This window comes from Arachis ipaensis, chromosome B3, assembly GCF_059453495.1.
Source record: "Arachis ipaensis isolate K30076 ecotype BB chromosome B3, ASM5945349v1, whole genome shotgun sequence".
NCBI lineage: Eukaryota > Viridiplantae > Streptophyta > Magnoliopsida > Fabales > Fabaceae > Arachis > Arachis ipaensis.
In genome coordinates, this window is record NC_142438.1 from 100,310,429 (window position 1) to 100,382,517 (window position 72,089).

Genomic DNA, 72,089 nt, shown 5'->3' on the forward strand with positions numbered 1-72,089 from the left:
ATAAATTGAGGTGCCAAAACTGTTCAAAAGCAAAAAGCTAATAGTCCCGCTCATTTAATGAGAATTTGAGCTTCATATAAAACTCTGAGATGTTATTGCCTCTTGATTTTCTTTCTATCCTATTTTATTTATCTAGTTGCTTGATGACAAGCAACAGTTTAAGTTTGTTGTTGTGATGAGCGGATATTTTATACGCTTTTTGGGGGTATTTCATATAGTTTTTAGTATGATCTAGCTACTTTTTAGTATATTTTTATTTGTTTTTATGCAAAAATAACATTTCTGGACTTTACTATGAGTTTGTGTGTTTTTCTGTGATTTCAGGTATTTTCTGGCTGAAATTGAGGGACCTGAGCAAAAATCTGATTCAGAGGCTGAAAAAGGACTGCAGATGTTGTTGGATTCTGACCTCCCTGCACTCGAAATAAATTTTCTGGAGCTATAGAAGCCCAATTGGCGCGCTCTCAATTGCGTTGGAAAGTAGACATCCTGGATTTTCCAATAATATATAATAGTTCATACTTTGCCCGAGTTGAGATCATGCAAACTAGCGTTTAACGCCAAGTCTCTACCCTATTTTGGCGTTAAATGCCAAAACTGGCACAAAAGCTGGAGTTAAATGCCAGGAGCAGCCTATGCACGTGAAAGCTTCAATGCTCAGCCCAAACATACACCAAGTGGGCCCGAGAAGTAGATTTCTGCACTATCTATCTTAGTTTACTCATTTTCTGTAAACCTAGGTCACTAGTTTAGTATAAAAACTACTTTTAGAGACTTACTATGGACGGCCTGACATTTTTACATCAGAACTTGTATTCTCTACGGCATGAGTCTCTAAACTCCATGGTTGGGGTGAAGAGCTCTGCTGTGTCTCGATGGATTAATGCAATTACCACTATTTCTCATTCAATCACGCTTGTTTCTATTCTAAGATATTCATTCGTACTTCAACATGACGAATGTGATGATCCGTGACACTTATCACCATTCTCAACCTACGAATGCGTGCCTGACACCCACTTCTGTTCTACTTTAGATTGAATGTATATCTCTTGGGTTCCTAGTTCACGAGTTTGACTGGCTCTCCTGACAACAGATCATTCAACTCCGTGAGATCAGAGTCTTGGTGGTATAAGCTAGAATCAATTGGCAGCATTCCTGAGATCCAGAAAGTCTAAACCTTGTCTGTGGTATTTCGAGTAGGATCCGGGAAGGGATGACTGTGAAGAACTTCAAACTCATGAATGCTGGGCGCAGTGACAGTGTGCAAAAAGATCAATGGATCCTATTCCAACATTAGTGAGAACCGACAGATGATTAGCCATGTACATGGACCCTTTTCACTGAGAGGACGGCTGGTAGCCATTGACAATGGTGATCCACCAATATACAGCTTGCCATCGAAAGAGACCTGCGTGCGTGAAGAAGAAGACAGTAGGAAAGCAGAAATTCAGAAGACAGAGCATCTCCAAAACCTCAACTTGTTTCTCATTACTGAATCACAAGTACTGTTTAATTCCAAAACACTCTTATTATTAATCTCCTGACTAAGATTTACAAAATAATCATAGCTGCTTCAAGCCGACAATCTCTGTGGGATCGATGGTGCACGAAATTGTGTATGTCAATGTCAATATTACTATCTCTCACAAATTTGCACAACTAACCAGCAAGTGCACTGGGTCGTCCAAGTAATACCTTACGTGAGTAAGGGTCGATTAACGTTAGGATTTTTGCCAGTAAAGAATGTCATAAAAACAGTCGCGTTGTAGATATAGTCTCTAAACCGACAGAAATCCCTTCGTACAAACGTTTTGGTTGTCACAAGTAACAAACCCCTTCAAAATTGATAACCGAGTATTTAAACCTCGGGTCGTCTTCTCAAGGAATTGCAGGGAGGTATGTTCTTATTATTGGTTATGAGTTTGTAAATTGGGGTTTTGGAAGTAAGGTGGGAATATGTTATATGATAAATAAAATAAATAAATAATTGTAAAATAAGCTTTTGGCAAGGTATGAGAAATTGGAAGTCCAACTTTGTTATCTCTCTCAACAATAATGAAAGTTGAATCTTAATTTCTCTTAGTTAACCTTTAAAGCAAAGGAAAGTCAAGAGACTAATTAGTTTGACCTTCGAATCCTATTTATTTCCTAAGAAAAAAAGTTGGGATTATTGAAGTTCAGTTCAATTAGTAAGATAGCGATTATCAATTATGCTGAGTTTGATAATGTTGAGTTACTGATTTCTTAACCAAGACCAAAAGGGGAAAATATAAATTATCTATATAAATAAAAGAAAGCAATCATAAATCTGAAATACCTCAAATAATATTAATTAAGAAAATCATAACATGAATGTAGCATAAGCCAAATAGGCAACATAACTAATATAAGCATCAAAGTATCTGAAAGTAAGAGATAAATATAAAGTAAAAGAACATTGAACCTAGGATTGAGAGTCACTCCTAAAACTAAGAGAAGTCCTAAATCCTAATCCTAAGAGAGAGGAGAGAACCTCTCTCTCTAAAAACTACATCTACTCCTAAAATTGTGAATGTGAAAGCCTTTCATGTATGGATGCATTCCCCCACTTTATAGCCTTTAATCTGTATTTTTTGGGCCGTAAGCTGGGTCAGAAACAGCCCAGAAATCGCCCCCAGTGATTTCTATTACGTTCAGGTCACGGAAAAGTGACGCGGAGGCGTCGTCCACGCGGCCGCGCGGGTTGCGTTCCTGCCAGGTCACGCGTCCGCGTGATCCACGCGTTCGCGTCACCTGGCGTCGAGGAAGCTATGGCAAATTATATATCAAATCGAAGCCCCGGACGTTAGCTTTCCAACGCAACTGGAACCGCGTCATTTGGACCTCTATAGCTAAAGTTATAGCCGTTTGAGTGCAAAGAGGTCAGGCTGGACAGCTTAGCAATTTCTCCAACTTATTGCATTCCTTCCACTTTTGCATGCTTTCTTCCCATCCTCCAAGCCATTCCTACCTTATAATCTCTGAAAACACTTAACACACATATCAAGGCATCTAATGGTAATAAGAGAGGATTAATAATAAGCAAATATAAGATCAAAGAAGCATGTTTTCAATCAAAACACATAATTAGGAAGGAAATATAAAACCATGCAAATAGTATGAATAAGTGGGTAAAGAGTTAATAAAAACCACTCAATTGAGTATAAGATAAACCATAAAATAGTGGTTTATCATCGATCCCACGGAGATTGTAGGTTTGAAGCTATCTATGGTTATCTTGCAATTCTTAGTCAGGATATAATATCAATAATAATTCTTAGTTTGAATTGTAAAAAGGTGAAAGGGCATAAAATAAATACTTGTTATGCAGTAATGGAGAATATGTTGGAGTTTTGGAGATGCTTTGTCTTCTGAATCTCTGCTTTTCCCCTGTCTTCTTCTTCACGCACGCAAGGTTCCTCCTATGGCAAGCTGTGTGTTGGTAGATCACCGTTGTCAATGGCTACCATCCGTCCTCTCAGTGAAAATGGTCCAGGTGCGCTGTCACCGCACGGCTAATCATCTGTCGGTTCTCACTCATGCTGGAATAGGATCCATTGATCCTTTTGCGTCTGTCACTACGCCCAACCCTTGTGAGTTTGAAGCTTGTCACAGTCATTCAATCCCTGAATCCTACTCGGAATATCACAGACAAGGTTTAGACTTTCCGGATTCTCAAGAATGCTGCCAATGGATTCTAGCTTATACCACGAAGATTCTGATTAAGGAATCCAAGAGATATTCATTCAATCGAATGTAGAATGGAGGTGGTTGTCAGGCATGCGTTCATAGGTTGAGGATGGTGATGAGTGTCACGGATCATCACATCCATCATATTGAAGTGCGAATGAACATCTTAGATAGAAACAAGCATGTTTGAATGGAAAACAGAAGTAATTGCATTAATTCATTGAGACACAGCAGAGCTCCTCACCCCCAACAATGGAGTTTAGAGACTCATGCCGTCAAAGAGTACAAAGTTCAGATCTAAAATGTCATGAGTTCCGAAATAGACCTCTAAAAGTTGTTTAAATACTAAACTAGTAACCTAGGTTTACAGAAAATGACTAAACTATGATAGATGGTGCAGAAATCCACTTCTGGGGCCCACTTGGTGTGTGCTGGGGCTGAGACTTAAGCTTCTCACGTGCCTAGGATGTTTTTGGAGTTGAACGCCAGGTTGTAACCTGTTTTGGGCGTTTAACTCCAACTTGTAACCTGTTTCTGGCGTTTAACGCCAGACTGCAACATGGAACTGGCGTTGAACGCCAGTTTATGTCATCTATTCTTGAGCAAAGTATAAACTATTATATCTTGCTGGAAAGTCCTGGATGTCTACTTTCCAACGCAATTGGGAGCGTGCCATTTGGACTCCTGTAGCTCCAGAAAATCCACTTTGAGTGCAGGGAGGTCAGAATCTAACAACATCTGCAGTCCTTTTTCAGCCTGAATCAGATTTTTGCTCAGCTTCCTCAATTTCAGCCAGAAATTACCTGAAATCACAGAAAAATATACAAACTCATAGTAAAGTCCAGAAATGTGATTTTTATTTAAAAACTAATAAAAATATAATAAAAAGTGACTAAAACATATTAAAAACTACCTAGAAACAATGCCAAAAAGCGTTTAAATTATCCGCTCATTACAACACCAAACTTAAATTGTTGCTTGTCCCCAAGCAACTAAAAAAAAAGTAGGATAAAAAGAAGAGAATATACAATGAATTCCAAAAACATCTATGAAGATCAGTCTTAACTAGATGAGCGGGGCTATTAGCTTTTTGCTTCTGAACAGTTTTGGCATCTCACTTTATCCTTTGAAGTTCAGAATGATTGGCATCTATAGGAACTCAAAATTTAGATAGTGTTATTGATTCTCCTAGTTCAGTATGTTGATTCTTGAACACAACTACTTTATGAGTCTTGGCCGTGGCCCTAAGCACTATGTTTTCCAATATTACCACCGGATACATACATGCCACAGGCACATAACTGGGTGAACCTTTTAAGATTGTGACTCAGCTTTGCTAAAGTCCCCAATTAGAGGTGTCCAGGGTTCTTAAGCACACTCTTTTTTTGCTTTTGACCTCGACTTTAACCGCTCAGTCTCAAGTTTTCACTCGACACCTTCACGCCACAAGCACATGGTTAGGGACAACTTGGTTTAGCCGCTTAGGCCAGGATTTTATTCCTTTAGGCCCTCCTATCCACTGATGCTCAAAGCCTTGGATCCTTCTTATTACCCTTGCCTTTTGGTTTTAAGGGCTATTGGCTTTTTGCTCTTGCCTTTTGGTTTAAAGAGTTTTTGGCTTTTTCTGCTTGCTTTTTCTTTTTCTTGCTCTCTTTTTTTTTCGCATTTTTTTCCTGCAAGCTTTTGTTCTTCACTAATTTTTCTTGCTTCAAGAATCATTTTTATGATTTTTAAGATTATCAAATAACATTTCTCCTTTTTCATCATTCTTTCAAGAACCAACAATTTTAACATTCATAAACAACAAATTCAAAAGACATATGCACTGTTCAAGCATTCATTCAGAAAACAAAAAGTATTGCCACCACATCAAAATAATTAAACTATTTTAAAATTCGAAATTCATGTACTTCTTTTTCTTTTTCAGAAAACATTTTTCATTTAAGAAAGGTGATGGATTCATAGGACATTCATATCTTTAAGACATAGACACTTAGATACTAGTGATCATATAGTAAAGACACAAATATAAATAAAACATAAAGCATAATAAACGAAAAACAGGGAAATAAGAACAAGGAGATTAAGGAACGGGTCCACCTTAGTGAGGTTGGCGTCTTTCTCTTCTTGAAGAACCAATGGTGCTCTTGAGCTCCTCTATGTCTCTTCCTTATCTTTGTTGCTCCTAATAGTTTTGTGGAGGGAAGTGCATCCCTTGAGGCATTAGTGGTTATGGAAAAATAAAAAAGCAATGCTTTTTCCACACCAAACTTAGAAGGTTTGCTCGTCCCCGAGCAAAAGAAGAGAGAAAGAAGAAGAAAATGGAGGAGATGGGGGAAGAAGATGTATTCGGCCAAGTGGAAGAAGAGAGGGTTGTGTTGTGTGAAAATGAAGAAGGAAAGGTAGGGATCCTGTGGGGTCCACAGATCCTGAGGGGATCCTGTGGGGTCCACAGATCAAGTGGGGTCAAGGACTTAACATCCCTGCTCCAATTAGGCGTGTAAAACGCCCTTGCTGTGCAATCCTGGCGTTTAACGCCAGACTGCTGCCTGTTTCTGGCGTTAAATGCCCAAATGTAGCTTGTTTTTGGCGTTTAAACCCCAGAATACTCCTCCTCCAGGGTGTGCTGTTTTTGTTGCTGTTTTTCATTTTGTTTTTGATTTTTCAGTAGTTTTTGTGACTTCACATGATCATCAACCTAAAGAAAACATAAAATAGAAATGGAAAATAAATAGATATAATTAAATGACATTGGGTTGCCTCCCAACAAGTACTTCTTTAATGTCTTTAGCTGGACTTTGCTGAGCTTTTAATCCAGCCTCAGCCTTGAGCACTCTTGCTCAATATTGCCTTCAAGATAATGCTTGATTCTCTGTCCATTAACAATGAACTTCTTATCAGAATCAATGTCTTGAAGCTCCACATAGCCATATGGTGACACACTTGTAATCACATATGGTCCCCTCCACCGGGATTTCAGTTTCCCGGGGAATAGCCGGAGCCTAAAGTTAAACAACAGAACTTTCTGTCCTGGTTCAAAGACTCTAGATGACAGCCTTCTATCATGCCATCTTTTTGCTTTCTCTTTGTAAAGCTTTGCATTTTTGAAAGCAGTGAGTCTGAATTCCTCTAGCTCATTCAGCTGGAGCAATCATTTTTCTCCAGCTAATTTGGCATCAAAGTTTAGGAATCTGGTTGCCCAGTAGGCCTTATGCTCCAGTTCCACGGGCAGATGACAGGCCTTACCATACACAAGCTGGTATGGAGAGGTCCCTATAGGAGTCTTGAATGCTGTTCTGTAAGCCCATAGAGCATCATCCAAGCTTCTTGCCCAATCCTTTCTATGGGTACTTACAGTCCATTCCAGGATTCTTTTTAGTTCTCTATTAGAGACTTCAGCTTGCCCATTTGTCTGTGGATGATATGGAGTTGCCACCTTGTGGCTAATTCCATACCGGGCCATAGCAGAGTAAAACTGTTTGTTGCAGAAGTGAGTGCCCCCATCACTAATTAGTGCTCTAGGGACACCAAACCTGCTGAAGATATGTTTCTAGAGGAACTTCAGCACTGTCTTAATATCATTAGTGGGTGTGGCAATGGCCTCTACCCATTTGGATACATAGTCGACTGCCACCAGAATATAAGTGTTTGAGTATGATGGTGGGAAAGGCCCCATGAAGTCAATACCCCATACATCAAACAACTCAATCTCCAAGATCCCTTGCTGAGGCATGGCGTAACTATGAGGCAGATTACCAGCTCTCTGTAGCTATCACAGTTACACACAAACTCTCAGTAGTCTTTATAGAGAGTGGGCCATTAGAAGCCACATTAGAGGACTTTTGTAGCTGTTCGCTCACCTCCGAAATGTCCTCCATATTGTGATCCATGACAATGCCATAGGATCTTCTGTGCTTCTTTTCTAGGCACACACCTACGGATTATTCTGTTTGCACATCTCTTAAAGAGATATGGTTCATCCCACAAGTAGTACTTTGCATCAGTGATTAATTTTTTCTTTTGTTGCCTGCTGTACTCTTTGGGTATGAACCTTGCAGCTTTATAGTTTGCAATGTCTGCAAACCATGGTGTTTCCTGAATGGCAAACAAATGCTCATCCGGAAAGGTTTCAGAGATCTCAATAGAGGGAAAGGACGCCCCTTCTACTGGTTCTATCCGGGACAGATGATCAGCCACTTGGTTCTCTGTCCCTTTTCTGTCTCTTATTTCTATATCAAACTCTTGCAGAAGTAGCACCCATCTTATGAGCCTGGGCTTTGAATCCTGCTTTGTGAGTAGATATTTAAGAGCAGCATGGCCAGTGTACACAATCACTTTTGATCCTACTAAGTATGATCTAAACTTGTCAATGGCATAAACCACTGCAAGCAATTCTTTTTCTGTGGTTGTGTAATTTTTCTAGGCATCATTTAAAACACGGCTAGCATAATAAATGACATGCAGAAGCTTGTTATGCCTCTGTCCCAGTACTGCACCAATGGCATGGTCACTGGCATCACACATTAGTTCAAATGGTAATACCCAGTCTAGTGCAGAAATAACTGGTGCTGTGACCAGCTTAGCTTTTAGGGTTTCAAATGCCTGCAGACACTCTGTGTCAAACACAAAGGGCGTGTCAGTAGTTAGTAGATTGCTTAGAGGTTTTGCGATTTTTGAAAAATCCTTTATAAACCTCCTATAGAATCTTGCATGCCCCAGAAAGCTTCTAATTGCCTTAACATTGGCAGGTGGTGGTAATTTTTCAATTACTTCCACTGTAGCTTGATCCACCTCTATTCCCTTGTTTAAAATTTTATGCCCAAGGACAATTCCTTCAGTCACCATAAAGTGACATTTTTCCCAGTTTAAAACCAGGTTGGTCTCTTGGCATCTTTTCAGAACAAGTTCTAAATGGTTAAGGCAGGAGCTGAATGAGTCTCCAAATACGAAAAGTCATCCATGAAGACTTCCAGAAATTTCTCTACCATATCAGAGAAGATAGAGAGCATGCACCTCTGAAAGGTTGCAGGTGCATTACACAGACCAAAAGGCATCCTTCTATAAGCAAACACTCCAGAAGGACATGTAAATGCTGTTTTCTCTTGGTCCTGAGGATCTACTGCAATTTGTTTATAACCTGAATAGCCTTCCAAAAAGCAGTAGTATTCATGACCTGCTAGTCTCTCTAGCATCTGGTCTATGAATGGTAAAGGAAAATGATCCTTTCTGGTGGCTGTATTGAGCCTTCTGTAGTCAATACACATGCGCCACCCTGTAACTGTTCTTGTAGGAACCAGTTCATTCTTTTCATTGTGAACCACTGTCATACCTCCCTTTTTGGGGACAACTTGAACAGGGCTCACCCAGGGGATATCAGAAATAGGATAAATAATCCCAGCCTCTAGTAATTTGGTGACCTCTTTTTGCACCATTTCCTTCATGGCTGGATTTAGCCGCCTCTGTGGTTGAACCACTGGCTTAGCATTATCCTCCAATAGGATTTTGTGTATGCATCTAGCTGGGCTTATGCCCTTAAGGTCACTTATGGACCACCCAAGAGTTGTCTTGTGTGTCCTTAGCACTTGAAGTGGTGCTTCCTCTTCCAGTGAATTTAAAGCAGAGCTTATGATCACTGGAAAAGTGTCACCTTCTCCTAGAAATACATATTTCAGGGATGGTGGTAATGGCTTGAGCTCGGGTTTAGGAAGTTTTTCCTCTTCCTGAGGAAGTTTCAGAGGTTCTTTCGATTCCTCTGAATCCTCCAAATCAGGCTGAACATCTTTAAAGATGTCTTCCAGCTCTGACTCGAGACTCTCAGCCATGTTGATCTCCTCTACCAAAGAGTCAATAAGATCAACTTTCATGCAGTCTTTGGGTGTGTCTGGATGCTGCATGGCTTTGACAGCATTTAACTTGAACTCATCCTCATTGACCATCAGGGTTACTTCCCCCTTTTGGACATCAATGAGAGTTCGTCTAGTTGCTAGGAAAGGTCTTCCTAGAATGAGAGTAGCACTCTTGTGCTCTTCCATTTCCAGCACCACAAAGTCAGTGGGAAAGGCGAATGGCCCAACCCTAACGATCATGTCTTCAATCATGCCTGATGGGTATTTAATGGAGCCATCAGCAAGTTGGAGACATATTCGGGTTGGTTTGACTTCTTCAGTTAAACCAAGCTTTCTGATAGTGGATGCAGGTATTAGATTGATGCTTGCCCCAAGATCACATAAAGCTGTCTTGGTGTAATTACCCTCTAATGTGCACGGTATTAGAAAGCTCCCAGGATCCTTAAGTTTTTCTGGGAAGCTTTTTAGAATGACTGCACTACATTCTTCAGTGAGGAGAACTCTTTCAGTTTCTCTCCAATCCTTCTTATGACTCAAGATCTCTTTCATGAACTTGGCATAAGAGGGTATTTACTCAAGTGCCTCTGCAAACGGAATCTTTATTTCAAGAGTCTTGAGATAGTCTGCAAAGCGAGCAAATTGCTTATCCTGCTCCTCTTGGTGGAGTTTTTGAGGATAAGGCATCTTGGCTTTGTATTCCTCAACCTTAGTTCCTGCAGGTTTATTTCCTACAGAGGTGGTTGGAGAAGCCTTTTTAGAGGGGATGTTATCAGCACTTGTGTGTGTTTGATCCCTCACTGGCATTTGATTGCCAGAGTCAGAAGCTGGAGTGGCGTTGGGCGCCAACTCCTTACTTGTTCCTGGCATTTGAACGCCAGAACTGAGCTTCCATTGGGCGTTTGACGCCAAATTATTGCTTGTTTCTGGTGTTTGAACGCCAGAGTTATTCCTCTCTGGGCTCTTACTGTCCTCAGAGGGATTGTGAATAGCAGTTTGTTCATTTCTTGGCTTCCTGCTGCCTTGAAGTGAGGTATTTAATGTTTTTTCACTTCTTAATTGAACTGCTTGGCATTCTTCTGTTATTTGTTTTGACAACTGCTGTTCTGTTTGTTTCAACTGTACTTCCATGTTTATATTAGCCCTTATTGTATCTTGTAATATCTCCTTGAATTCGGCCAGCTGTTTTGTTAGAAAATCTAATTGCTGATTGAATTCAGTAATTTGTTCTGTAGGACTGAGTTCAGCAGTTACTGTTTTAGCCTCTTCTTTCATGGAAGATTCACTATTTAGGTACAGATGCTGATTTCTGGCAACTGTATCAATAAGCTCTTGAGCTTCTTCAATTGTCTTTCTCATGTGTATAGATCCACCAGCTGAGTGATCTAGAGAAATTTGAGCTTTCTCTGTAAGCCCATAATAGATGATGTCTAACTGCACCCATTCTGAAAACATTTCAGAGGGGGCATTTTCTTAGCATCTCTCTGTATCTCTCGCAGGCATCATAAAGAGATTCATTATCTCCTTGTTTAAAGCCTTGGATGTCCAGCCTTAGCTGTGTCATCCGTTTTGGAGGGAAGTATTGATTCAGGAATTTTTCTGACAGCTGTTTCCATGTCTTTATGCTAGCCTTAGGTTGGTTATTTAACCACCTCTTAGCTTGGTCTTTTACAGCAAATGGAAACAGTAATAATCTGTAAACATCCTGATCTACTTTTTTATCATGTACTGTGTCAGCAATTTGTAAAAATTGTGCCAGAAACTCTGTAGGTTCTTCCTGTGGAAGACTGGAATACTGGCAACTTTGCTGCACCATGATAATGAGCTGAGGATTCAACTCAAAGCTACTGACTCCAATGGAGAGTATACAGATATTGCTCCCATATGAAGCAGTAGTAGGGTTAGCATATGATCCCAGAGTCCTTCTGGATTGTTCATTTTCACTTAGGTCCATGATGGAGAAAAAGAGATGATGCGGATTGCAAATAAATTTTTTTTTGAAAACCGAAATTAAAATTAAATAAAATAAAATAACTGAAAAATTTACTATATTTTCGAAAATTAAAAGAAAAAGAAATAAAAGAAAATTGAAAACTAAATTAATTAAAAAGATTTGAAAAAAAATGTGGGTGAGGGTTTTCGAAAAAAATGAAGAGAGAGAAATTGGTTAGGAAGTTTTGAAAAAGATATATCTTAAAATTAAGGATACTTGTAAGAAAATAAAATAAAATAAAATAAAAGATATGAAAAAGATTTGATTTTAAGATTTGAGATTAGAAAAGATAAGATAAGCTAGGTAAGAGAAGATAAGGAATTTAAATTAAAAAGTGTTGAAATTTAAATTTTAAATTTGAAATTTAAAATTTGAAATTTGAAAATTGAAATTTGAAAATTAAATTTTAAATTTTAAATTTTGAAATTTGAATTTTGAAATTTGAATTTTGAATTTTGGAAGTTGAAATTTGAAATTTGAAATAAGATAAGATAAGATTTTGAAAAAGATATGATTTTTTTGAAAAAGATTTGAATTTTGAAATTTTAAAACTAAGATAAGATAAAATAAAAAATTTTAAAATAAAATCTGAATTTTTTTTTAAAAGGAAAATTCGAAAATCAATAAAAATAAAGGAGAAAGATATTTTTGAATTCAATGAGGAAAGAGAAAAACAATAAAAAGACACAAAACTTAAAATTTTTAGATCTAATGCTCCTTATTTTCGAAAATTTTGGAGGGAAACACCAAGGAACACCAAACTTAAAAATTTTAAGATCAAAACACCAGGAAGACTCAAGAACACTTTGAAGACTCACAAGAACAACAAGAACATGAAGATAGAACACCAAACTTAAAATTTTTAGAAAACCAAGATAAAATTTTCGAAAATTAAAGAAAAATCAACAAGAAAACACCAAACTTAAGGTTTGACACAAGATTTATTGAAAGAAAAATTAATTTTGAAAAAGTTAAAAAAAAGAAGATAGCCAATTACCAAGAACATAAGCATCACGCTCTAGCCAATTGAGCTATAAATTTAAAGTGTTTTAACAAGGTGTCTAATGCATAAAAATATTTTATTATTATTATTATTATTTTTTGGATACTAATAATTCTAGAATGCACAAGAAAAACAAGAAAAATCACAAAACAAGAAAAACTAAAGATCAAACAAGGAAAATAAACAAGAACAACTTGAAGATTAAGAAAGAACAATGAACACAAATTCGAAAATTTAAAAGAAAATAAAAACATGCAATTGACATCAAACTTAAAATATAAAACTAAACTCAAACAGAAAAACTCAATTATTAGTAAAAAAAAGAGAATTTCGAAAGAAAAAAAAATTTGAAAAAGAAAATAAGGATTCTAAAATTTTAACAAGAACAATAATAAAAGACTCCAAGACAAAACACAGATTAATAAAGAAAAATAAAAATTTTGAAAGATTTTTGAAAAGAAAGTAAAAGACTCTGACCCAAAAGACAAAATCTTCCTAATCTAAGCAACAGGATGAACCGTCAGTTGTTCAAACTTGAACAATCCCCGGCAACGGCACCAAAAACTTGGTGCACGAAATTGTGTATGTCAATTTCAATATTACTATCTCTCACAAATTCGCACAACTAACCAGCAAGTGCACTGGGTCACCCAAGTAATACCTTATGTGAGTAAGGGTCGATCCCACGGAGATTGTTGGTTTGAAGCAATCTATGGTTATCTTGCAATTCTTAGTCAGGATATAATATCAATAATAATTCTTAGTTTGAATTGTAAAAAGGTGAAAGGGCATAAAATAAATACTTGTTATGCAGTAATGGAGAATATGTTGGAGTTTTGGAGATGCTTTGTCTTCTGAATCTCTACTTTTCCCCTGTCTTCTTCTTCACGCATGCAAGGTTCCTCCTATGGCAAGCTGTGTGTTGGTGGATCACCGTTGTCAATGGCTACCATCCGTCCTCTCAGTGAAAATGGTCCAGGTGCGCTGTCACCGCACGGCTAATCATCTGTCGGTTCTCACTCATGCTGGAATAGGATCCATTGATCCTTTTGCGTCTGTCACTACGCCCAACCCTTGTGAGTTTGAAGCTCGTCACAGTCATTCAATCCCTGAGGGAATTTGAAACGATTGGTCTGCCAGTTGTAGAGCCATTTTTGTTGGTTTAGCCTCCTCAATTTTCATCTTTCTCATCATAGCTACTGACATCAAATTGATGCTGGCCCCTAAGTCACAAAGAGCCTTTTCTACTGTGATTTCTCCTATAATGCAAGGGATCTGAAAACTCCCAGGATCCTTCAGTTTCTGAGGTAGTTTATGCTGAATGATAGCACTGCACTCTTCAGTTAGTATCACAGTCTCATTGTTCTTTCAGCTTCTCTTCTTAGTCATTAGCTCCTTCAAAAACTTGGCATAAAGTGGCATTTGTTCTATGGCTTCAGCAAATGGTATGTTGATTTGTAGCTTCTTGAAGATTTCCAAAAATCTCAAGAACTGGTTGTCATCTTCCTTTTTCTTCAATAGCTGGGGGTATGGAGCTCTTGAGACGTTGAGTTGGGGTATCTTTTTCTCTTTCTGCAAACTTGGTGTGGGGGGTTGCATTCCATCTTGCTCCTCTTCCTTTTCAATTGAGCTTTCTTCTAGTGGTTTTTGGGGATGTTCCTTTAGTTCCTTCCCACTCCTAAGTGTGATAGCTTGACACTCCTCCCTTTTGCTTGAATGGGCATCATATCAAAAATTGTGGTTCGGAAGCTGCTTAAAAAGATAGCTGATTTGTGTCTCCAGTTTTGTGATGGCAGCATTTTGATTCTGCATGTTTGACTGCACTTCCTCTCTGAATGCTTTACTGTCTTGAATGTCTCTGCATATTCCTTCGATGAAGGTTTTAATCTTAGAGAGCTTGTCATCAATTGATGAGTGATTCGGAGCAGATTTGCTGTTTTGGTTTTGATAAGTGTGTGGAGAAGTGTTGTTGTGGGGGTGTTGAGATGTCCTCTGGGTGAATTGCTGGTGAGCTGTATTGTTGTTGGAGTTGTAACATCTCTGGTCTTGGTTTTGATCTTGCTCACTTCCCCACCCAAAGTTCGGGTGATTTCTCCATCCAGGGTTGTAAGTCTTGGAGTATGGATCATAGTTTTTCCTTGGTGAATTCCCAATGTAGTTGGCTTGCTCCTGACTCCCTTCTGCTTCTTGGTTTACTCCTTCTTGTGTTGTTGATGAAGTGGAGATTGCTGCTACTTGGTTCATCTCCATCTTCTTGGTGAGGTCAGCCAGCTGCTGGGTAATGAGCTTGTTTTGGGCCAGCAGAGCGTCTACATTGTTTAGCTCCATCACTCCTCTTGTGTTCCCTCTTTCGGAAGCATAGAAGTAGTCGTTTTCTGCTACTGTTTCAATAACATCTATGGCTTCCTCAATGGTCTTCTTCTTATTCAAGGACCCTCCAGATGAATGGTCTACTGCCTTCTTTGACTCATAAGAGAGCCCTTCATAGAAAATGTTCAGCTGGACCCATTCGTTGAACATGTCAGGTGGACACCTCCTTGTTAAGTCTTTGAACCTCTCCCATGCTTCATACAGAGTCTCACTATCCTGTTGCCTGAAGGTTTGAACCTCAGCTCTCAGCCTATTGATTCGTTGAGGAGGGTAGAATCTTGCTAAGAATTTGTTCACCACATCCTCCCAAGTTGTCAAGCTCTCCCTTGGGAAGGATTCCAGCCACTTGGCTGCCTTGTCTCTGAGTGAGAAGGGAAATAAGAGCAATCTATAGGCGTCAGGATGAACACCATTAGATTTCACTGTGTCACATATTCTCAGGAAGGTGGTCAAATGTTGGTTGGGATCTTCTTGAACACCTCCTCCAAACGAACAGTTGTTCTGAACAAGGGTGATGAGCTGTGGTTTAAGTTCAAAGTTGTTGGCATGGATTGTTGGCTTTTGGATGCTACTTCCACAATTGCCTGGGTTTGGATTAATGTAAGAGCCCAAAACTCTTCTATCCTCCCCAGCATGATTTGCTCCACCTCCTCTGCTATGGTTGTGAGTCTCTTCTTTATGATGATTTTTCATGTTTTCTTCCATGTTTGGTTCAAAGTATTCCTCAAACTGTTCCTCTTCTTCTTCAGCACCAACTACTCGTTTTCCTCTTGCCTCCCTCCTTAGTCTAAGGAAGGTTCTCTCTAGTTCAGAATCAAAGGAAGTTGAAGCCCCGCTTCTTCTCCCTGTCATACAACCAACAAGTACAAGCAGAGAAAATAGGTGCAGACAGTATTTGTGTCAGAGTTATTGTTAGTTGTGGGTGATGCAATATATCAAACAGTTAGTGGGTTAGCAAACAAAATTGAAAATAACAAAGAAAAACAAACGGGTAGAGGGAGAAGGGAAGAAGTTTAATTAAAACAAAAAGTAAATCACTCAAACAGAAAAATGAAATTCACAAAATAAAATGCTCAATCTAGTGATCTTCCAATCTAATCATTGTTGATGCACAATCAATCCCCGGCAACGGCGCCATAAACTTGATGCGGGGAAAACTTGTCTCTCAACAAATCTTCCTTCGGCAAGTGTACCGAAGTTGTCGTCAAGTAAAAACTCACAATAGAGTGAGGTCGAATCCCACAGGGATTGATTGATCAAGCAACTTTAATTAGAAGAATGTTCTAGTTGAGCAAATCCAGAAATTGGGTTGAGAGTTGCAGAAAATAAAATGGCGGGAATGTAAATAACAGAAAAGTAAATGCTAGAATTAAATGAATGGAAGTAAATGACTGAAAATAAATTGCAGAATTATAAATGGGAATGGGGGATTTGCTCATAAAAGTAAATCGCAGAAATTAAAGAGAATGGGTAAGATTAGAGATGGGGAGTTCATTGGGCTTAGGAGATGTTGCAATTCTCCGGATCAAGTTCATTTTCATCTCTTCCTCAATCAATGCACTCATTGATCTCCTTGGCAATCTTAAGTGATTGAATCACTATTCCTTGCAATTCAATCTCTCAAATCTTAATCAATAGCCAATTCCTTGGTCAATTGCTCATGAGAAGAGATGAAGTATGGTCACTGATTATACCACATGCATTTCCCAAACCAAGTATTGAGAGGGTTACAGTCACATACCCATCCAAACCCAATTTTGTCCAGCATGAGAAAGCATTTCTAGCTTGATCTCTTCATTCCTCTTCCAAGGTTCAAAAGAGATCCAAGTTTGAATAGCTTCTCTTCCAAGATAACTACTCAATTGGATGAAGATCGAAATCTTTCAAGTAAAATCAAGAGGAAAGATAGAAGAAGAACAATGAAAATTAGTATTGATCCATCAAATTACAACAGAGCTCCCTAACCCAATGAAAGGGGTTTAGTTGTTCATAGCTCTTGAAAATGAAAATAAAGATGGAGAATACATCATAAAACTAGAAATTGCAAGGAAAGTAAATACAGAGAGTAATTCCTCAGCTTCCAGAACTATTTTACAATTCAAAGCTGCTCCTATATATACTACTCTTCTCAGCTTCTAGTTCACTCTTCAAGTTTTGGGCCTTTGGATCTTGAGTTTGAAGCAGTTCCTTTCTTTATTTGGGCTTGGCTTTACTTGCAGAGAGAAAGTGCGGAGTGGGCAGAGACTTAAGCTCAGGGCGTAAGGAGTGTTAATCATTTAGTGAAAGTCCAAGTTTGGAAACATTAGTGACACTTAACATTGTCACTAACGTTCCAATGCACCTCTTTGCCTCACGTTAAAACCCACGTTAACTAGGTTAACGTGACTTTTAACGTTGCCTTGTCATCCTTCGAGAACGTTAGTGACACTCAACATTGTCACTAACGTTCCAGTGTGCCCCTTCTTGCTTCACATTAAAGCTCACGTTAACTAGGTTAACGTGGCTTCTAACGTGGCCTTTGCCATCCTTCGAGAACATTAGTGACATTCAACATTGTCACTAACGTTCCAATGTGCCCCTAGGTCTCACGTTAGAGTCCACGTTAACTAGGTTAACGTGGCTTCTAACGTGGCCATCTTTTAGCCATCTCAACATTAGTGACAATGTTGAGTGTCACTAACGTTGGCTCATCCTTCATTTCTCATCGTTAGCTTCCACATTAACCAAGTTAACGTGGAAGTTAACATGACTCTTGGGGGTTGTGTGGTTGCTTCAATGTTAGTGACAATGTTGAGTGTCACTAACGTTGTCGACAACTCTTCATCCTCTATGTTAGTTCCCACGTTAACCAAGTTAACGTGGGAGTTAACGTGGTACTTAGCACCATAGGCCAACGTTAGTGACAATGTTGAGTGTCACTAACGTTGGCTTCTCTCCCTCCCCCTTAACGTTAGAGGCCACGTTAACTAGGTTAACGTGGCTTCTAACGTGGCCACTTATGAGTAATTGCCAACGTTAGTGACAATGTTGAGTGTCACTAACGTTGGCTCAACTTCTTTTCTCCACGTTAGAGTTCACGTTAACTTGGTTAACGTGACTCTCTAACATGGGCATTGATGGCTTTTTGAGAGTGTTATTGGCAATCACTTTTCTCATTAATCTTTGCAAGTTACCTCCCCTTTTCTTGCTCCTTTGTGGTCCTGAAATCAAGCAACAAAGTGCATCAAAGCTCTAGTCCAAGTCATGAGTAATGCAACATAATATTTGTCATTAAACTTATGCAAAATCCTCATGAAATCATGTAGAATGCACAATGTATGCTTGAGTCAAGGCATAAGTGAATATTTACCCAAAACTAGCTTATTTCCTAAAGAAATGCATGAAACTAACCTAAAAACAGTAAAGAAAAGGTCAGTGAAACTGGCCAAAATGCCCTGGCATCAGCATCAGAGTGAATACATGGAAGAAACATCAAGCGCTTTTATTAAGAAAATAAACTATGAACTAGAAAACAACTATAAACTAGAAAACAGATTATGAACTAGAAAATAAACTATAAACTAGAAACTAAACAATTGTTAAGTAGTTTCTCTGATTGTTTGGAGCTGATATGCTGAGGGTACAATGTGTTCTTAATGAAATCTGTGGTGGAACACCAAACTTAGAATTACACATTCACCCTTAAATTTCTTTGGAATGCAACACCAAACTTAGCTCCTTGCAATGCAGAGAAATTTACTGAACTTTCTTATTGAAACAGTAAAGGAAAAGAAAACTACCTTTGGTTGGGTTGCCTCCCAACAAGTGCTCTTTTAATGTCATTAGCTTGACATGTTGTTCATGGCTTTCTTCCTCTTCTTCTAGTTTGTTAAGAAGAATGACCTCAAAGAGAGAGAAGAGCCAGTCAGTGTCCCTTGTCTTGGTCTCTTCCTAGCAAGCTTTCTTTTGTTATTTACTTGATTTGCTGTGCTTGTTGGGGTAGGGGTTGGATTGTTTGCACTTGACATTTTCTTCTTTATGAATGTTGTCCTTGGTATCTTGGTCACAATCCTCTTTTCGGTGTTTTTGTTAGTTGCCTTCACTTCTTGGATATCAAGACTTAGTTGTTGTGTGATGGTTAGAGTGTTCTCTTCATCAAAAGCCTCTTGAATTGGTGGTTTAATGAACCCTTCCTCTATGTAGCTCTCTGCCTCAATTGAGTGTGGACTTCCTTGATTGACTTCCTCCCCCTCTTCTGCATGTTTTTTCGTTGAGTCCTTTGGGAGTGAGTTTCCATTTTCCTCTGTCACCTCAAGTAGCCTCTGTAGATATGGAATCCTAGGCTCATAGACCTCCACCACTTCATTCTTCATTGAAATTTCACTTGACACAGGGGCCTCTCCTTCCACTTTCTCACTCACATATTGGTCCTCATTCTCAATGCTTGGCAATCCTAAGTTTCTCCTTATTTGCTCTAAGTGCCCCTCCATCTTCTTGTAGAGGATTTCTTGTTCTTTCCACGATTGCCTAATTCTTTCCTGAGATTCTATGACACTTTGAAGGTAATCCTCAACTGCTAGCTTAAGAGATGAAGGTTGAGAGTAATTTTGTGGACATGGATGTGTTTTGGTGAAGTTGTTTTGAGGGGTATTGAATGAATTTTGTGAATATTGAAATGAGTTTTCTGTGTAGTGTAATGAGTTTTGTGGTTGGTGGAATGAGTTGTATGGATCTTGGAATGAACTTTGTGTTGAGGCATAGTCAAGTGATGAAGAATTTTCAAGTGAGAAACTAGGAGGTGAGTTGGACAATTTTGCATAAATGAATTGAAGGTACGCTCAAGTGATGATGGCTCTTGATAAGTGGAGTATAGACTATTGAATGCTCTTTGATTTTGATCCTCCCAATCATAACTTGAGTATTTGTTGAATTCATTACAGTATGGATCATTCTTTGGTCCTGGGGAGCAATTTTGCATGAATGTATTGGCAGCATAATCAAGTGATGATGTCTCTGGATGATTAGAATATGAAACATTGAAATTCCCTTCCTAGTCATAATTTGTGTAAGTGTCATAACAATATGAGTCACTTTGTGGCTCTGGGAGGTAGCTCATTTTACTTGATTGTTCATACTCCCTCATTCCTTGTTGATATTCCCAGTCACCATGGGGATAATGACATAAATTATCTTGTGGTGGTGGGCAATATCTCATGTAATCTGCTTGATCATTTTGTGGCTCTGGAGCATATTCCCACTGGTTGGATTGCTCATAATCTGTCATTTCTTGGTGATATTCCCAGCCACCATTAGAATAGTCATTTGGTGATGGTGGGTAATATCCCACGAAATTTGTTTGATCAAAATATGAGTTGAACTCCATTTGAATTTTGTAAAACACAATCACCAAGGAAAATTAAAATTCCTCATGTCACATATAAGAATTTCTTAGTGAGGCAATAACACAAACACCTTAGTATCAAGAGAAAATAGAAAATTAAAAAAAATTAAATGATAAAAACAAAAAAAATTCTTAATCTAGCCTTATCACTCACTTAATCATTGTTGATCTAAATCAATCCCCGGCACCGGCACCAAAAACTTGATGAGGGAAAATTGATTCCACACAAACTAACCGGCAAGTATACCGGGTCGTATCAAGTAGTAAAACTCACAAAAGTGAGGTCGATCCCACAAGGATTGATGGATCAAGCAATTTTAGTATGGTGATGAGTCTAGTTAAGCTGACAGTTGGTGAATTGAGTGAAATTGGATCAACAGAAAATAAATTGCGAGAAATGTAAAGTGATGGAAGTAAATTGACAGAATACTAAATGAAGCTCAAAGCAATAAAAATGAAAAATAACAGAGAATAAGATTCATTAGGAATTGGAGATATCATAATCCATCATGAATCAAATGGGTCTCAACTTCTTTCTCAATCATATGAGTAGATCTATGGAGGATTGAAATTGATTGGATCCCAATTTCTTGGCAATCCAATCTCTCTAATCACAATCAATCTTGCCAATTCCTTGATCTAATTATCATGAGAAGAAGTTAAGTACATGTCTCTCATTCATAAGCCACATAATCTCTCAAGATCTCAATTCCTCCCGAATGGTGTTGATCAAGAGAGTTATGAAGGATAGAGCCTCAATTCTAATGCTCATGATTCCCCTTCCGAGGCTCACACAAGCATTCAACAGATTTAAACCCCCTTCCGGAGTGAATTAATCTCAATCAAAACAGAGGATATCCTATAGTTACCCAAATAAATTGAGAAGAAAGAGAAATTCACTCAATCATGTGAATTATAATAGAGCTCCTCCCCTAATGAAGTGGAGTTTAATTGATCATTGCTCTAAGAAAAATTGAAGAGAAACTAAAGTGCATGAAAGTAAATTAAACTGAATATGAGCGGAAATGTAAAATTGCAGAAGAATAGAAGTGTAGGAAATTTAAATTGCATTAGGTAAAATGAAGTTCAATACAAGCTAAAATGTAAAAGTGCAGAAGAGAAAAAAAGTGTATCAAACTAAAATCCTAAGCTAAGCTCTCTGGAGTCTCTAATCCTCCAAGAGAGCTCTGCTATTCTACTCCTATTCCTACTGCTACTACTCTTGCCTTCCTATCCAATCCTCCTTTTTTCATCTTCTAAAATTCTTCTATTTATTCTCTTCTTCTCATCCCAAAATGGGTCTTCAATGTATTTGGATGTGGGCCTTGGCCTTGATTGAAGCTAGCTGAGAGTGGCTCTAACTGTTGCTGATGAGGACGTTGGCAAAATAACGTTCACAAGTTTGCATGGGTGTAATTTGTATTGAAGTTGGCCTCAACGTTGGTGGCAACGTTTGTGTATAAACGTTGGGTCAAACGTTACTTGAAGAAAAAAAAATTCTGGGCGTTCCTTGCAACGTTTGACTCAACGTTGGAGCACCAACGTTTGCAAAGTCACGCGTGCGCGTGGCCCACGCGTACGCGTGAAGGCTGTAAATTTTCCAATTCACACGTGCGCATCGCCCACGCGTACGCGTCACTTGCCATTTTTCCATTTCCACACGTAAGCGTCAACTGCTAACGTTTGCCTCTCATGCGTATGCGTCATGGACACGTACGCGTCACAGTCAATTTTTCCAAAAAGAGTTTGTCGCGGACGTTGGAGCTAGCGTTGGATCAGCAACGTTACCTCCAACATTGAACTTTCTACGCGTGCGCGTCACCCACGCGTACGCGTGGATTGCAATTTTCCCACGCCGACGCGTACGCCTCGTCCACGCGTACGCGTCGAAGCCAATTTTTCCAACTTCAACTTTTAGCTTTTATCAAAGACGTTGGAGGTAACGTTGGTTCACCAACGTTCTCTCCAACGTTGACAACCTTTTTTGCCTAACGTTGCCTTCAACTTCCAACATTGCTTGCCTCCCTTCATCAACGTTCGAGGTAATGTTGGGCCACCAACTTTGGCTCCAACGTTACCTCTGTTTTTTTCTTGCCATTCCTCTGCTTCACTTCACCTATCATCAACGAAACACATGCATCAAAGCCTTGCCAAATCCACAAGATTTTGCATCATTCATAACATCAACTAAATCTTGCATAAATCTCATGAAAATGTATAAAATTAACAATATTTGATTGAATCAAGACAAGCATGAATTTCTCATCCAAACACATACTTATTGCCTAAGAAATGCATGAAAACCAAGTAAAATAGATGAAAAAGGCTTGTGAAACTAGCCTAAGATGACTTGTCATCAACAACTTTTTGGAACTAAATAATAGAATTAAAATAATAAATCAAACTAGAACCTAGGAATTGAAATAACAAAGGATCATGCAAAAACCAAGTAAAATAGTAGAAGACAGGAATATGACATAATAAGAACGGGAGGAAATATAGAATGAAAGAAACTCAACCACCTCAGTTATCCTAGTGGCCATTTCATTCTTTAGGCTATGCTCCTCCGTGAAGATGATTCACCTCCCTTTGGTGCCATTAAAATAAACAGAAAAGCCATAGGTGAAGCGACAACACCAAACTTAAAAGTTTGCTTGTCCCCAAGCAGAGAAAAACTCTAGGGTGTCAAAAATTCCTTTTAATTGCTCTTGTTCCTATTCTAATAACTCTGCATGACCAAAACACATGTAAAACAAGAAAAATTCTAAAAAGAATTGAGATAAAGTAATTTAAAACCAGAACTAAAATAACTATAATGCTAAAATCAAAATAACTATAAAATTAAAACAAAAGTAACTGCAAAACCAAGGATACTAGTAGTTGGGTTGCCTCCTAACAAGCGCTTCTTTAACGTCACTAGCTTGATGGTTGATTGTTGCTTTTTCTTCTTCTTCTTTCAGTTGGTTAAAAGAAATGACTCCAAGGGAGAAGAGGAGAAAATTAGTTCCACCTGATATAAATTTCTCCCAACAAGCTTTCTTTTATTGTGATTAGCTTGATTCACCTTTCTTGTTGGGGTAGAGATTGGATTATTTTTTGCTGACCTTCTCTTTTTCATGGATATTTTCTTCTGTTTCTTGGTTACAATCCCCTTTTCAGTGCTTTCCTTAGTTGCCCTCACTTCTTTGATTTTAAAATTTGGGTGTTGTGTCATGGTTGGAGTGTACCCTTCATCAAGAATTTCTTGAATTGGTGGTTTAATAAACTCAACCTCTATGTCACTCTCTGTTTCATTAGGAACAAGAAAAGCATATTCAAGTGTTGGGGGAGAAGACTTCAATTCAAATATGGGCAGTGCATCCAGATTTTTCTTCTCAGGAGATTGCATGCATAGAATTATATGAACTTGTATGGCTTTCTCCGGAATTATTGGAATGTGCAAGCATAGAGTGTGCATGGCTTCCTCCTTTGTTTGTGCATCTTCCTCCTTCGTTTTTGCATCTTCCTCATTTATTTGTGTATCTTTCTCTTCTTCCATGTGTGAGGGTGAAGAGTTCTCTAATTCACTAGAGTATGAACTCTTTTGATTGATTTCCTCATTTTCCTCCATAGGATCTTGCATTATATCTCTTGAGAAGGAGTTTGCTTGTTCCTCTTCCTGGGGTTTGATAATTGATGACCGAAATTCACTATATCAATATAATGAATATGTCTTTGGCAAGTATACCAACTGTCTTCAAGTAATAACTCACTATGAGTGAGGTCAAATCCCACAGAGATTGATTGATTGAACAATTTCAGTTACTGGTTGGTTTAGTCAAGCTAATCAAGAATAATTGTGAGTGCAGAATTCTAAATAGCAAAAATAGTAAATGACGTAAAATAAAAGAAAGTAATAACGTGCAGAAATGTAAATGACAAGAATGTAAAATGCTGAAAATATAAATGACTGAATTGTAAATGGGGGGTGGGTTGATAGCAGAAATTAAAGAAAGCTATAAAAGAATAGGGAAGATAAGAATAGGGAAGATTCATTGGAGTTGGGAGATATTGCTCTCTTTGGATTAAATTAAGATCATCTCATCTTCAATCATGCAACTCATTGACCTCTTGGCAATCATGATTGATTGAACCCCAATTTTTTGGTGATTCAATCTCTCAAATCTTGATAATCAGCCAATTCCTTGGTCTAATTGCTCATGAAGAGAGATAAGCTTGGTCCCTGATTTTACCACACATCCTCATAGATCTAAATATTTGGGTAGATTTCATGTCACCGTATCCAATCCCAAAACCCAGATCTACTCAATGTGAGAAGGGATTTCAAGCATGGTTTCATGTTTCCTTTTCTAAGGCTCCCATGAAACCTAATTTGTATTTAACCTCTTTTCCAAGATGATTGGACACTAAGCATAAAGAATTAAATTCCTTCATGAAAATTAAAGAGAAGATGAAGAGAAGAAGAAATTCACTATCAATTAATCCATCAAGTACAATAGAGCTCCCTCCCCCAATAAGAGAGAATTTAGCTAATCATAGCTCTCAGTACAAACAGAATTTTCCCAAAAACGAAAAATCAATCGAAGTACAAATAAAGAAAGGTAAAAATTCCAAAAGTCCAAAATTCTGAAAGCTAAAAGTCCTCAGGCTAAAAAAGCTCCTTCTAGATTCAAAGTACCACCTATTTATACAAATTTCCCGACTCCTCAGGTGTACTTGCAAGTTTCTCAAATTGGGCTTTTCATACTTCAAGTTGGTACACTCCCAGGCTGGCGTAGCGTTCTTGCGGAGGCCGTAGCATTCTTGAGGAGGGCATAACACTCATACACTCACGCGTAGGCATCACCCATGCGTGCGCGTCATCAAACTCTTCAACACTTGTCACGCGTACGTGTCACCCACGTGTGCATGTCATCTTCAGCGCTCTTTGAAAAGAGCGTAGCCCTTGCGCCAAAGGGCGCTCTTCAGGAAGGTTGCCAGTGTCATCGGGCCCTAAGCTCCACTTTTGTCATTGCCATGGTTGTTCATCTGTTGTCCAAGGGCCGCAGTAGTGGCCTGCATAGTAGTAGCCATATTCTCCAACGCCGCCATAAAATCTACCGGGTTATTTGCGTTGGATCCTGGTCCCTGAGTACTAGTATGACGTCTCTCATGACCTTGACCGCGTCCATGATGCCAGGGCATTTTGGCCAGTTTCACTGACCTTTTCTTTACTGTTTTTAGGGTAGTTTCATGCATTTCCTTAAGAAATAAGCTAGCTTTGGGTAGATATTCACTTACATCTTGATTCAAGCATACATTGTGCACTTTACATGATTTCATGAGGATTTTGCATGAATTTAATGACAAATTGGATGTTGTATTTCCCATGACTTGGATTAGAACTTTGATGTACTTTATTGCTTGATTTCAGGACAAAGGAAGCAAAGAAGAACCACATTAGTGGCTACGTTAGTTACACTAACATTAACACTAACGTGGAATGGGAGTAACTTGCAAAGTTAATGAGAAAAGTAATTGCCAATAACGCTCTCGAAGCCATCATTGCCCACGTTAAGAGTCACGTTAACTAAGTTAACGTGAACTCTAACGTGGAAGAAAGGAAATGGAGCCAACGTTAGTGACACTTAACATTATCACTAACGTTGGACCAAGGTCATAAGTGGCCACGTTAGTTGCCACGTTAACTTGGTTAACGTGGCCTCTAACGTTAAGAAGTAAAGGGGAAGCCAACGTTAGTGACATTCAACTTTATCACTAACGTTGGCCAAGTCACAATAAGCCACGTTAACTCCCACGTTAACTTAGTTAACGTGGAAGCTAACGTGAAGAAACAAGGTGGTCGAAAACGTTAGTGACACTAAACATTGTCAATAACGTTGGAAGGAACCCACACAAGCCCCAATAAGCCACGTTAACTCCCACGTTAACTTAGTTAACGTGAAAGTTAACATGAAGAAGGGAGGGGATCGCCAACGTTAGTGACACCTAACATTGTCACTAACGTTGGAATGAGCCCACACAAGCCACTATGAGCCACGTTAACTCCCACGTTAACTTAGTTAACGTGGAAGCTAACGTGGATAAGGGAATGATGAGCCAACGTTAGTGACACTCAACTTTGTCACTAACGTTGGAGATGGCTAGCATGACCACGTTAGAAGCCACGTTAACCTAGTTAACGTGGACTCTAACGTGAGAAATAGGGGCACATTGGATCGTTAGTGACAATGGTAAGTGTCACTAACGTTCTCGAAGGTTGGCAAGCCTACGTTAAAAGAGCCACGTTAACTAAGTTAACGTGGACTCTAACGTAGGGAAGGGGGAGACTTCTCAACGTTATTGGGAAAGGCAAGTCCCAATAACGTGTGCGAAGGACAAAGAGGCAACGTTAGTGGCAACGTTTATGCCACTAACGTTGAAGATAACGTGGCTCTTACTTGGGTGAGGAACGTTAGTGAAAAAGGTGATTGTCACTAACGTTCTCGAACCCATATTTTCACTGAACGTTAACACCACTAACGTCCTGAGCTAAAGTCTCTGCCCACTTCACACTTTCTCTCTGCAAGTAAAACCAAGCCCAATGAAGAAGAGAAGTGCTTCAAACTCAAGATCCAAAGGCCCATACCCAAGACTTGAAGAGCCAACTAGAAGAACAGAAGAGTAGTATATATAGGAGTAGCTTTGAATTAAATAGAGTTGGAAATTATAGGGAGCCTCTTGGCATAGAACTACTCTCTGTATTTTACTTTCTCTGCACTTCTAGTTTCATCATGTATTCTCCATCTTTGTTTTCATTTTCCAGAGCTATGAACAACTAAACTCCTTTCATTGGGTTAGGGAGCTCTGTTGTAATTTGATGGATCAATACTAGTTTTCATTATTCTTTTTCTATCTTTTCTCTTGATTTTACTTGAAAGCTTTCGATCTTCATCCAATTGGGTTGTTATCTTGGAAAAGAAGCTATTCATACTTGGATCTCTTCTGAACCTTGAAAGAGGAATGAAGAGATCAAGCTAGAAATGCTTTCTCATGCTGGACCAAATTGGGTTTGGATGGATATGTGACTATAATCCTCTCAACACTTGATTTGGGAAATGCATGTGGTATAATCAGTGACCATACTTCATCTCTTCTCATGAGCAATTGACCAAGGAATTGGCTATTAATCAAGATTTGAGAGATTGAATTACAAGAAATTGTAATTCGATTACTTAAGATTGCCAAGGAGATCAATGAGTGCATTAATTGAGGAAGAGATGAAAATGAAATTGATCCGGAGAATGCAACATCTCCTGAGCCCAATGAACTCCCCATTCCTGATCTTACCCATTCTCTTTAATTTCAGTCATTCACTTTTATGAGCAATTTTCCCATTCCCATTTAAGATTCTGCAATTTACTTTCCGTCATCTACATTCAGCTCTTAATTTCTAGCATTTACTTTTTTGTTATTTACTTTCCCGTCATTTAATTTTCTGCAATTCTCAACCCAAATTCTGATTCGCTCAACTAGAATATTCCTCTAATTAAAGTTGCTTGATCAATCAATCCTTGTGGGATTCGACCTCACTCTATTGTGAGTTTTTACTTGACGACAAATTCGGTACACTTGCCGAAGGAAATTTGTTATGAGACAAGTTTTCCGTGCATCAAGTTTATGGCGCCGTTGCCGGGGATTGATTGTGCATCAACAATGATTAAATTGGAAGATAACTAGATTGAGCATTTTTGTTTTGTTTGATTTAATTTTCTATTTGAGTAATTTACTTTCTGTTTTAGTTAATTTCTTCCATTCCCCCTACTTTTTCTTTGTTATTTACAATTCATTTCACTAACCCACTAACTGTTTGATATATTGCATCACTCACATTAACAGTAATTCTGACAGAAATACTTTTTGCATCTATTTTCCTTGCTTGTACTTGTTGGTTGTATGACAGAGAGAAGAAGCGGGGCTTCAACTTCCTTTGATTCTGAACCTAAAAGGACCTTCTTGAGATTAAGAAGGGAAGCAAGAGGAAAAAGAGTAGTTGGTGCTGAGGAAGAGGAGGAATACTTTGAACCAAACATGGAAGAAAACATGGAAAACCATCATGAAGAAGAGACTCACAACCATGGCGGAAGAGGTCGAGCAAATCATGCTGGGGAGGATAGAAGAGTTTTAGGCTCTTACATCAATCCAAACACAGGAAACTGTGGAAGTAGCATTCAAAAGCCAACCATCCACGCCAATAATTTTGAACTGAAGCCACAGCTCATCACCCTTGTTCAGAACAACTGTTCGTTCGGAGGAAGTGTCCAAGAAGACCCCAATCAATATCTAACCACCTTCCTGAGAATATGTGACACAGTGAAGTCTAATGGTGTTCATCCTGACGCCTATAGACTGCTCTTATTTCCATTCTCACTCAAAGATAAGGCAGCCAAGTGGCTGGAGTCTTTCCTGAAGGAGAGCTTGACAACTTGGGAAGATGTGGTGAACAAATTCTTAGCAAGATTTTACCCTCCTCAACGAATCAATAGGCTGAGAGCTGAGGTCCAAACTTTCAGGCAACAAGATGGTGAGACTCTTTATGAAGCATGGGAGAGGTTTAAGGACCTAACAAGGAGGTGCCCACCAGATATGTTCAACGAATGGGTGCAGCTGCACATTTTCTATGAAGGCCTGTCATATGAATCAAAGAAGGCAGTAGACCATTCATCCGGAGGATCTTTGAACAAGAAGAAGACCATTGAGGAAGCCATAGATGTCATTGAAATTGTAGCAGAGAATGACTACTTCTATGCTTCCGAAAGAGGGAACACTAGAGGAGTGATGGAGCTAAACAATGTAGATGCTCTGCTGGCCCAAAACAAGCTCATTACCCAGCAGCTGGCTGACCTCACCAAGAAGATGGAGAGAAATCAAGTAGCAGCAATCACCACTTCATCAACAACCCAAGAAGGAGTGAATGAAGAAGCAAAGGGAAGTCAGGAGCAAGTCAACTACATTGGGAATTCACCTAGGCAAAACCATGATCCATACTCCAAGACCTACAACCCTGGATGGAGGAATCACCCAAACTTTGGGTGGGGAAATCAACAAGACCAAAACCTTGATCAAAGACGCCCAAATCCCAACAATGCAAGCCACCAACATTTCACATCTAGACCATATCAATACCCCAATAACAACACCTCTCCACATCCACATCAAAACCAAAATAACTTACCTCATCCTTCCACCTCTAATCACGATCTACAATCACTTGATGACAGACTCTCAAGGATTGAGAATCTACTTGAAGGCATAGGCAAGGAGATTCAAGACAACAAGGTGTTCAAGGAGGAAGTGCGAGCCAGTTTCAAGAACCAGGGAGACACAATCAAGAGGTTGGAATATCAAGTGGGGTATCTCTCTGAACAAATTCCCAAACCCACAGATGGATTCCCAAGTGACACAGAGAAGAATCCAAGAGGTGAAACAAAGAAAGTAAGATGAGAAGATTGCAAGATGGTCACTATAAGTGATAAGGAGACTGAGGACAAGCCAAGCAAGCTGTCAGAACAACCTGAAGATACATCAGTAGAGAAGAAGGAAAAAGATCATCAAGAACCAGAAATCTCACAACAGGAGCTGCTGAGACTCTATGCACCTTTTTCCCAACTGCTCAATGGTGCTGTGGAGAAGAGAATATACTCAAGGTTTATAGATTTGTTTGCATCTCTGCATGTCAACATACCATTCATCAACACTATTCAACAAATGCCTGCATACATCAAGTATATGAAGGAGCTGCTTCCCAGGAAAAGCTCACTCAAGGGAGGCCAAACTATAGTGATGAACAAGGAGTGCAGTGCCCTCATTCAACCACAGTTGCCTATGAAAAGAAAAGATTCAGGGAGTTTTCATGTCTCCTGTGCCATAGGAAAAATAATGTTTGATAAAGCACTCTGTGATTTGGGAGCAAGCATCAACTTAATGACCTTATCCCTGGTGAAGAGGCTGAAGATCAATGAGATAATGCCCACAGATGTAGTCATAAGGCTGGCAGACAAAAATAAAAAACAAGCAATAGGAGTGGTGGAAAATGTATTGGTAAAGGTTGGGAAGTACTTTCTTCCCACAGACTTTGTCATCTTGGACATGGAAGAGAGTCACAGTCACCCAATCATATTGGAAGACCATTCCTAGCTACAGCCAGAGCACTCATAGATGTGGAGTGAGGGGAGCTAATATTGAGGATCCATGATGAACGACTCAGCTTTAATGTCTTCAAACTCTCACAAGAATTAGACCAAGAGAACAAAGAACCAAGCAAAGATCATTATGAGATGCTGACAGAGGAAGCAAGCACTGAAGCACAACCAGCCCATCTGGGAAAGCCCTTGGTTGATGAACAAGGAAATAAGCAGTTGTCACAACTCAAGGAAAAGCTGGAGGAACCTAAACCACCAGAGACATGTGAAGACAACAACAAAATTCCCTTAGAAGAAGAAGTCACCACGAGCAAGGCAACATCAAAAGGGACAAAGAAGAAGGTACCAAGGGGGTGGAGGAACAAGAAGATCCCTACGGAAGACTTCTCTCCAGGGGATAAAGTGATATCAGCTTACTTCCCAGATATCCCCCCTGATCTCCCCACTGTACCATCTCAGTTACCTAAGGTCTTCACTATCAACAGAGTTCTCTCCTTGGAACATGTAGAGATCATTGATACAACCAATGGATATAAGTCCAAGGCAAGAGGGGAGGACTTGAAGCATTATCAACCTCCCTGATGAAGGAGAAACGTCAAGCTAGTGACGCTAAAGAAGCGCTTCATGGGAGGCAACCCATGTTTTATATGCTTTTAATAGTGAATAAGTCAATATTCATGAATTCCAACCCAAACTTGACAAACACTTGGTGAAATCCTTGTTATGCAGTATATAGTGAAGAACAAGTTTGGTGTTCAAAGCATGCCAAGAAAGCATGGATGCAACTCAGAGCATGCTAGTCTTGGAGCTTTGAACAGAACTTTTCATCACAGTGCTCCAAACTAAGTTTGGTGTCACCCCATGGTGCCACCAATGTGCATATAAGGATACATAGTTAGTTAGTTAGTTGGAGTTCATGAATAAACAAAATCTTTTCTTCTTTTTAGTATTCTAGCCGTAAAGTTTAACTTGTTTTTTTTTTTACTTTTCTTATTTGATCTTTATAGGGAAAAGGAGAGGAGCATTGAAGGAGATTGATTGGACAATTAAAGGAGAAAGGTTTGGCCACTTCATGAAGAGAAACTACACACTTGTATCAAGAAGGAATGCATTGGAAAATGTTGCCATGCAACATTGAAGAAAGGAGACTCTTGAAGACCGAACCAATAACCCTCATAAAGTGATGATCCTTGTCCTTTCTCCATGCACAACCCCAACCGTCCATCAAGCAACCATTCCATCAATCCACACCATCCACTCACTCATAATCTCCCTATATAAATGAGTCCTAGTGCATGCTTACCCCTCACATTCAAATTCCCACTCTCCACACTTCACACTTTCGACATCCAAAACCCCTTCATCACACCTCGTCTTAACCAACCAAATTCCTCATCTATCCTTACTTTTCAATCCCCTCAAACAGCAACTCAAATTCATGGCATAATTAAGTTCCAAGAGGCAAAAGAGGAAGGAACCAATGGAGAACATTCCTTTCGATGAGAAGAGATTCAAAACTGCCTTCCATGAACGAGAATTTGAGCGGATAAAGCTCAAAAAGATACTGCCCGAGTTAACCTTCCAAATCAATGAAGACGAATGCCTACAGATTTGGGAGAAAATTGAATAAAGAAGGTGGCAAAGGCTCACTAATTCATAGGGGAAGATCAATGCAAACCTCATCAAAGAGTTCTACGCAAATGTAGTTAGAGAAGACAAAACCAGGGCCCCAACCTTCAAAAGCTATGTAAGAGGAAAGGAGGTAGACTTCAGCCCAAATGCTATAACAAGGACTCTTCACTTGAAATTACCACATTTTGATGAGCCCAGTTATCATGCAAGGATAAGTAAGAGCCCTGACAATGATGAGCTCACAGAAATCGTGACTGACATCTGTGTCATAGCAGCTGATTGGGAGAGGTATGCAGATGGAAGACCCCGGTTCATCAAGAGGGGAGACCTTAGCCCGGAAGCCAAAGGGTGGTTTGAACTCGTAAGGAGGTCCATCCTTCCTGCTGCAAATAATTCAGAGGTCAATATTAATCAAGCCACTATGGTACATTGCCTAGTACAGGGTGGAGAAATCAATGTGCATGAACTCATAGCTGAAGGGATTCAAGAGTCAGCTGAGAAGGTTGATTCAGGTGCCAGGCTTTGGTACCCCAGCACCATTCTCAGATTGTGCACAAAAGCCAAGGTGGTCTTTGAGGATAGCAATCCAGACTGGGTGAACCCTGGGAGGCTAATGACTATCCAGCGTCTGATCTATACTACACCTGCTCAGCAACAAAGAAGGCCACAAATAGGGAAGCTAAAAGCGAAAGAAGGAGCTCACCAAGAGGAGCATCATCAGGAAGAATATCAACAAGAAGAGCATCATGACCCAACCGGCTTGAATATGAACCACCTTCTAAGAGCCATTGAAGATTTAGGGATGAGGCAGATGGAAGGACAAGAGCAAATACTAAACCTTCAGTCCAACTGGATGAGCCGACAAGAAGAATGGCAGAAACAACAAATGGAGCAGCAACAGGAACAATACTCCCAGCTCACTCAAGCCATCCACCAAGTTACTGAGAGGAAAGAACGTCAAGATAAGCACTTGCAAGAACTCAATCAGCGGCAAATAGCTCAGATGAAAGCATTCAATGAGTTCACTGTACTTAATAAAGGATGGCAACTACATAGGGAGGAGTTCAACAAAAACACTCAGGCCAAGTTGAACTACATATCTAGTAATATGCATCATCTACACTATGCCATCCCTACATATGATGAGGTCCAAAAAGATTTTGTAGAACAAGAAGAAAGGAAGGTGAAACAGCAGAAGGAAATACTCAAGAAGAAGATGGAAGATGGCAGTTTCTAGAAGAAGTTGATTGGAAAAAGCAAAGGGAATGGGAGTACGAGCACTCAAAAGGGACACAAGGAGGACAAGCAAGGAGGAGAGCATGGGCAACCACATGAGTAAAAGGTGGTGGAGTTCCTAATTTTGGTCCATCTTTTTCTATGCTTTGAATAAGGAAGATCTTGTATGAAATAGAACATGCTTCCATAATAGTTTGAACCTTTTCAAATTCTGTCTTTTAAGATTTTGTGTTGAAGAGGTCTATGTTTGCTAGTCTTTATGTCACTGTATTCTTACTTTGCTTACTTGTATGTTTGTCCCTTTAAATCAAATGAAAAAGAGAATATATATTTCAAAAGACCAGAGAGGAGTTCATACTATGGAGTAAGTTCATGAGTTTATGGTATAGCCATAAGTTAGCTAAGTTGGTTCAACCATAAGGTGTGAAGACAACTATCTGTCAGGAAAACTATGCTTGAGACACACCCCATGAAACTAGCTAAATAAGAAGATCCTAATAAGAAAAAGGGAAAGAACAATAAAGGTTAAAAAAATGAAAGAAAAAGAGTAAGCAATAAGGCTAGACCAATGGTTTTAATCTTGAGGCATGTGTCTGTGGTGCTCCTGTGTGAGGGATCTACTTGGATGAATAAGCTCGTAGGGGTGCCTTATCACTTGGTAACTTGGGTTAACTAACTCGGGATTATCAGCTGAAAGTCCACTATCAAGAGTAACCCTCACTACAGAGCATTTAGTAACCCAAAGAGGTGCTGGACACCAAGGTCTCAAGAAAAGAAAATAAATAAACTATATGCCTGTGGTGTGTATGTATGGGGGAGAGACTTGAGGGAGTAAGTCCTTAGGGGTGTCTTAACACCTAGTACCTTGAACCAACTGGTTCGGAAGTGTTGGCTGAAAGCTTATCTTAAAGAGTCGCCCCCTTACAGAGCATTTAGCCTAAGAACACAAATAATCCCTGAAATAACAATAAAAGGATCAAGGAATAAAAGTCTCATGGGATGCAATCACAGTGAGTATTCTAGGACATGATAAAGGTCTGAAAGCCAGGAATGAACCTAAGTTGCTATGCATGAAACCACCATAAAACCAGGGACATGACTTCCACAAGAATGATTCATTTCTCTTGGCATTCCATTCATCATTCTCTTGTTCCAGTACTTGCTTAGGGACAAGCAAGCTTTAAGTTTGGTGTTGTGATGCCAGGGCATTTTGGCCAGTTTCACTGACCTTTTCTTTACTGTTTTTAGGGTAGTTTCATGCATTTCCTTAGGAAATAAGCTAGCTTTGGGTAGATATTCACTTACATCTTGATTCAAGCATACATTGTGCACTTTACATGATTTCATGAGGATTTTGCATGAATTTAATGACAAATTGAATGTTGCATTTCCCATGACTTGGATTAGAACTTTAATGTACTTTATTGCTTGATTTCAGGATAAAGGAAGCAAAGAAGAACCACATTAGTGGCTACGTTAGTTACACTAATGTTAACACTAACGTGGAATGGGAGTAACTTGCAAAGTTAATGAGAAAAGTAATTTCCAATAATGCTCTCGAAGCCATCATTGCCCACGTTAAGAGTCACGTTAACTAAGTTAACGTGAACTCTAACGTGGAAGAAAGGAAATAGAGCCAACGTTAGTGACACTTAACATTATCACTAACATTGGACCAAGCTCATAAGTGGCCACGTTAGTTGCAAAGTTAACTTGGTTAACGTGGCCTCTAACGTTAAGAAGTAAAGGGGAAGCCAACGTTAGTGACATTCAACTTTATCACTAACGTTGGCTAAGTCACAATAAGCCACGTTAACTCCCACGTTAACCTAGTTAACGTGGAAGCTAACGTGAAGAAACAAGGTGGTCGACAACATTAGTGACACCAAACATTGTCACTAACGTTGGAAGGAACCCACACAAGCCCCAATAAGCCACGTTCACTCCCACGTTAACTTAGTTAACGTGGAAGTTAACGTGAAGAAGGGAGGAGATCGCCAATGTTAGTGACACCCAACATTGTCATTAACGTTGGAATGAGCCCACACAAGCCACTATGAGCCACGTTAAATCCCACGTTAACTTAGTTAACGTGGAAGCTAACGTGGATAAGGGAATGATGAGCCAACGTTAGTGACACTCAACTTTGTCACTAACATTAGAGATGGCTAGCATGGCCACGTTAGAAGCCATGTTAACCTAGTTAACGTGGACTCTAACGTGAGAAATAGGGGCACATTGGAACGTTAGTGACAATGGTAAGTGTCACTAACGTTCTCGAAGGTTGGCAAGCCTACGTTAAAAGAGCCACGTTAACTAAGTTAACGTGGACTCTAACGTAGGGAAGGGAGAGACTTCTCAACGTTATTGGGAAAGGCAAGTCCCAATAACATGTGCGAAGGACAAAGAGGCAACGTTAGTGGCATCGTTTGTGCCACTAACGTTGAAGATAACGTGGCTCTTACTTGGGTGAGGAACGTTAGTGAAAAAGGTGATTGTCACTAACGTTCTCGAACCCATATTTTCACTGAACGTTAACACCACTAACGTCTTGAGCTAAAGTCTCTGCCCACTTCACACTTTCTCTCTGCAAGTAAAGCCAAGCCCAATGAAGAAGAGAAGTGCTTCAAACTCAAGATCCAAAGGCCCATACCCAAGACTTGAAGAGCCAACTAGAAGAACAGAAGAGTAGTATATATAGGAGTAGCTTTGAATTAAATAGAGTTGGAAATTATAGGGAGCCTCTTGGCATAGAACTACTCTCTGTATTTTACTTTCTCTGCACTTCTAGTTTCATCATGTATTCTCCATCTTTGTTTTCATTTTCCACAGCTATGAACAACTAAACCCCTTTCATTGGGTTAGGGAGCTTTGTTGTAATTTGATGGATCAATACTAGTTTTCACTATTCTTCTTCTATCTTTTCTCTTGATTTTACTTGAAAGCTTTCGATCTTCATCCAATTGGGTAGTTATCTTGGAAAAAAAGCTATTCATACTTGGATCTCTTCTGAACCTTGAAAGAGGAATGAAGAGATCAAGCTAGAAATGCTTTTTCATGCTGGACCAAATTGGGTTTGGATGGATATGTGACTATAATCCTCTCAACACTTGATTTGGGAAATACATGTGGTATAATCAGTGACCATACTTCATCTCTTCTCATGAGCAATTGACCAAGGAATTGGCTATTGATCAAGATTTGAGAGATTGAATTACAAGAAATTGTGATTCGATTACTTAAGATTGCCAAGGAGATCAATGAGTGCATTGATTGAGGAAGAGATGAAAATGAAATTGATCCGGAGAATGCAACATCTCCTGAGCCAAATGAACTCCCCATTCCTGATCTTACCCATTCTCTTTAATTTCAGTCATTCACTTTTATGAGCAATTTCCCCATTCCCATTTAAGATTCTGCAATTTACTTTCCGTCATCTACATTCAGCTCTTAATTTCTAGCATTTACTTTTCTGTTATTTACTTTCCTGCCATTTAATTTTCTGCAATTCTCAACCCAAATTCTGATTCGCTCAACTAGAACATTCCTCTAATTAAAGTTGCTTGATCAATCAATCCTTGTGGGATTCGACCTCACTCTATTGTGAGTTTTTACTTGACGACAAATTCGGTACACTTGCTGAAGGAAATTTGTTATGAGATAAGTTTTCCGTGCATCAGTCCGCGAGGTGCCATCTGGTTTCTATACACACCAAACAATCGATATTAAGTTGATCAGTCTCAATATCGAAAGTCTAGTGCTTCAAAGTCCCAAATGCATGCTCATGAATGTTTATGCCAGGTATATCAGTTAGATATTCTAATAGCACATAACACACATACAGAGAATGCACAAAAGCATAGTCAGTCCGTCCCTCAGGCTCTATAGGAACGAATTGCTCTGATACCATAATGTAACACCCTACCACATAGAGACTTATGCTTAAGTCATAAGACAGAGTTGGCGAGGTATTACGACCTCTAAAAATAAAATTTAGTACATATAGTATTGTGAAGAATGTTTATAACTAGGAGCCTTTGAAAGAAAAAGGGTAAATCAAAATCGCAACTCGAAAAATGCAACACTCCGATCGATAACGTAACGAAACAGATAAAGGATAAACTAATGCTATAATATACCCAAAGAGTGCCAAAAACACGAATATCTAAAACTCAAAATCCGGTTGCGAAGAAAACCGGTCCGAGCATAGAAGTATACTTAAATAAATATAAACATAGAGTAAGAAACCCAAGGGAAACCCCAAGGACAATATAACAAAACCTGTTCTGCAAAACAACCTCTAAGAGGAGTCAAAACAGTATACGTATATACATTATTTAGTAGAGATAAAAGCATCTAAGTAAAAACATAAGACCAAAAATAGAGTCCCGAGAACCAAGGATCTTTGCTAAACCAGAAGTCTCCAACATTCCTCAGTGAGAAGCATCACGTCCTGCATCTGAAAACCACAAAATCCGCATGGGTGAGAACCGGAGGTTCTCAGCATGGTAATAGTACCCATATATTTAACATGTAATTCCTGGGAAAGCCGAAGGCAATCCTAGAACTTCCACCATATAATATCAAAGCTTATAAACAGGCTAAACCATAAATGGCAACTGACTAAGGATCTTCAGTCTAACTAATACTTTCCTTTCCAATTCTTGCAGACCTCCCAACCACCAACAGTAGTATAAAAATGGAAAACACAATTATTCCAGACAAGAAGATATACATATGGGAAGCAGATATGACATTTAGATAATTAGTAGGTCATATGCAGTCAATTAGGCAAATCCAAACAATTCACATAGTATGCATATGATGAATTCCTGTCCTAATGGCTGATGATATCATTTGTCGGTTATATAGCCAACCCGACAAGTCCTGGTAGCTAACTATTGGACTGTCCCTCTGTCGTGCATCCCCAACTCGAGTTATACTCAATCATAAATTATAATTCATATCCAACACCCTCACTGGTGTATATTCACGGGGGCGAGCTCATCTGGAACTTTCATAGTGTCCGGCCACACTTACGACATAGGGTCAGAAGAGTATCGAGTCTCCACCTGGAGCACATGGTGGCTAGCCATTGCTTTCTCCCAGTGAAACTCGTATCTCAGATAGTGGAAGTGCAAGATTCACATTTCATTCAATACCCATATATGCAATCATATTTAGCCATAATTCAACAATAGCTCAGCCATACTCGGCCATTGATGATTTACATCATTTACCCTTTTTTCTTGCCTAAAAAGGACCATAAAAGAGCATAATCTCATTTGATCATTGCAATTCATGAACTATTTGATGGATATTATGGTACATTGCTTTGAAATGGGTTTGTGCTGAGTTTCAGGTGAAAAGGGCAACAAAAAGGGAAGAAAACAATAAAACAAGCTGGGAGTGTGAAATTGGCATGCCACTTGGAACAAACGCCATGAAATTGTATGGGTGTGGAACGCTAGGAGCTGGGCGTGGCACGCCAGTATTTAATTCCAAAAAGGATCCTCAAAGCCTTTATATGGGCGTGGCACGCTAGGAGCTGGGCATGGCACGCTAGTATAGTTTTCCAGAGAAGCATGATTGAATATTTTACATGGGCATGGCACGCCAGGAGCTGGGCGTGGCACGCCAGTATATTTTTTCAGAGAAGCATGATTGAATCTTTTTCATGGGCGTGGCACGCCAGGAGCTGGGCGTGGCACGCCAAGCCCATCACACACTATGGGCATGCCACTTGAACCATTGGGCGTGGCACGCCAGTTCATCAATCTAGAAGGGACAACCACTTGGGCATGCCATTTGGCATCGAAGGCGTGGCACACCAGCTTCAAATCATCACTTGGGCGTGCCACTTGAAGACCCAGGCGTGGCACGCCAACATTAAGAGAAGGCCAAAGCAAAGCTGGGCGTGCCACTTGGTGTCGAAGGCGTGGCATGCCAACTCTCAATCCTCACTTGGGTGTGCCACTTGAAGACCAAGGCGTGGCACGCCAACACTACAAAAGACCAAAGCAAAGCTGGGCGTGCCACTTGGTGTCGAAGGCGTGGCACGCCAACTCTCAATCCTCACTTGGGCGTGCCACTTGAAGACTAAGGCGTGGCATGCCAACACTACAAAAGACCAAAGCAAAGCTAGGCGTGCCACTTGGGCTCGAAGGCGTGGCACGCCAGGGACACCAACATATGTGGCGTGCCACTTGAAGAGCTGGGCGTGGCACGCCACTTTAACGCCTATCACACGCTAGCTGGAAGGTCACGTTTATTGAGTTTTCTTTTGCCTCCAAATTGTAATTTTTTTCTCTTTTGGATTTTCTTTATTCTAGTTCTAGGAGTAGTTGATGAGCGGATAATTTATACGCTTTTTGGCATTATTTTTAGTATGTTTTTAGTAGGATCTAGTTACTTTTAGGGATGTTTTCATTAGTTTTTATGTTAAATTCACATTTCTGGACTTTACTATGAGTTTGTGTGTTTTTCTGTGATTTCAGGTATTTTCTGGCTGAAATTGAGGGATTTGAGCAAAAATCAGATTTAGAGGTTGAAGAAGGGCTGCTGATGCTGTTGGATTCTGACCTCCCTGCACTTAAAGTGGATTTTCTGGAGCTACAGAACTCAAAATGGTGCACTTCCAATTGCGTTGGAAAGTAGACATCCAGAGCTTTCCGGAAATATATAATAGTCCATACTTTGGCCGAGTTTAGACGATGTAAAAGGGCGTTGAACGCCAGTTCTATGCTGCTGTCTGGAGTTAAACGCCAGAAACACGTCACAAACCAGAGTTGAACGCCAGAAATACGTTACAACCTGGCGTTCAACTCTAGAAAGAGCCTCTGCACGTGTAACATTCAAGATCAGCCCAAGCACACACCAAGTGGGCCCCGGAAGTGGATTTATGCATCAATTACTTACTTCTGTAAACCCTAGTAGCTAGTTTATTATAAATAGAACTTTTTACTATTGTATTAGACATCCTGGATTGTATTTTTGATCCTGTGATCACGTTTTGGGGGCTGGCCATTCAGCCATGCCTGAACCTTTCACTTATGTATTTTCAAACGGTAGAGTTTCTACACTCCATAGATTAAGGTGTGGAGCTCTGCTGTTCCTCATGAATTAATGCAAAGTACTACTGTTTTTCTATTCAATTCAACTTATTCCGCTTCTAAGATATTCATTCGCACTTCAATCATTCCCCCACAAATGCGTGCCTGACAACCACTTCCGTTCCACCTTAGATTGGATGATTATCTCTTGGATCTCTTAATCAGAATATTCGTGGTATAAGCTAGATTGATGGCGGCATTCATGAGAATCTGGAAAGTCTAAACCTTGTCTGTGGTATTCCGAGTAGGATTCTGGGATTGAATGACTGTGACAAACTTCCAACTCGCGAGTGCTGGGCATAGTGACAGACGCAAAAGGAGGGTGAATCCTATTCCAGTATGATCGAGAACCTCAGATGATTAGCCGTGCCGTGACAGAGCATTTGGACCATTTTCACAAGAGGATGGGATGCAGCCATTGACCACAGTGATGCCTCCAGATGATTAGCCATGCAGTGACAGCCCATCGGACCATTTTCACAGAGAGGATGAAAAGTAGCCATTGACAATGGTAATGTCCTTACATAAAGCCAGCCATGGAAAGGATTAGGACTGATTGGATGAAGACAGCAGGAAAGAAGAAGTTCAGAGGGACGAAAGCATCTCTATACCTTTATCTGAAATTCTCACCAATGATATACATAAGTATTTCTATCTTTATTTTCTGTCTATTTATTATTTATTTTCGAAAACTCCATAACTATTTTATATCCGCCTGACTGAGATTTACAAGGTGACCATAGCTTGCTTCATACCAACAATCTCCGTGGGATCGACCCTTACTCACGTAAGGTTTTATTACTTGGACGACCCAGTGCACTTGCTGGTTAGTTGTATCGAAGTTGTGAATGAAAAACAATTTATTAAGACGTGCGTACAGAGTTTTTGGCGCCATTGCCTAAGATCACAATTTCGTGCACCAAGTTTTTGGCACCGTTGCGGGGGATTGTTCGAGTTTGGACAACTGACGGTTCATCTTGTTGCTCAGATTAGGTAATTTTCTTTTTGTTTTATTTTCAAAAATTTTTCAAAAATCTTTCAAAAATTTCTCTTCTGTTTTCGAAAAGAAAAAAAAAATTTTCTTCAAAAATTTTTATTATGTTCTTCAGAATTTTTAAGAATGAATTCTAGTGTTTCATGAAGCATGTTGAAGCCTGACTGGCTGTAAAGCCATGTCTAAATTCATTTAGACTGGGGCTTCCAACCCAACATTATCAAGAGCAAGCTAGTTGTTACTAATCCACCTGCTGCTGTTCCAGATCCAAAAGATTTACATGCTAAAGTTTGACTGGCTATTAAGCCATGTCTAACCCTCAGATTGGAGCTTTAGACTAAGAGTGCAAGATTCCTGGAATTCATATTAAAAATTTTGGAATCCTTATTTTTCTTTTTCAAATAATTTTCGAAAAATCCAAAAAAAAAAATCATAAAATCATAAAAACCAAAAATATTTTATGTTTCTTATTTGAGTCTTGAGTCAGATTTTAAGTTTGGTGTCAATTGCATGCTCATCTTGCATTTTTTTCGAAATTTCATGCATTCATAGTGTTCTTCATGATTTTCAAGTTGTTCTTGGTAAGTCTTCTTATTTGATCTTGATGTTTTCTTGTTTTGTGTCTTTTCTTGTTTTACATGTGCATTTTTGCATTCATAGTGTCTGAACATGAAAGATTTCTAAGTTTGGTGTCTTGCATGTTTTCTTTGCATCAAAAATTTTTCAAAAATAAGTTCTTGATGTTCATCTTGACATTCAAAGTGTTCTTGGTGTTCATCTTGACATTCATAGTGTTCTTACATTCATCACATGTTTTGATCTAAAATTTCCATGCATTGAGCATTTTCATTGTTTTTCTCTCTCATCATTAAAAATTCAAAAATAAAAAAAAATATATATCTCCCCCTTTTTCACTCATAAATTTCGAAAATCAGATTTGACTTTTTCAAAAATTTTTAAAATCTAGTTGTTTTTATGAGTCAAATCAAATTTTCAATTTAAAAATCTTATCTTTTTCAAAAATCAAATCTTTTTCATTTTTCTTAGTTATTTTTGAAAATTTTAAAAATATTTTTCAAAAAATCTTTTTCTTATCTTTATCACATAATTTTCGAAAATAACATCATCAATTAATGTTTTGATTCAAAAATTTCAAGCTTGTTACTTGCTTGTTAAGAAAGATTCCAACTTTAAGTTCTAGAATCATATCTTGTGATTTCTTGTGAATCAAGTCATTAATTGTGATTTTAAAAATCAAATCTTTTTCAAAATTAATTTCAATCATATCTTTTCAAAAATATCTTTTTATCTTATCTTTTGCAAAAATTTGATTTTAAAATATCTTTTCTAACTTCTTATCTTCTTATCTTTTCAAAATTGATTTTCAAATTTGTTTCAACTAACTAACTAACTTTTTGTTTGTTTCTTATCTTTTTCAAAACTACCTAACTAACTCTCTCTCTCTAATTTTCGAAAATATCTCCCTCTTTTTCAAAAATTCTTTTTAATTAACCAATTGTTTCAAAATTCAATTTTAATTTAATTCTTCTATTAATTTTCGAAAATCACTAACCATTTTTCAAAAATAACTTTCGAAAATCCTTCTCTCTCATCTTCTTCTATGTATTTATTCATCTACTAACACTTCTCTTCATCTCACATCTCTGCTCTTCTCACCCTTGTGTTTCTTTCTTTACATTACATTCTTTTCTTCTTCTTTTCTTCTACTCACACAGGGACCTCTATACTGTGGTAAAAAGGATCCCTATTATTATTTTTCTGTTCCCTCTTTTTCATATGAGCAGGATCAAGGACAAGAATATTCTTGTTGAAGCAGATCCAGAACCTGAAAGGACTCTGAAGAGGAAACTAAGAGAAGCTAAATTACAACAATCCAGCAAGCACCTTTCAGAAATTTTCGAAGAAGAAGAGGAGATGGCAGCTGAAAATAATAATAATGCAAGGAGGATGCTTGGTGACTTTACTGCACCTAATTCCAATTTACATGGAAGAAGCATCTCCATCCCCACCATTGGAGCAAACAACTTTGAGCTGAAACCTCAATTAGTTTCTCTGATGCAGCAGAACTGCAAGTTTCATGAACTTCCATCTGAAGATCCTTTTCAGTTCTTAATTGAATTTTTGCAGATCTGTGATACTGTTAAGACTAATGGAGTAGATCCTGAAGTCTACAGGCTCATGCTTTTCCCTTTTGCTGTAAGAGACAGAGCTAGAGTGTGGTTGGACTCTCAACCCAAAGATAGCCTGAACTCTTGGGATAAGCTGGTCACGGCTTTCTTAGCCAAGTTCTTTCCTCCTCAAAAGCTTAGTAAGCTTAAAGTGGATGTTTAAACCTTCAGACAGAAAGAAGGTGAATCCCTCTATGAAGCTTGGGAGAGATACAAGCAACTGACCAAAGAGTGTCCTTCTGACATGCTTTCAGAATGGACCATCCTGGATATATTCTATGATGGTTTATCTGAGCTATCAAAGATGTCATTGGATACTTCTGCAGGTGGATCCATTCACCTAAAGAAAATGCCTGCAGAAGCTCAAGAACTTATTGACATGGTTGCTAATAACCAGTTCATGTATACTTCTGAAAGGAATCCTGTGAATAATGGGACGCCTACAAGGAAGGGAGTTCTTGAAATTGATACTCTGAATGCCATATTGGCTCAGAACAAAATACTGACTCAACAAATCAATATGATTTCTCAGAGTCTGAATGGAATGCAAGCTACATCCAACAGTACTCATGAGGCGCCTTCTGAAGAAGAGGCCTATGATCCTGAAAACTCTGCAATAGCAGAGGTGAATTACATGGGTGAACCATATGGAAACACCTATAATCCCTCATGGAGAAATCACCCAAATCTCTCATGTAAGGATCAAAAGCCTCAACAAGGCTTTAATAATGGTGGAAGAAATAGGTTTAACAATAGTAAACCTTTTCTATCATCCACTCAGCAACAGACAGAGGACTCTGAACAAAATATTTCTAATTTAGCAAACTTAGTCTCTGATCTATCTAAGGCTACTGTGAGTTTCATGAATGAAACAAGGTCTTCCATTAGAAATTTGGAAGCACAAGTGGGCCAGCTGAGTAAGAAGATCACTGAAACTCCTCCTAGTACTCTCCCAAGTAATACAGAAGAAAATCCAAAAGGGGAGTGCAAGGCCATTGAAATGACCATCATGGCTGAAACCACAAAAGAGGAAGAGGACTTGAATCCCAGTAAGGAAGACCTCCTGGGACGTCCAGTGATCAATAAGGAGTTTCCCTTTGAGGAACCAAAGGAATCTGAGGCTCAACTAGAGACCATAGAGATTCCATTAAACCTCCTTATTCCATTCATGAGCTCTGATGAGTATTCTTCTTCTGAAGAGAATGAGGATGTTACTGAAGAGCAAGTTGCCAAGTTCTTTGGTGCAATCATAAAGCTGAATGCCAATTTATTTGGTGGTGAGACTTGAGGAGATGAACCTTCCCTGTTCACCAATGAACTAAATGCATTGGATCAACTGAGATTGCCTCAGAAGAAACAGGATCCTGGAAAGTTCCTAATACCTTATACCATAGGCACTATGACCTTTGAGAAGGCTCTATGTGACCTTGGGTCAGGAATAAACCTCATGCCACTCTCTGTAATGGAGAAACTGGGAATCTTTGAGGTGCAAGCTGCTGAAATCTCATTAGAGATGGCAGACAATTCCAGAAAACAGGCTTATGGACAAGTAGAGGACATATTAGTAAAGGTTGAAGACCTTTACATCCCTGCTGATTTCATAGTCCTAGATACGGGGAAGGATGAGGATGAATCCATCATCCTTGGAAGACCCTTCCTAGCCACAGCAAGAGCTGTGATTGATGTTAACAGAGGTGAACTAGTTCTTCAATTGAATGAAGACTCCCTTGAGTTTAAACTCAAGGACATCCTTCTGTAAACATGGAAAAGAGGCACAGTAAGCTTCTCTCAAAACAGAGTCAACCTGAGCCCCCACAATCAAAGTCTAAGTTTGGTATTGGGAGGCCACAACCAAATTCTAAGTTTGGTGTTGAACTCCCATATCCAAACTCTAAGTTTGGTGTTGGGGAGTCTCAACAATGCTCTGAACATCTGTGAGGCTCCATGAGAGCCCACTGTCAAGCTATTGACATTAAAGAAGTGCTTGTTGGGAGGCAACCCAATTTTTATTTATCTAATTTTATTTTTATTGTTATTTCATGTTTTATTAGGTTCATGATCATGTGGAGTCACAAAATAAATATAAAAATTGAAAATGGAATAAAAAACAGCAGAAGAAAAATCACACCCTGGAGGAGGATCTCACTGGCGTTTAAACGCCAGTAAGGAGCATCTGTCTGGCATTCAACGCCAGAACAGAGCATGTTTCTGGCGTTGAACGCCAGAAACAAGCAGCATCCTGGCGTTCAGACGCCAGAAATGCACAGTGAAGAAGAGCTGGCACTGAACGCCAGAAATATGCTGCATCTGGGCGTTGAATGCCCAGAACAAGCATCAGTTCGGCGTTTAAACGCTAGAATTGCATGTAAAGGCATTTTACATGGCTAATGGGTGCAGGGATGCAAAATCCTTGACACCTCAGGATCTGTGGACCCCACAGGATCAACTCAGCATCTGTGGACCCCACAGGATCCCCACCTACCTCACTCACTCTCTTCCCTCTTCTCAATGTTCATCCTCTCTTCCCAATAAACACTCTTCCCCAAAAATCTTCACCAATCACCTCAATCTCTCTTCCCTATCACCACTTCACCACTCACATCATCCACTCTTCCCCATAAACCTACCTCATAAACTCTACCTACCTTAAAAATTCAAAATCAATTTCCCACCCAAACCCACCCATATGGCCGAACCTTAACCCCCTCCCTTCCCTATATATAGCCCTCCATTCTTCCTCATTCTCACACCACACAACCCTCTCTTCTCTTCTTGGCCGAATACACCTTTCCCTCCTCTCCTCCATATTTTCTTCTTCTTCTTCATCTATTCTTTCTTCTCTTGCTCGAGGGCGAGCAAAATTCTAAGTTTGGTGTGGTAAAAGCATAAGCTTTTTGTTTTTCCATTACCATTGATGGCACCTAAGACTGGAGAATCCTCTAGAAAAGGGAAAGGGAAGACAAAAGCTTCCACCTCCGAGTCATGGGAGATCGAAAGATTCATCTCCAAAGCTCATCAAGACCACTTCTATGATGTTGTGGCCAAGAAGAAGGTGATCCCCAAGGTCCCTTTCAAACTCAAGAGAAATGAGTATCCGGAAATCCGACATGAAATCCAAAGAAGAGGTTGGGAAGTTCTAACAAACCCCATCCAACAAGTCGGCATCCTAATGGTTCAAGAGTTCTATGCTAATGCATGGATCACTAGGAACCATGATCAAAGTAAGAACCCGAACCCAAAGAATTACCTCACCATGGTTCGGGGGAAATACTTAGATTTTAGTCCGGAAAATGTGAGGTTGGCGTTTAACTTGTCCATGATGCAAGGAGATGCACGCCCCTACACTAGAAGGGTCAACTTTAATCAAAGGTTGGACCAAGTCCTCATGGACATATGTGTGGAAGGAGCTCAATGGAGGATTGACTCAAAAGGCAAACCGGTTCAACTTAGAAGACTGGACCTTAAGCCTATGGCTAGAGGATGGTTGGAGTTCATCCAACGCTCCATCATCCCCACTAGCAACCGATCTGAAGTTACTGTGGATCGGGCCATCATGATTCATAGCATCATGATTGGTGAGGAAGTAGAAGTTCATGAAGTCATCTCCCTTGAACTCTACAAAATAGCCGAAAAGCCCTCTCCTTGGGCAAGGCTAGCTTTTCCTCATCATGTTTGCCATCTATGTTACTCAGTTGGAGCTTTCATAGAAGGAGACATTCCCATTGAGGAAGAGAAGCCCATCACTAAGAAAAGGATGGAGCTCAAGAGACGCATGAAGCTCATCACCATGAGATCCCAGAGATGCCTCAAATGCATTTTCCTCCATAAAACTATTGGGAGCAAATCAACACCTCCCTAGGAGAATTAAGTTCCAACATGGGACAATTAAGGGTGGAACATCAAGAGCACTCCATCATCCTTCATGAAATTAGAGAAGATCAAAAAGCAATGAGGGAGGAGCAACAAAGACAAGGAAGAGACATAGAAGAGCTCAAGGACATCATTGGTTCCTCAAGAAGAAAACGCCATCATCACTAAGGTGGACTCATTCCTTGTTCTTAAATTCTCTGTTTTTTGTTTTCTTTATGTTAAGTGCTTATCCACGTTTGTGTCTTATTACATGATCATTAGTATTTAGTAACTTTGTCTTAAAGTTATGAATGTCCTATGAATCCATCACATCTCTTAAATGAAAAATTGCTTTAATTCAAAAGAACAAGAAGTACATGAGTTTCGAATTTATCCTTGAACTTAGTTTAATTATCTTGATGTGGAGACAATACTTTTTATTTTCTGAATGTATGCTTGAACAGTGCATATGTCTTTTGAAGTTGGTGTTTTAGAATGTTAAATATGTTGGCTCTTGAAAGAATGATGACAAGGAGACATGTTATTTGATAATCTGAAAAATCATAAAAATAATTCTTGAAGCAAGAAAAAGCGGCATAAAACAAAAGCTTGCAGAAAAAAAAATGGCGAAAAAAAATAGAAAAAAAAAGAGAAAAAGCAAGCAGAAAAAGCCAAAAGCTCTTAAAACCAAAAGGCAAGAGCAAAAAGCCAATAGCCCTTAAAACCAAAAGGCAAGGGTAATAAAAAGGATCCCAAGGCTTTGAGCATCAGTGGATAGAAGGGCCTAAAGGAATAAAATCCTGGCCTAAGCGGCTAAACCAAGCTGTCCCTAACCATGTGCTTGTGGCGTGAAGGTGTCAAGTGAAAACTTGAGACTGAGCGGTTAAAGTCAAGGTCCAAAGCAAAAGAAGAGTGTGCTTAAGAACCCTGGACACCTCTAATTGGGGACTTTAGCAAAGCTGAGTCACAATCTGAAAAGGTTCACCCAGTTATGTGTCTGTGGCATTTATGTATCCGGTGGTAATACTGGAAAACAAAGTGCTTAGGGCCACGGCCAAGACTCATAAAGTAGCTGTGTTCAAGAATCAACATACTGAACTAGGAGAATCAATGACACTATCTAAACTCTGAGTTCCTATAGATGCCAATCATTCTGAACCTCAATGGGTAAAGTGAGATGCCAAAACTATTCAAGAGGCAAAAAGTTACAAGTCCCACTCATCTGATTGGAGCTATGTTTCATTGATAGTTTGGAATTTATAGTATATTCTCTTCTTTTTATCCTATTTGATTTTCAGTTGCTTGGGGACAAGCAACAATTTAAGTTTGGTGTTGTGATGAGCGGATAATTTATACGCTTTTTGGCATTATTTTTAGTATGTTTATAGTAGGATCTAGTTACTTTTAGGGATGTCTTCATTAGTTTTTATGTTAAATTCACATTTCTGGAATTTACTATGAGTTTGTGTGTTTTTCTGTGATTTCAGGTATTTTCTGGCTGAATTGAGGGATTTGAGCAAAAATCAGATTCAGAGGTTGAAGAATGACTGCTGATGTTGTTGGATTCTGACCTCCCTACACTCAAAGTGGATTTTCTGGAGCTACCGAACTCAAAATGGTGCGCTTCTAATCGCGTTGGAAATTAGACGTCCAGAGCTTTCCAGCAATATGTAATAGTACATACTTTGGCTGAGTTTAGACGACGTAAAAGGGCGTTGAACGCCAGTTCTATGCTGTTGTCTGGAGTTAAACACCAGAAACACATCACAAACCAGAGTTGAACGCCAGAAACACGTTACAACCTGGCGTTCAACTCCAGAAAGAGCCTCTGCACGTGTAACATTCAAGCTCAGCCCAAGCACACATCAAGTGGGCCCCGGAAGTGGATTTATGCATCAATTACTTACTTCTGTAAACCCTAGTAGCTAGTTTATTATAAATAGAACTTTTTACTATTGTATTAGACATCCTGGATTGTATTTTTGATCCTGTGATCACGTTTTGGGGGCTGGCCATTCGGCCATGCCTGAACCTTTTACTTATGTATTTTCAAACGGTAGAGTTTCTACACTCCATAGATTATGGTGTGGAGCTCTGCTGTTCCTCATGAATTAATGCAAAGTACTACTGTTTTTCTATTCAATTCAACTTATTCTGCTTCTAAGATATTCATTCGCACTTCAACATGAATGTGATGAACGTGACAATCATCATCATTCCCCCACGAATGCGTGCCTGACAACCACTTCCGTTCCACCTTAGATTGGATGATTATCTCTTGGATCTCTTAATCAGAATATTCGTGGTATAAGCTAGATTGATGGCGGCATTCATGAGAATCTGGAAAGTCTAAACCTTGTCTGTGGTATTCCGAGTAGGATTCTGGGATTGAATGACTGTGACAAACTTCCAACTCGCGAGTGCTGGGCATAGTGACAGACGCAAAAGGAGGGTGAATCCTATTCCAGTATGATCGAGAACCTCAGATGATTAGCCGTGCCGTGACAGAGCATTTGGACCATTTTCACAAGAGGATGGAATGCAGCCATTGACCACGGTGATGCCTCCAGATGATTAGCCATGCAGTGACAACCCATCAGACCATTTTCACAGAGAGGATGAAAAGTAGCCATTGACAATGGTGATGTCCTTACATAAAGCCAGCCATGGAAAGAATTAGGACTGATTGGATGAAGACAGCAGGAAAGCAGAAGTTCAGAGGGACGAAAGCATCTCTATACCTTTATCTGAAATTCTCACCAATGATATACATAAGTATTTCTATCTTTATTTTCTGTCTATTTATTATTTATTTTCGAAAACTCCATAACTATTTTATATCCGCCTGACTGAGATTTACAAGGTGACCATAGCTTGCTTCATACCAACAATCTCCGTGGGATCGACCCTTACTCACGTAAGGTTTTATTACTTGGACGACCCAGTGCACTTGCTAGTTAGTTGTTTCAAAGTTGTGAATGAAAAAAAATTTATTAAGACGTGCGTACAGAGTTTTTGGTGCCGTTGCCTGAGATCACAATTTCGTGCACCAAGTTTTTGGCACCGTTGCGGGGGATTGTTCGAGTTTGGACAACTGACGGTTCATCTTGTTGCTCAGATTAGGTAATTTTCTTTTTGTTTTATTTTCAAAAATTTTTCAAAAATCTTTCAAAAATTTCTCATTTGTTTTCGAAAAGAAAAAAAAATTTTTCTTCAAATATTTTTATTATGTTCTTCAGAATTTTTAAGAATGAATTCTAGTGTTTCATGAAGCATGTTGAAGCCTGACTGGCTATAAAGCCATGTCTAAATTCATTTAGACTGGGGCTTCCAACCCAACATTATCAAGAGCAAGCTAGTTGTTACTAATCCACTTGCTGCTGTTCCAGATCCAAAAGATTTACATGCTAAAGTTTGACTGGCTATTAAGCCATGTCTAACCCTCAGATTGGAGCTTTAGACTAAGAGTGCAAGATTCCTGGAATTCATATTAAAAATTTTGGAATCCTTATTTTTCTTTTTCAAATAATTTTTGAAAAATCCAAAAAAAAAAATCATAAAATCATAAAAACCAAAAATATTTTATGTTTCTTATTTGAGTCTTGAGTCAGATTTTAAGTTTGGTGTCAATTGCATGCTCATCTTGCATTTTTTTCGAAATTTCATGCATTCATAGTGTTCTTCATGATTTTCAAGTTGTTCTTGGTAAGTCTTCTTATTTGATCTTGATGTTTTCTTGTTTTGTGTCTTTTCTTGTTTTACATGTGCATTTTTGCATTCATAGTGTCTGAACATGAAAGATTTCTAAGTTTGGTGTCTTGCATGTTTTCTTTGCATCAAAAATTTTTCAAAAATAAGTTCTTGATGTTCATCTTGACATTCAAAGTGTTCTTGGTGTTCATCTTGACATTCATAGTGTTCTTACATTCATCACATGTTTTGATCTAAAATTTCCATGCATTGAGCATTTTCATTGTTTTTCTCTCTCATCATTAAAAATTCAAAAATAAAAAAAAAATATATATCTCCCCCTTTTTCACTCATAAATTTCGAAAATCAGATTTGACTTTTTCAAAAATTTTTAAAATCTAGTTGTTTTTATGAGTCAAATCAAATTTTCAATTTAAAAATCTTATCTTTTTCAAAAATCAAATCTTTTTCATTTTTCTTAGCTATTTTTGAAAATTTTAAAAATATTTTTCAAAAAATCTTTTTCTTATCTTTATCACATAATTTTCGAAAATAACATCATCAATTAATGTTTTGATTCAAAAATTTCAAGCTTGTTACTTGCTTGTTAAGAAAGATTCAAACTTTAAGTTCTAGAATAATATCTTGTGATTTCTTGTGAATCAAGTCATTAATTGTGATTTTAAAAATCAAATCTTTTTCAAAATTAATTTCAATCATATCTTTTCAAAAATATCTTTTTATCTTATCTTTTGCAAAAATTTGATTTTAAAATATCTTTTCTAACTTCTTATCTTCTTATCTTTTCAAAATTGATTTTCAAATTTGTTTCAACTAACTAACTAACTTTTTGTTTGTTTCTTATCTTTTTCAAAACTACCTAACTAACTCTCTCTCTCTAATTTTCGAAAATATCTCCCTCTTTTTCAAAAATTCTTTTTAATTAACCAATTGTTTCAAAATTCAATTTTAATTTAATTCTTCTATTAATTTTCGAAAATCACTAACCATTTTTCAAAAATAACTTTCGAAAATCCTTCTCTCTCATCTTCTTCTATGTATTTATTCATCTACTAACACTTCTCTTCATCTCACATCTCTGCTCTTCTCACCCTTGTGTTTCTTTCTTTACATTACATTCTTTTCTTCTTCTTTTCTTCTACTCACACAGGGACCTCTATACTGTGGTAAAAAGGATCCCTATTATTATTTTTCTGTTCCCTCTTTTTCATATGAGCAAGATCAAGGACAAGAATATTCTTGTTGAAGCAGATCCAGAACCTGAAAGGACTCTGAAGAGGAAACTAAGAGAAGCTAAATTACAACCATCCAGCAAGCACCTTTCAGAAATTTTCGAAGAAGAAGAGGAGATGGAAGCTGAAAATAATAATAATGCAAGGAGGATGCTTGGTGACTTTACTGCACCTAATTCCAATTTACATGGAAGAAGCATCTCCATCCCCACCATTGGAGCAAACAACTTTGAGCTGAAACCTCAATTAGTTTCTCTGATGCAGCAGAACTGCAAGTTTCATGAACTTCCATCTGAAGATCCTTTTCAGTTCTTAATTGAATTTTTGCAGATCTGTGATACTGTTAAGACTAATAGAGTAGATCCTGAAGTCTACAGGCTCATGCTTTTCCCTTTTGCTGTAAGAGACAGAGCTAGAGTGTGGTTGGACTCTCAACCCAAGGATAGCCTGAACTCTTGGGATAAGCTGGTCACGGCTTTCTTAGCCAAGTTCTTTCCTCCTCAAAAGCTTAGTAAGCTTAAAGTGGATGTTCAAACCTTCAGACAGAAAGAAGGTGAATCCCTCTATGAAGCTTGGGAGAGATACAAGCAACTGACCAAAGAGTGTCCTTCTGACATGCTTTCAGAATGGACCATCCTGGATATATTCTATGATGGTTTATCTGAGCTATCAAAGATGTCATTGGATACTTCTGCAGGTGGATCCATTCACCTAAAGAAAATGCCTGCAGAAGCTCAAGAACTTATTGACATGGTTGCTAATAACCAGTTCATGTATACTTCTGAAAGGAATCCTGTGAATAATGGGACGCCTACAAGGAAGGGAGTTCTTGAAATTGATACTCTGAATTCCATGTTGGCTCAGAACAAAATACTGACTCAACAAGTCAATATGATTTCTCAGAGTCTGAATGGAATGCAAGCTACATCCAACAGTACTCATGAGGCGCCTTCTGAAGAAGAGGCCTATGATCCTGAAAATTCTGCAATAGCAGAGGTGAATTACATGGGTGAACCATATGGAAACACCTATAATCCCTCATGGAGAAATCACCCAAATCTCTCATGGAAGGATCAAAAGCCTCAACAAGGCTTTAATAATGGTGGAAGAAATAGGTTTAACAATAGTAAACTGATGCCAAGGCATCTTAGGCTAGTTTCACTAGCATTTTTCTGTTAGTTTTAGTTGTTTTATGCATTTTCTTGAGCTTAAAGTAACCAAGAATGGTTAAATGAATAACAAAGCAATGAACCATCCAAACAGTATGATTTTGATGCAAATTCCATGAGTTTTTAGTTATATTACTTGAATGCTATGAATGGAAGATTTCTCATGAAATGTTGCAAGACTTTGATGCAGTTGTTTGGATGATTTCAGGGAAGAAGAGGCTAGGCAAGGAAGCAACAAAATCAATAAAGGAAGCTTGAATATCACATGTGGAGTTTAAGTTCCAGTTTAAGCTTAAACTGGAACTCAAACTACCAAGCCATATAATGCTGTGAACTATCAGTGGCGTTTAAGCCCCAGTTTAAGCTCTGGAGCTTAAACGCCAAAATCATGAAAGCTAAGGAAAAGCTGAAAGTGGCGTTTAACCTCCAGTTTAACCTTAAACTGGAAGTTAAACGCCAGAAATGAGAAATGCACCAGGGAGCCATTTCCACGTTTAAGCTCCAGTTTAAGCTTAAACTGGAGCTTAAACGTGTTCGACCATTCTCCTCCAGGGTTGCTTTCTTCATTTCCACGTTTAAGCTTCAGTTTAACCTTAAACTAAAGCTTAAACGTGTTCGACAATCCACACTCCAGACTTGCCTTCTTCCATTTCCACGTTTAAGCTTCAGTTTAACCTTAAACTGAAGCTTAAACGTGTTCGACAACTCCACACTCCAGACTTGCCTTCTTCCATTTCCACGTTTAAGCTTCAGTTTAACCTTAAACTGAAGCTTAAACGTGCTTGAATTATACCACCTCCAGGAGTGTCCAACGTTTAAGTTGCAGTTTAAGCTTAAACTGCAACTTAAACGCCACTAATTGAAAAGGTTTCTGGGCCAAAGATATTTCAGTTTAAGTTAGCATTTGAGCACAAACATTAACTTAAACGTACTCTGGTATGAAACCCAATTGAATATCATGGTTTATGGGATTGGGCCTGAAGAATTGATGAGTCTGGAATTTCAATTTGTTGAGTCATGTGTCATTACTTGATTATCACTAAGTTGGCTCAATGAATGTTACAGAATTGGATCAGCAGCCTCATCAGGATTATGGATCATAAACCCAAAGCAAAAGGAAATCAGGGAAAGGCCTCAAAGCCCAAGAAACACAACAGAAGCTCAATTTAGAAAGTGTATAAATAGGATAGAATTTAAGTTGGTTGGCACTTGGGGGAATTTGGGGGATCATTTTTTCTAGTTTTCATACTTTTTGTAATTGAATTCAGAGCTATGACTCGCTAAACCCCCTTTTATTGGGTTAGGGAGCTCTATTGTAATTCAATGAATCAATAATAGTTTTTATCTTATTCTTCCATCTTTTCTCTTGAATTTTGTTAGAAAGCTTCTCGATCTTTAATTCATGCAATTTTACATTCCGCAATTCTCATCTAAATCTTGATTCCGCTCAACTAGAACACACTTCTAATCCGAATTGCTCACTCAACCAATCCTTGTGGGATTCGACCTCACTCTATTGTGAGTTTTTACTTGACGATAACCGGTGCACTTGCCGGAAGGAATTTTTGCCGATCGTGCAATTTCTTAAAATCGTAGCATCAAGTTTATGGCGCCGTTGCCGGGGATTGGTTTTCGATCGACAATTCTCAAATTGGAAGTTAACTAGATTGAGCATTTTTCTTGCTTTGTTAATTCAGTTCAAGTTACTTGTTGAATTTTAATTTCTGCACTCTGTTACATGCTTTCTTTCTTTATGCCTTTAAATTCAAGCAACTAACTCACTGACTCACTAACTATTTGAATTAATTCCTCAACTGCTCTAACCATACTCTTCCATTAACCAAGAGTATTTCACTTGTTTGTTTCCTGTGCTGTGTTCTTGTATGACAGGTAGGAGAGGAGAGACATCAACTCCTCATTATACCGAACCAGAGCGGACCCTTCATAAACTTAGAAGGGAAGCAAGAGGGAAGAGAGTACTGGGAGAAGAAGAATCTGAAGGAGAATCTGAGGACAATTTTGAGGAAGCTCTAGATCTCAACATGGATAGAGAAGTTCACAACCATGAGAGAGCTGATGGAAACAACGCCATTCCCGAGAGGAGGGTTCTTGGTTCATACATAAACCCAACCTCTGGGAATTGTGGTAGCAGCATTCAGAAACCACCCATTCAGGCCAACAATTTTGAACTCAAACCACAGCTAATATCACTTGTGGAGAATCATTGTTCATTTGGTGGGAATGCTAATGAAGATCCAAACCAACATCTCACAAAATTCCTGAGAATTTGCGACACTGTGAAGTCCAATGGAGTCCAGGAAGATACCTATAAACTGCTCTTGTTCCCATTTTCACTTAGGGACAAGGCAGCTAAGTGGCTGGAATCATTCCCAAGGGGGAGCCTAACAACCTGGGATGAGGTGGAAAGCAAGTTTCTGGCACGTTTCTACCCCCCACAAAAGGTCAATAGGCTTCGATCTGAGGTTTAGACTTTTAGACAACAAGATGGTGAAACTCTCTACGAGGCATGGGAGAGGTTCAAGGATTTGACAAGGAAATGCCCACCAGACATGTTCCATGACTGGGTGCAATTGCATATTTTCTATGATGGACTTTCTTATGAATCAAGGAAGGCTGTAGACCATTCATCAGGAGGTTCATTGAACAGGAAAAAGATTGTGGAAGAAGCCATTGAAGTGATTGAGACAGTGGCTGAGAATGAGTACTACTATGCTTCAGAGAGACACAACACTAAGGGAGTTATGGAGCTGAACCATGTTGATACAATCTTAGCCCAAAACAAGGTGTTTGCCAAGCAACTAGCAGAGCTCACCAGGAAATTAGAAACAAAGCAAGTGGCTGCAATACACACACAAGATCAAGAGGAAGTAAACACTGAAGGAGGTGATTGGGAAGAGGCCAATTATGTAGGAAATCAACAAAGGCAACCATATGATCCACATTCCAACACTTACAACCCAGGCTGGAAAAACCACCCAAACTTTGGGTGGGGAAACCAGCAAAACCAACATAACAAGTCCACATACCAAAACTCCAACCAAAGATCATACCAAGCTACACAAAACACTTACTCCCAACCATCATATCATGGCCAAAATAATCAACCTACCCAACCTAATCCGAACCAACAATTTCAAGATCAATTAAACAGGATAGAAGGAATGCTGGCAAACATGGGTCAGGACATAAGTGAGTTGAAAAGCTTTAGGGATGATGTGAGATCTACCTTAAGGAACCATGGTGAAAAACTCAAGAGGATGGAGTCTCAAGTAGGAGAGCTATCTCAACAAGCCCTCAAGTCAACTGCAGTGTTCCCTAGTGACACAGAAAAGAATCCTAAAGGGGAACAAAAGGGAGTGAGATGGGAAGAATGCAAGGCCATCACCATATTGAAGGAAGTCTCAGAAGAAGAAGGAATCAGACCCTCAGAACAGGAGCCAGAAATCTTGAAGGAAGGTGTGGAAGAAGCTAAGCAGGAAAGTGAAACTGAGCAAGCCAAGGAACTGCAAAAAGGCATGCTGGAAACATACCAACCAAAAGCACCATTTCCTCAGAGGTTAGGAGGAGGTGAAAAAGGGAAAACCTATTCAAGGTTTTTAGAGACATTTAAGTCTCTCCATATCAATATTCCCTTTCTTGAGATTCTCCAGCAGATGCCTACACATATCAAGTATTTAAAGGAATTGCTGAGCAAGAAAAGAGTTTTGAAGGGAGGACAAACTGTAATAATGAACAAAGAATGCAGTGCCCTCATCAAGAAGGACATAGTCTCTAAGGTAGCGTTTGGTGGAGAGACAGAGACAGAAAGACTGAGACTGAGAGACAGAGACTAAGAGACAGGGATTGAAATAAATCTCAGTATTCTGTTTGGTGTAAAATGAGGGACAGGAATTGAAACAAGAATGAAACTCTAATTTAGTTTGCACAAAGGGTAAAATTGGAATTAATTAATTGAAATGAAAGTATTTTAGGTATAAAATGTTATTAAAATTTCAGTCTCTATCTCTAAAAATTTCAGTCCCCTGTGTTCCTACTTTTTGGAGGTACTGAAATACTAAAATTTTAGAGACAGAGACAGAAATTTTAGTACCAGTCTCTGAACTAACAAACACGATACTGAATCTTAGTCTCTCAGTCTCTGTCTCAGTACCTCAAAACAAACGCTACCTAAGAAAACAGACCCAGGAAGTTTTCATATCCCCTGCATCATAGGGGAAACAAAAATTGACAGAGGATTCTGTGATCTAGGAGCTAGCATAAATGTGATGCCTCTGACTCTTATGAAGAGGCTACAACTGAATGAGGTGAGATCCACTGATGTAATCATACAACTGGCTGACAAAACTCAGAAGCAAGCTGAAGGGGTAGTTGAGAATGTGCTGGTGAAAGTGGGAAATTATTTCTTCCCCACAGACTTTGTCATTTTGGACATGGAGGAAAGCTACCTACACCCTATCATTCTGGGAAGGCCATTTCTAGCCACTGCTAGAGCGCTCATAGATGTAGAACAAGGAGAGCTAATTTTGAGAATACATGATGAACAGCTCATTTTCAATGTTTTCAAACCTGCATCTGAGCCTGAACCAGAACTTGAAAAGCCTAAGGATGATAGTAGCCATCTGTGTTTGGAGGAAAGCAATCCAGCAGCTGAAACTCTGAAATAGTCCTTGGAAGGCAAACAAGAATTGCAAGAGTCAAAGCCACAAGAATCAATAGAAACAGATCAGAAGGATCCTCCTGGCATAAGGGTCAATAAAGAAATCCTCAAGAGAAAGGGAAGAATTGTAAAGAAATTGCCAAGAGGGTGGAGAAACAAGAAAATTCCTACTAAAGGTTTCTCTCCGGGAGATAAAGTGATATCAAGTCATTATCTGCCAATCCCACCTGGCCTCAAAACCATTCCTTCCCAGCTCCCTCAAGTGTTCACAATCAGGAAAGTTCTTTCTATGGAACATTTGGAAATCATGAAGGAATCAAATGGGGACGTTTTCATAGTGAGAGGAGAGGACATCAAGCACTACAATCCACCCTAACAAGGGGCAACCGTCAAGCTAGTGACGTTAAAGAAGCGCTTCATGGGAGGCAACCCATGTTTTAGTATCCTTACTCTTTATTGTTTTGCTTTGCATCTAATAAAGCATGGTTTCTTATGCATGAACTTGAATCCTCAGGACAACTGTTGAAAGAGTGCACTAAACATTGCATGTAAAATACAATTGGTCTCTAAGTTTGGTGTGCCTGAAGGCACCCCAAATTTTATTCAAATTGTATTCAATCTTTCATTCAAAGTGCACAACCAAACATTAAGTTTGGTGTTCCTCTTTGAACACAGTTAATGAAAAGCAAGAAGTTCCTTTGGATTTAGAAATTCATGACAAGTATACCATTTGCATGTTTTAATACTTTGATTTCAATTACTTTAGGTAGTAAAATTGTTTAGGATCAAAGAGCCAAAGTGACTATGATTTATTAGAATTATGCACATTCATTAAGGACAACCAACATGGATTTCATGTCATCAGGAGACATTACCAAACACTAAGTTTGGTGTCCAGTAATAAGTGTGCATAAATACAAGAGTCACGGCTATAAGCTCAGGAAGTCAATCATTGATTTACAATTCAAAAAAAAAAAAAAGGAAAAACATGTACAAGTACTATTCATTATTCACATGGACCGAAAAAAATGATATCAAAGTTGTTTGTTTGTGCAGGTACAAAAGGAAGGATAAGAATGGATGAAAAAGACAAAGGGGGAGGTACAGGTTTGGTCAAAAAGGGAGTTCACAAGTCTTTGAAACTAACACATGGGAAAAGGAAATTCTGCATGAAAAGATAGCTACATGTACAACTTAATGCAACCAGAATACTTCCAAGAAAGTGAAAAGCAATTCGTCTTTCTCCCTAATTCATATGTTTACCATCAAGCCATCCTTCACAAATCACCCTAGCCGTCCATTTTTCACTTGCATGCACTATAAAGAACCACTTGGGGAACGAGTTCCACACCACCAAATCTCCTTCTTGCACATATTCTTTCATCATAGCATAACTACCTCTTGCTGAAAACAACCTCACCACACTTCTAACAACATTTTCTTACTTCACCTGGTCAACCTCAGCTTGTCACTTGCCAAAACTAAAAGAAGAAATGAAGCAGAGTAAGAAGCAGAGCAAGAAAGAGAAGAAGAGCAAGAAGAGCAAGGAAATCCAGAAAGAAGGCAACAAGTTCCCAGAGACCCCATGGATATGAGCAGAATGCAGGAAATCATAGAAGGAATGTCTCAACAATACATGAGGTCTCAAGAGAAGCAAGAGGACTTTTCTATCATCCACTCAGCAACAGACAGAGGACTCTGAAAAAAATATTTTTAATTTAGCAAACTTAGTCTCTGATCTATCTAAGGCTACTGTGAGTTTCATGAATGAAACAAGGTCTTCCATTAGAAATTTGGAAGCACAAGTGGGCCAGCTGAGTAAGAAGATCACTGAAACTCCTCCTAGTACTCTCCCAAGTAATACAGAAGAAAATCCAAAAGGGGAGTGCAAGGCCATTGAAATGACCATCATGGCCGAAACCACAAAAGAGGAAGAGGACGTGAATCCCAGTAAGGAAGACCTCCTGGGACGTCCAGTGATCAATAAGGAGTTTCCCTTTGAGGAACCAAAGGAATCTAAGGCTCAACTAGAGACCATAGAGATTCCATTAAACCTCCTTATGCCATTCATGAGCTCTGATGAGTATTCTTCTTCTGAAGAGAATGAGGATGTTACTGAAGAGCAAGTTGCCAAGTTCTTTGGTGCAATCATAAAGCTGAATGCCAATTTATTTGGTGGTGAGACTTGAGGAGATGAACCTTCCCTGTTCACCAATGAACTAAATGCATTGGATCAACTGAGATTGCCTCAGAAGAAATAGGATCCTGGAAAGTTCCTAATACCTTATACCATAGGCACTATGACCTTTGAGAAGGCTCTATGTGACCTTGGGTCAGGAATAAACCTCATGCCACTCTCTGTAATGGAGAAACTGGGAATCTTTGAGGTGCAAGCTGCTGAAATCTCATTAGAGATGGCAAACAATTCCAGAAAACAGGCTTATGGACAAGTAGATGACATATTAGTAAAGGTTGAAGACCTTTACATCCCTGCTGATTTCATAGTCCTAGATACGGGGAAGGATGAGGATGAATCCATCATCCTTGGAAGACCCTTCCTAGCCACAGCAAGAGCTGTGATTGATGTTAACAGAGGTGAACTAGTTCTTCAATTGAATGAGGACTCCCTTGAGTTTAAACTCAAGGACATCCTTCTGTAAACATGGAAAAGAGGCATAGTAAGCTTATCTCAAAACAGAGTCAACCTGAGCCCCCACAGTCAAACTCTAAGTTTGGTATTGGGAGGCCACAACCAAATTCTAAGTTTGGTGTTGAACTCCCATATCCAAACTCTAAGTTTGGTGTTGGGGAGTCTCAACAATGCTCTGAACATCTGTGAGGCTCCATGAGAGCCCACTGTCAAGCTATTGACATTAAAGAAGTGCTTGTTGGGAGGCTACCCAATTTTTATTTATCTAATTTTATTTTTATTGTTATTTCATGTTTTATTAGGTTCATGATCATGTGGAGTCACAAAATAAATATAAAAATTGAAAATGGAATAAAAAACAGCAGAAGAAAAATCACACCCTGGAGGAGGATCTCACTGGCGTTTAAACGCCAGTAAGGAGCATCTGTTTGGCATTCAACGCCAGAACAGAGCATGTTTCTGGCGTTGAACGCCAGAAACAAGTAGCATCCTGGCGTTCAGACGCCAGAAATGCACAGTGAAGAAGAGCTGGCACTGAACGCCAGAAATATGCTGCATCTGGGCGTTGAATGCCCAGAACAAGCATCAGTTCGGTGTTTAAACGCTAGAATTGCATGTAAAGGCATTTTACATGGCTAATGGGTGCAGGGATGCAAATCCTTGACACCTCAGGATCTGTGGACCCCACAGGATCAACTCAGCATCTGTGGACCCCACAGGATCCCCACCTACCTCACTCACTCTCTTCCCTCTTCTCAATGTTCATCCTCTCTTCCCAATAAACACTCTTCCCCAAAAATCTTCACCAATCACCTCAATCTCTCTTCCCTATCACCACTTCACCACTCACATCATCCACTCTTCCCCATAAACCTACCTCATAAACTCTACCTACCTTAAAAATTCAAAATCAATTTCCCACCCAAACCCACCCATATGGCCGAACCTTAACCCCCTCCCTTCCCTATATATAGCCCTCCATTCTTCCTCATTCTCACACCACACAACCCTCTCTTCTCTTCTTGGCCGAATACACCTTTCCCTCCTCTCCTCCATATTTTCTTCTTCTTCTTCATCTATTCTTTCTTCTCTTGCTCGAGGGCGAGCAAAATTCTAAGTTTGGTGTGGTAAAAGCATAAGCTTTTTGTTTTTCCATTACCATTGATGGCACCTAAGACTGGAGAATCCTCTAGAAAAGGGAAAGGGAAGACAAAAGCTTCCACCTCCGAGTCATGGGAGATCGAAAGATTCATCTCCAAAGCTCATCAAGACCACTTCTATGATGTTGTGGCCAAGAAGAAGGTGATCCCCAAGGTCCCTTTCAAACTCAAGAGAAATGAGTATCCGGAAATCCGACATGAAATCCAAAGAAGAGGTTGGGAAGTTCTAACAAACCCCATCCAACAAGTCGGCATCCTAATGGTTCAAGAGTTCTATGCTAATGCATGGATCACTAGGAACCATGATCAAAGTAAGAACCCGAACCCAAAGAATTACCTCACCATGGTTCGGGGGAAATACTTAGATTTTAGTCCGGAAAATGTGAGGTTGGCGTTTAACTTGTCCATGATGCAAGGAGATGCACGCCCCTACACTAGAAGGGTCAACTTTAATCAAAGGTTGGACCAAGTCCTCATGGACATATGTGTGGAAGGAGCTCAATGGAGGATTGACTCAAAAGGCAAACCGGTTCAACTTAGAAGACTGGACCTTAAGCCTATGGCTAGAGGATGGTTGGAGTTCATCCAACGCTCCATCATCCCCACTAGCAACCGATCTGAAGTTACTGTGGATCGGGCCATCATGATTCATAGCATCATGATTGGTGAGGAAGTAGAAGTTCATGAAGTCATCTCCCTTGAACTCTACAAAATAGCCGAAAAGCCCTCTCCTTGGGCAAGGCTAGCTTTTCCTCATCATATTTTCCATCTATGTTACTCAGTTGGAGCTTTCATAGAAGGAGACATTCCCATTGAGGAAGAGAAGCCCATCACTAAGAAAAGGATGGAGCTCAAGAGACGTATGAAGCTCATCACCATGAGATCCCAGAGATGCCTCAAATGCATTTTCCTCCATAAAACTATTGGGAGCAAATCAACACCTCCCTAGGAGAATTAAGTTCCAACATGGGACAATTAAGGGTGGAACATCAAGAGCACTCCATCATCCTTCATGAAATTAGAGAAGATCAAAAAGCAATGAGGGAGGACCAACAAAGACAAGGAAGAGACATAGAAGAGCTCAAGGACATCATTGGTTCCTCAAGAAGAAAACGCCATCATCACTAAGGTGGACTCATTCCTTGTTCTTAAATTCTCTGTTTTTTGTTTTCTTTATGTTAAGTGCTTATCCACGTTTGTGTCTTATTACATGATCATTAGTATTTAGTAACTTTGTCTTAAAGTTATGAATGTCCTATGAATCCATCACATCTCTTAAATGAAAAATTGCTTTAATTCAAAAGAACAAGAAGTACATGAGTTTCGAATTTATCCTTGAACTTAGTTTAATTATCTTGATGTGGAGACAATACTTTTTATTTTCTGAATGTATGCTTGAACAGTGCATATGTCTTTTGAAGTTGGTGTTTTAGAATGTTAAATATGTTGGCTCTTGAAAGAATGATGACAAGGAGACATGTTATTTGATAATCTGAAAAATCATAAAAATAATTCTTGAAGCAAGAAAAAGCGGCATAAAACAAAAGCTTGCAGAAAAAAAAATGGCGAAAAAAAATAGAAAAAAAAAGAGAAAAAGAAAACAGAAAAAGCCAAAAGCTCTTAAAACCAAAAGGCAAGAGCAAAAAGCCAATAGCCCTTAAAACCAAAAGGCAAGGGTAATAAAAAGGATCCCAAGGCTTTGAGCATCAGTGGATAGAAGGGCCTAAAGGAATAAAATCCTGGCCTAAGCGGCTAAACCAAGCTGTCCCTAACCATGTGCTTGTGGCGTGAAGGTGTCAAGTGAAAACTTGAGATTGAGCGGTTAAAGTCAAGGTCCAAAGCAAAAGAAGAGTGTGCTTAAGAACCCTGGACACCTCTAATTGGGGACTTTAGCAAAGCTGAGTCACAATCTGAAAAGGTTCACCCAGTTATATGTCTGTGGCATTTATGTATCCGGTGGTAATACTGGAAAACAAAGTGCTTAGGGCCACGGCCAAGACTCATAAAGTAGCTGTGTTCAAGAATCAACATACTGAACTAGGAGAATCAATGACACTATCTAAACTCTGAGTTCCTATAGATGCCAATCATTCTGAACCTCAATGGGTAAAGTGAGATGCCAAAACTATTCAAGAGGCAAAAAGTTACAAGTCCCACTCATCTGATTGGAGCTATGTTTCATTGATAGTTTGGAATTTATAGTATATTCTCTTCTTTTTATCCTATTTGATTTTCAGTTGCTTGGGGACAAGCAACAATTTAAGTTTGGTGTTGTGATGAGCGGATAATTTATACGCTTTTTGGCATTATTTTTAGTATGTTTTTAGTAGGATCTAGTTACTTTTAGGGATGTCTTCATTAGTTTTATGTTAAATTCACATTTCTGGAATTTACTATGAGTTTGTGTGTTTTTCTGTGATTTCAGGTATTTTCTGGCTGAATTGAGGTATTTGAGCAAAAATCAGATTCAGAGGTTGAAGAATGACTGCTGATGTTGTTGGATTCTGACCTCCCTACACTCAAAGTGGATTTTCTGGAGCTACCGAACTCAAAATGGTGCGCTTCTAATTGCGTTGGAAATTAGACGTCCAGAGCTTTCCAGCAATATGTAATAGTCCATACTTTGGCTGAGTTTAGATGACGTAAAAGGGCGTTGAACGCCAGTTCTATGCTGTTGTCTGGAGTTAAACACCAGAAACACATCACAAACCAGAGTTGAACGCCAGAAACACGTTACAACCTGGCGTTCAACTCCAGAAAGAGACTCTGCATGTGTAACATTCAAGCTCAGCCCAAGCACACACCAAGTGGGCCCCGGAAGTGGATTTATGCATCAATTACTTACTTCTGTAAACCCTAGTAGCTAGTTTATTATAAATAGAACTTTTTACTATTGTATTAGACATCCTGGATTGTATTTTTGATCCTGTGATCACGTTTTGGGGGCTGGCCATTCGGCCATGCCTGAACCTTTTACTTATGTATTTTCAAACGGTAGAGTTTCTACACTGCATAGATTATGGTGTGGAGCTCTGCTGTTCCTCATGAATTAATGCAAAGTACTACTGTTTTTCTATTCAATTCAACTTATTCTGCTTCTAAGATATTCATTCGCACTTCAACATGAATGTGATGAACGTGACAATCATCATCATTCCCCCACGAATGCGTGCCTGACAACCACTTCCGTTCCACCTTAGATTGGATGATTATCTCTTGGATCTCTTAATCAGAATATTCGTGGTATAAGCTAGATTGATGGCGGCATTCATGAGAATTTGGAAAGTCTAAACCTTGTCTGTGCTATTCCGAGTAGGATTCTGGGATTGAATGACTGTGACAAACTTCCAACTCGCGAGTGCTGGGCATAGTGACAGACGCAAAAGGAGGGTGAATCCTATTCCAGTATGATCGAGAACCTCAGATGATTAGCCGTGCCGTGACAGAGCATTTGGACCATTTTCACAAGAGGATGGAATGCAGCCATTGACCACGGTGATGCCTCCAGATGATTAGCCATGCAGTGACAACCCATCGGACCATTTTCACAGAGAGGATGAAAAGTAGCCATTGACAATGGTGATGTCCTTACATAAAGCCAGCCATGGAAAGGATTAGGACTGATTGGATGAAGACAGCAGGAAAGCAGAAGTTCAGAGGGACGAAAGCATCTCTATACCTTTATCTGAAATTCTCACCAATGATATACATAAGTATTTCTATCTTTATTTTCTGTCTATTTATTATTTATTTTCGAAAACTCCATAACTATTTTATATCCGCCTGACTGAGATTTACAAGGTGACCATAGCTTGCTTCATACCAACAATCTCCGTGGGATCGACCCTTACTCACGTAAGGTTTTATTACTTGGACGACCCAGTGCACTTGCTGGTTAGTTGTATCAAAGTTGTGAATGAAAAAAAATTTATTAAGACGTGCGTACAGAGTTTTTGGTGCCGTTGCCTGAGATCACAATTTCGTGCACCAGTAGTATAAATAACCCCTGAAAGTACTGAGAAGGGGTTGTGTTTTTGGGTTATTGAGTAGTATCTCTGTTGAAGTATAGTTAGATTTACTTTTCACATTATCTCTTCCATCTCTTGTACTTTCTCTTGAACTATGAGTAGCTAAATTCCCTCTCATTGAGAGAGGGAGCTCTGTTGTACTTGATGGATTAATGATAGTGAATTTCTTCTTCTCTTCATCTTCTCTTTGATTTTCTAGAAGGAATTTCGTTCTAATGTTAGTGTTCAATCATCTTGGGAAAGAGGTTGAATGCAAAATGGGTTTCATGGGAGCCTTGGAAAAGGAAACATGAAACCATGCTAGAAATCCCTTCTCACACTTGAGTAGGATCTAGGTTTTGGTGTTTGGATATGGTGACATATAATCCTCCCTCTACTTGGACCTATGATGATGTGTGGTATAATCAGAGATCAAGCCTATCTCTCTTCATAAGCAATTTGACCAAGGAATTGGCTATTGATCAAGATCTGAGAGATTGAGTCACCAATGGATTGGGGCTCAATCAATCATGATTGGCAAGAGGTCAATGAGTTGCATGATTGAAGATGAGATGAACTGGATTTAATCCAAAGAGAACAACATCTCCTGATCTCAATGAATTCCCCTTATTCTTTCCTTCCACCTTCTTTATAGCTTTCTTTACATTCTGTCAATCCCCATTCCAATTAAGTCATTTATGTTTCTACACTTTACATTATTGCCATTTCCATTTTTGGACTTTACTGCTTATCTTTACTTTTGAGTCGTTTACTTTCCTGTTCATTTACAATTTCACAACCACACTCTATATTGTTTAGCTTAACTAATTCACTAATTGATTAAAATTGATCAAATCTACCAATCTCTGTGGATACGATCCCACTCCACTATGGGTTATTACTTGACGATAATTTTGGTGCGCTTGCCAAAAGAACGGATTCATCATTTTTATATGGGGAGTGAATTCCGGTCATAAAGTTTTATGGCGCCGTTGCCGGGGATTGGTTTGAATTTGACAATGATTAAATTGATTGGGGAGCTAGATTAAGCATTTTAATTACCTTATTATTTCTTTCAGTTCTTTAATTTTCTTCTGTTGTATTTTGTTTTATTTTTACTTTGGCCATTTTAGTTATTCATTGCTCATATTTTCATCCTTCTAACTGTTTGATTAATTGCATCAACCAAGCTAACCACTAATCTTAACAAGAGTGATTCCTTCACTTGTCCTCTGCTTGCTGTTTGTTGAATGTATGACAGGTAGAAGGGGAGAAACTTCATCCTCCTTCGATAGTGAACCTAAGAGGACTTTCCTTAGATTAAGGAGGGAAGCAAGAGGCAAAGGCATAGTCGGAGAGGAAGTAGGGGAGGAAGATCTGGGAGCTACTATAGAAGAAGAAGTGCAAAACCATGTTGGAGTAGATGCTGGTAATCATATTGGGCAAGAGAGGAGAGTCTTAGGCTCCTACATCAACCCAAATCCAGGAAACTGTGGTAGCAGCATTCTAAAGCCAATAATCCATGCTAACAACTTTGAGTTGAAACTTCACTCATCACACTTATCCAGAATAATTGTTCATATGGAGGGAGAGCTCAAGAGGACCCAAACCAACATCTCACTACATTTCTGAGGATTTGTGACACTGTAAAGTCCAATGGCGTACACCTTGACACCTACAAACTACTTTTGTTCCCTTTCTCTCTCAGAGATAAGGCAGCAAAATGGTTGAAAGCATTTCCCACGAAAAGCTTAACAACTTGGGATGAGATTGTAAACAAATTTCTAGCAAGATTCTACCCTCCACAGAGAGTCAATAGACTGAGAGCTGAGGTGTAGACCTTCAGATAGCAAGATGGTGAAACACTTTATGAGGCCTGGGAGAAGTTCAAAGACTTGACAAGGAAGTGCCCTCCGGATATGTTCAACGAATGGGTGCAACTCCACATCTTCTATGAAGGGTTATCAGATGAAGCAAAGAAAGCTGTGGACCATTCTTCAGGGGGTTCACTCAACAAGAAGAAAACCATTGAAGAAGCCATAGATGTTATAGAGACTGTAGCTGAAAATGAGTACTTCTATGCTTCAGAAAGAACTCAAAAGAGAGGAGTGTTGGAGCTAAACTCTATGGATGCCTTGTTAGCATAAAACAAGATGATTGCAGCACAACTAGTAGCCCTAACAAAGATGATGGAGATCAGCCAAGTCTCAGCTGTCTAAGCTCAAGCACCACCACAGGAAGAAGATGTCCCAGAAGTTGAATGTGAATGGGAGCAGGCAAACTATGTGAACAACTCTTCTAGACCACCATATGACCCAAACTCCAAAATATATAACTCAGGTTGGAAGAACTACCCAAACTTTGGGTGGGAAAACCAACAAAGTCACAACCAAGACCATAACAAACCATACCAATCCAACCAATACAACAACTATAACCCCAACCATCAATCAGGAAACAACAGACCCTACCACAATTCACAAAATACATCATATCACTCCACCCAACAAACACACAATAACCACCACCAAGAAACATCAACCTCAACCATGCAACCATGTGAAATCAAGAGCAATTTTGAAAGAGTGGAGGCTGCAATAGCACAACTGTCATCACAACTGACAGGAGTTATTTCCAATCTTTTGGAGAGACAAATACAGCTGAAAAGAAGATGGATGCCAACCAAGAAGAGTGCAGATCAAACATAAGGAATCAAGGCGCAGCAATCTCAAAATTGGAAGCACAATTAGGAAGCTTATCTAAGCAAATACCAATGCCCACACATACATTTCCTAGTGATACCATGGCCAACCCAAGAGGGGAATACAAGGCCATCACACTTAGAAGTGTAAAAGTTGTAGAAGAAGCATCCCCAAGTCAAAGCAACCAAGAAAAAAAAGCTACAAAGGAGCCTAAAAACAAGAAAGAAGAAGAAACCCATGCACCATCCTCATCAAAACCAGTCCTAAAGCCTTATGTGCCACAGGCACCATACCCACAAAGGCTGAGGACGGATGGGAAAGATAGCCAGTTCTCTAGATTCCTAGAAATCTTCAAGAAGCTCCAGATCAACATACCCTTTGTTGAGGCATTAGAGCAAATGCCGCTCTATGCAAAATTTTTAAAGGAGCTCATGACAAGAAAGAGGAACTGGAGTGAGAAGGAAACTATAGTGCTAATTGAGGAGTACAGTGCTATCATACAAAAGAAGCTCCGCCAAAAGATAAAAGACCCTGGGAGCTTCCAAATTCCCTGCATTATAGGGGATATCAACATTGAGAAAGCATTGTGTGGCCTAGGGGCTAGCATCAATCTCATGTCCTTGGCTTTGATGAGAAGGATGAAGATTAAGGAAGCCAAACCAATAAGAATGGCACTCCAATTAGCTGACAGGACATTTAAGTTTTCTCATGGGGTAGTGGAAGATTTGTTGGTGAAAGTAGGAGAGTTTATTTTTTCAGCTGATTTCGTTGTGCTGGATATGGAGGAAGAGGCCAACACATCAATCATCCTAGGAAGGCCATTCTTAGCTACTGCTGGAGCCATTATTGATGTCCAAAAAGGAGAACTAGTCTTGAGGTTACATGAAGAGAAGATGGTCTTCAATGTCTTCAAAGCAATGAGTTACCCCAAGGAATCCATAGGAGAGTGCATGATGGTAGATACCATAGAAAAGATAGTTCAAGGGGTTTTGGAGGAAGAACAATGTGAAGAAACTAGAGAGCTGGAGCAAGAAGCATCAGGTGAAGAAATGCCACAAGAAACCATGGAGAATTCGATCATGTTGAACCACATGGGCAACAAGGAAGTGGAGGCACTAAAACTAGAAGTATGCCTACTTAGGTGACAATAACACTTACCCAGTAATCATTAATTCAAGCTTGAGTGAGGAACAAGAAGAGGAGCTTATCCAAGTGCTGAAGCAACACAAAGATGCTATAGGATGGACACTTGTAGACTTGAAGGGAATTAGTCCTTCAATGTGCATGCACAAAATCCTACTTGAAGAAGGTGCTAAACCCTCAAGACAGCAACAAAGAAGGCTAAACCCAACCATGAATGAAGTAGTCCAAAAAGAGGTGTTGAAATTGTGGCAAGTTGGGGTGATTTACCTTATCTTAGACAGCCCTTGGGTAAGCCCAGTGTAAGTAGTCCCTAAGAAAGAAGGGATCACTGTTGTACCAAATGAGAAGAATGAACTGATACCTACAAGAATAGTGACCGGCTGGCGTATGTGCATTGATTATAGGAAGCTTAATGAAGCCACCAGGAAGGATCACTTCCCCCTACCTTTTATGGATCAGATGCTGGAAAGACTTGCGGGACATGAATATTACTGCTTCTTGGACGGTTACTCTGGTTACAACCAAATAGTTGTAGACCCTAAGGACCAAGAAAAGACCTCATTTACCTATCCCTATGGTGTTTTTGCTTATAGGAGAATGCCCTTTGGATTATGCAATGCACCTGCAACATTCCAAAGGTGCATGCTCTCCATATTTTCAGACATGATTGAAAGATTTATTGAAGTGTTTATGGATGACTTCTCTGTGTTTGGTGATTCATATTCTAACTGCTTGCACCACTTAGCCTTGGTGCTAAAGAGATGCTAAGAAACCAACCTCGTTTTGAACTGGGAAAAATGCCACTTTATGGTTACAGAAGGGGAGGTTCTTGGCCACAAAATCTCAAAAAGAGGCATAGAGGTGGACAAGACCAAGATGGAGGTGATTGAAAAGTTACCCCCACCTTGTAATGTCAAAGTAGTTAGAAGTTTTCTAGGACATGCTGGCTTCTATAGGAGGTTCATTATAGATTTCTCAAAGGTTGCCAAACCTCTAAGCAACCTGCTCATCTCTAATGTACCTTTTGTTTTTTGATAAAGAATGCATGCTAGCCTTTGAAGAGCTTAAAAACAAACTTTTCTCTGCACCTATCATAGCACTATCCTGCTGGGATCTACCCTTTGAGTTGCTGTGTAATGCATCTGACTTTGCTGTTGGTGCTGTTTTAGGACAGAGGAGGGACAAATTGGTGCATGTCATTTATTATGCCAGCAAAGTTCTTAATGAGAATCAAAGGAACTATACCACTACAAAGAATGAATTACTTGCCATTGTCTTTGCTTTTGACAAGTTTAGATCGTATCTTATTGGCTCTAAAGTAATTGTATTCACTGATCATGCAGCACTCAAATATTTGCTTACCAAACAAGAGTCCAAACCCAGGCTAATAAGGCGGATCCTACTACTCCAAGAGTTTGACATTGAAATTAAAGATAGGAGTAGAGCAGAAGACAAAGTGGCTGACCATCTATCAAAGATCCCACAAAGAGAAGATGAGGCACACCAAGTTGCAGTAAATGAGAGCTTTCCTGATGAGCAGTTGATGATGATCCAAGAAGCTCCTTAGTTTGCAGACATAGCCAATTTCAAGGCTATTGGAGTACTACCAACAAACATCAACAAATACATGAGGAGAAAGCTAATCAAAGATGCTAAACACTACTTTTGGGATGAACCCTATTTGTTCAAAAAGTGTGCTGATGGGATCTTGAGAATGTGTATCTCCCATGAGGAAGGGCAAGAAGTACTCTGGCAATGTCATGGATCTGCATATGGAGGCCATTTTAGTGGGGAAAGAATTACAGCCAAGGTGCTACAATGTGAGTTCTATTGGCCAACAATGTTCAAAGATGCAAAAGACTTGGTAGCAAGATGCAATAGATGCCAAAGAGCTGGGAGTCTACCCAAGAAAAATGAGATGCCACAAAAATTTATAATGGAATTGGAGTTGTTCGATGTATGGAAAATTGATTTCATTGGGCCATTCCCCTCCTCATACTCAAACAAATATATACTAGTGGTTGTAGATTATGTGTCAAAATGGGTGGAAGCCATAGCCACAGCAACAAATGATAACAAGGTTGTGATGAACTTCTTGAGAAAAAATATCTTCAGCCGATTTGGAGTTCCTAGAGCCCTTATTA

General features: G+C 39.2%; 5 non-coding genes across 5 annotated transcripts; 1 reads left to right on the forward strand and 4 right to left on the reverse strand.

Annotated features, from left to right (window-relative positions):
* The first annotated feature begins 15,068 nt into the window (after positions 1-15,068).
* On the forward strand, positions 15,069-15,172 carry LOC148571762 (small nucleolar RNA R71). The gene has a single exon (XR_015907762.1). It is a non-coding gene; the product is annotated as a small nucleolar RNA R71 (small nucleolar RNA).
* A 13,651-nt stretch (positions 15,173-28,823) lies between these two features.
* Positions 28,824-28,930, reverse strand: LOC148571763 (small nucleolar RNA R71). Its single transcript, XR_015908755.1, has one exon. It is a non-coding gene; the product is annotated as a small nucleolar RNA R71 (small nucleolar RNA).
* Positions 28,931-43,786: 14,856 nt separating this feature from the next.
* Positions 43,787-43,894, reverse strand: LOC148571764 (small nucleolar RNA R71). Its single transcript, XR_015907884.1, has one exon. It is a non-coding gene; the product is annotated as a small nucleolar RNA R71 (small nucleolar RNA).
* Positions 43,895-52,949: 9,055 nt separating this feature from the next.
* LOC148571765 (small nucleolar RNA R71) lies at positions 52,950-53,057 on the reverse strand. Its single transcript, XR_015908566.1, has one exon. It is a non-coding gene; the product is annotated as a small nucleolar RNA R71 (small nucleolar RNA).
* A 3,016-nt stretch (positions 53,058-56,073) lies between these two features.
* On the reverse strand, positions 56,074-56,177 carry LOC148571766 (small nucleolar RNA R71). Its single transcript, XR_015880507.1, has one exon. It is a non-coding gene; the product is annotated as a small nucleolar RNA R71 (small nucleolar RNA).
* Positions 56,178-72,089: the final 15,912 nt, after the last annotated feature.